Source organism: Lygodium microphyllum, chromosome 10, assembly GCF_053477565.2.
Source record: "Lygodium microphyllum isolate KBCC chromosome 10, Lygodium_microphyllum_v1.1.10, whole genome shotgun sequence".
NCBI classification, from domain to species: domain Eukaryota; kingdom Viridiplantae; phylum Streptophyta; class Polypodiopsida; order Schizaeales; family Lygodiaceae; genus Lygodium; species Lygodium microphyllum.
In genome coordinates, this window is record NC_141144.1 from 80,085,287 (window position 1) to 80,157,375 (window position 72,089).

General features: G+C 42.9%; 1 protein-coding gene across 1 annotated transcript; it reads left to right on the forward strand.

Moving 5' to 3' along the window:
• Positions 1-2,386: 2,386 nt before the first annotated feature.
• LOC148030208 (serine/threonine protein phosphatase 2A 57 kDa regulatory subunit B' theta isoform-like) lies at positions 2,387-37,012 on the forward strand. The gene is made up of 2 exons (XM_087686476.1): positions 2,387-4,383; positions 36,613-37,012. The coding sequence occupies exons 1-2, from the start codon at positions 3,127-3,129 to the stop codon at positions 36,946-36,948; spliced, it is 1,593 nt and encodes a 530-aa protein (XP_087542602.1). The 5' UTR covers positions 2,387-3,126; the 3' UTR covers positions 36,949-37,012.
• The last annotated feature ends 35,077 nt before the right edge of the window (positions 37,013-72,089 follow it).

Sequence of the window (72,089 nt, forward strand, 5' to 3'; positions counted from 1 at the left end):
ATATTTAGATGTTAGCTCTAGCTAGGTGCATGTTATGGTAGTTCAATAAATTAAATGGATGTTCTAAAATTTTTAAGCAAATTGCTTAAGGCACTCATAAAGAAATATGGTGTTTAACTAAAGGTGAAATGGAATGTGCTATGTTTGAAAATAATTTAATCTACATAAGTCTAAGTAACAATCTAAGCCCATGGTTTCAAACAAGAATTAAATGTACGATAAGTGACAATCTAAGCCCCTTGTTTATGTTGGGTTCATGAGTAACTAGAGTCATATCAAATAGGACAAGAATCACTAATGGTAATCTTGCACATTAAATCAAATCAAAGGACTAAGGAATCCACTTACCACATACCATGTGACAATTTCAAAATATCGTTTAATAAAGCAATAAGGCAATACTATAACACAATAATTCTTTACTTGTTTGCACTCTTTTGCCATTGATGTTGTCTTGTAGAAGGGTGTGGGAGAGTGATTTGGGTCCCATGCATAATCTACTCATATAATCACTCAAGTTTAGAATATTACTAATCTAATTTGTGCATGAAATGACTCATATTAAAACTTTAGTAAGTGATCAATAAACTAAATCAAAGCACTTGAACTATCATGCAACACCCTTCCACGAGTTATGAGTCTTACTACTATAATTCTTAATTTAATGTGCAATGCTGAGTCTTCATCTCTTAAGTTTCTTAGGTCAAAAATTAGAAAATTGAATGCATTCGGAGTGTGGATTATTGGAGCAAAAAAGCAATGTGTCATACCTTGGGGTTATGGAAACTAGGTAGTGGCCTCAATGCAATTTTCAAAGCTTTAATTGTATTTACTTTTTTTATGAATACAATATTCACCTTGCATTTAAAGAAAACTCATAAAGTAACATGTGATAAGTAGTTAAGTGCTAATCCAATGGGAGAGTTCTTCATGCACACAAAGCAACATTAGATACACATCATGGCAAGGTGTATCTCATGAGCTATGCCGGTTGTATAAGTCACTTCATGAGAGCCCTTTATTATGTTACTAACATCTTTGTAATGGTGAAGGCTTTCATGATTAAGGTGGATAAATCGAAAACATTTCAACTTTTGAGTTGTTTTAACAACAAATTCTCTAACCCTATGTTGGATATTTTCTTGGTTCTTAGAGATAACTTGGTGTGGACTACACAATTGCACAAGTTTGTAATAGCCTACATGTTTGGGAATCAAGAAGTGCCTAAACACCCATCTCATTGCTCCATTCTTCTTGACCTTCACTTGTAGTCCCTTTTGACTATCATGAATACTTCACTTTTTACAAACATGTAGTTTGTTCTTATCTCTTAGACCCCTCTTCCAATTTATGTTTTCTTAGCCCCTTATTTTTATGGATAGTTGCTTGTGCAACTTTTAGACCCCTCTTCCAATTGATCTTTCCTTAGCCCCTTATTTTATCTAAAGTAGTTTGTGCAACTATTTCTATTAGCTACAATGTTCTCTTCTCATATCTCTTCTCAAAGCAACATCTTAATAATGTGGTTATTGTGCCCTTCCATTGTATTTACTGACGGGGGCACCCATCTTTCATCTAGAGGTGAGGCAACCACAGAGTCACCCAATTGCGGGTTTTGGACCTTTCACCTCCCATACCTCACACACTCTCCCAAACAATTGGGTTGTTGCTTGTTGGGTAAACAACAATATCTTTGCTTGTAGTTCCTACCATATGATGTGGCATAAAGGAATTATTTGTGGTAAAAGTTCCTAACCAAGGTGTGTCGCCTTGGTGCTCTAGGGGCAACTGTGCATGTGCATAGACCATGAGACATTGGACTCGAACCAAGATTCCCATGGATTCCCATGTGTTGCCTTGGGGTTCTAGAGGCACATGTGAATAGTTGCCTTGGGGCTATAGCGGTAAGTGTTCCCATGTGTCAGCTTGGGGTTCTAGGGGCAACTATGTGTGTGCATACTTGGGGCTCTAGGATCCCCATGTGAACATGGGCCAATTATTGAAGATGTGCTGCTACAATGCAGGCGATGGGCTTTTTACGAAGGACAAGTGAACTAAAGGGGATGGTGATGATGATCATAATCATATAGATGATGATGATGAGGATCTCATGTGTCAGCTTAGGGTTCCAGGGGCAACTATGCATGTGTCGACTTGGGGCTCTAGGATCCCCATGTGAACATGGGCCAATTGTTGAAGACGATGTGCTGCAATGCAGGTTATGGGCTTTTCAGGGAGGACAAGTGAACTAAAGGGGATGGTGATGATGATCATAATCATATAGATGATGATGATGAGGATCTCCCTCTCTCCTATAGCCATATAATGTACATTTTGGATATAGCAAAACGAAAAGACTTGCACGCAGAAAAGAGAGAGAGAAAGAGTCAGTCAGTGTTAGATCTCTTTCTTATTCTTTCCACACTAGTTAGACAGAAAGCAAGAGAGAGAGTGAAGATGAGCATATTATAACTATGGAAGTATGAATGACACATAGATGTCCTGGTCTGCCTTTTCTGGGCTTTCGTCCAGCACAGCCATACCTTTTCTCCACTGTTCCCCCTTTCTTCTCTCCTCTCTCCTGTCTCGGTCATGCCCTCCCTTCACAGCCATGGAATGAATTATAAGCTGTGCCCTTCCTGATAAAAAGCTGCCTTTTTTGCCATACTAAGTGGGCAGAGGGAGGGCCCTTCTCCCCCCTTCTGTTGTTGCTGCTGTGTAGGGAGATGTGCTCTGTTCCGGTTATCCTTCTCTCACTCTTGTGCTAGCTATTGAAACATGCTCTTTTCCTCCTACACTTCCCTCCTCTGTATCTTCCCCTCACTCTTCTGCTAGCTATTGAGACATGTTCTGTTCCTCCTGCTTTTCTCTTCCCTGTATAATGATCTGACTGTATGTCTCATTTCATCACAGCTTCCCTCTCCCCTCTCTGGATGCAGAGTCCTGTGCCTCTGCACGTTTTTGTCAGGGCCTAGTATCACTTGGCCGTCTGGGCAGGCCTGCAGCAGTAATCCCCAGCAGATCTCAGCTGGAGAGCCTGATCAGGTCTTTTGTTGAATGAGAGGTTGGATGCCACCATCTCTTTTGATCTCAAGCTAAAGGGGGCCAAGTTCAGCATTTCCAGAGATGATCAAGCAATTGCTGGGTCGGCTTCCTCGCAGCAAGCCTGCAAAATCAGATGGGGATGATGCGGGGGTCATCTCTGCTCCTGCACCCACCGCACCAGGAGCAGCGCCATACAGCAATGCCTTAAGCAGCAAGGGCGTTTACAGCCACACTGCACCTTCTTCGCGAGCGGGGTCTGCTCCTGCAGGGACTCTGACCAAAAACAGCACTCAAGCAGGTAATAGTGCCATGGCTGGACGCATTGTGAATGGTAGCAAAACTGTACCTATATCTGTCGACAACGGAACACTCTCCTCGGTGTATGAACCCCTTCCCCTTTTCAGAGATGTCTCGAGTGCTGAGCGGCAAAATTTGTTTATAAGGAAGCTCAGACTCTGCTGTGTCGTATTTGATTTTACGGACGCCACAAAAAATGTGAAGGAAAAGGACATCAAAAGACAAACTCTGCTTGAACTTGTGGACTTCATCAGCTCTGGCAACGGCAAATTTTCTGAGCAGGTCATGGAAGAAGTTACCAAAATGGTATCTGCAAATGTGTTCCGAACGTTACCACCATCCATGCATGAAAACACAGGTGTGGAGAGTTTTGATCCAGAGGAAGAAGAGCCCACAATGGAACCAGCATGGTCCCATCTGCAGGTTGTGTATGAGTTTTTTCTTAGATTCATAATGTCATCAGAGACTGATGCCAAGATTGCAAAACGGTACATCGATCATTCTTTTGTCCTCAGGCTTCTGGACCTTTTTGATTCTGAAGATTCTCGAGAAAGAGAATACTTGAAAACGATTCTCCATCGTATATATGGAAAATTTATGGTGCATCGTCCATTCATTCGCAAGGCAATAAACAACATTTTCTATCGATTCATTTTTGAGACAGAAAGGCACAATGGGATCGCAGAGCTGTTGGAGATACTGGGAAGTATCATAAATGGATTTGCGTTGCCTCTCAAGGAAGAACACAAGCTTTTCCTTGTGCGTGCTTTGATTCCACTTCACAAGCCAAAGTGTGTGTCAATCTATCACCGACAGCTCTCGTATTGCATCACCCAATTTGTTGAGAAAGACTTGAAGTTGGCTGACACAGTGATTAGAGGATTACTGCGGTATTGGCCTGTTACAAATAGTCACAAAGAAGTTCTGTTTATAGCAGAATTAGAGGAAGTGTTGGAAGCAACCCAAGCTGCTGAATTCCAGCGATGCATGGTTCCTCTTTTCCGGCAAATTGGACGTTGTCTAAATAGTTCACATTTCCAGGTAGTTTTGCTGTTCTCTCTATGTTATTAGCTTCAGGATATTTCCAGTTTATAGATTTTTTGAATCATGTAGACATTCAACAGATTTTTAAACTTTGTTACTTGAAGTGTGCTCAAAGAGTTGAAGGTTGCCCTTTTGTCATCTTTTGCTGATTATTGTGAGGAGTTGGGGAAAAGGCCTCTTATGTAGCTCAATATCTGGACAATGAAAGGATAGAGTAAGGTTGAATCTGTGATCTATGCAAACAAACTCCAGTGGCACCACCTCATGTCCCTCCTCCAAACGTACACTACCCAAGTATCTTCTACTCGAGATAATACCAAGAAGAGGAGAGAATAGGGAGAGGAAGCCATGAAAGCTAAAGGAGAAGAAGATGAAGATGAAAGGGTATTTGTATTAATTGATGGTGCAAAAATGAAACCCATATATCTTATATGATCCGCCATGTAGTCGGTAATTTTTCTTATTTTTCCTAGGTAATATTTCCCCTTATTTACATTTCATCCCCACCTAAAATGTTTTGGTCCTAAAAAAAAAATCCAGGACTTATTACAAGGCTGGAATGAGGGATTAACAGAGTACTACTTTGTTTCCCGAAATGAAATGGATAACCTACATGGTAGGCATCAGGAGCGTAGGGGTCATCCTTGCAAGCATGGGTCTTTGTATTGCCACCGGGGTCAAAAGGATAATTATGATCCAATACGTCCATTGCATCATAGAAGTGATCCATGGTGTCATTCTCAAGCACTAATTGTGGCGCAAGATCCTCAATGACCAGCACAGTAGCATGCACTAGCTCTTCCATAAACTCATCAAGAACCACTGTGTTATGTAGGGTTGGAGGAAATGAGGCTGCAATCATTGTTGCATTTTTTGCATCAACCCCTAGGTGTCGCATGTCCATGATTCCCACATTTGTGGCTATTATTGGGCACTCACAGTCAAGGGCCTTGGATTGAAGGGTCTCTTTCTCATGAAGTTGTTGTGAGATGCTTTCATCATGGCATCATCCATGAGAAGCATCTAGTGCTCACAAGGATGCTCATGCCACTCATAGTAATGATCAAGTGGCTGATGATATTGATCACTTCATTCCTGATAGTGATTCTGCTCCCCATGTACATACTCAAATATATTTGCATGATGCTGCCCATGTACATAAGGTTGCCTAGATGGCTGTCCATGCCTGTGACCATAATGCAACTCATAAGAATGTGCGTAGTCATCAGATGCATGCTGTTGCCTTTGCTCATTGGATCCATGTCAATGGTCATGGTACTCATAATTTTCATGAGAATGCCCATGTTGTTTCTCATAATCACCCAAATCCATCTTTTTAAGCGCAACTATTTGAGCAACTTGAGTTGTAAGGGTTGCAAGTTTGTCATTGGTTGCTTTGGCTCGAGTGTGGGTGGTTGAGATGGTTAAGATCACTTGGTCCATCTTAAATATTAATTTATTGTGTTACTCAATTAGTCAGTCGTCTCTCACTCTTGAGAGCTTTGTGTTGCCATAGAGTAGCATCCAATGCATTCATTTTGGGATGCCAAGAGTGGGAAAAGGAGCTAGAACTGGGAGCCATGATTGAGTTTATGTAGCTGTTGCTCTATTTTTGGCTACTGCATTCAGTCACAAATGTGTCAAACAGTCCTTTTTTTGCACTTGATTAAGCTGTATTCAATGCTTTATACAACATCACAGAATTTTGAGCTCTTAGCTAATGTTGGTTCCATGGTATTCTCTTGGATTTTGGTACTACTTATTGCTTCATTTTAAGAGAGCATTGCCTCTATTGCCTCTATTCCAGTCCACAGAGCGCTCCTAAGGCTAATTGATTGCACAGATTTGGTTCTTTTCACATCAAGGGTAGAAACTCAGATTGGTAGCTAGGTTTCTATTTATCTATTGGTGATACAATTCCAAAAATCATGCTACAGCTAGCTACTAATCATGCTGAACTGCTATTGCACCCAAGTTACATTTTTGAACTATTTCTTGAATTCTTTTGCCAAAACTGGTTGTGATAAAGCAAAGGAACTTTGCAATAGTGCTGAACTACTGCTTACTGCTTACCAAGGTGAACTGCTACTACTAATGCTAATCAAGCTGTTGCTGAAAATAAGCATTCTACTGCTTCTCTTATGCCCGAAGGAATTTGTAGAATATGCATTAGTGGTTCCTCTCAATTCCACAACTTCAGAATCAACATTTCAGTTCACGCTTATTGTTGCAACTTACTCCAAACATTTTCTAGCACTACAAGCACAATTGCTCAACATGCAACATTTTCCAAGGCATCAGGTTGAAGCTTCAAGCAATGGAACGAGTGTTGATGCAGCGCTTTTAGGCTCTTTTTCTATTGTAACCCATTGCAATCAATCTCTTTAGCAATCTCCACTCCTATCATTGATTAATAGTTTCCTTCCCTTGTCTATTGATAGTTTACAAAGGAGGATCAATACTTCTATATCACACTTCAATTGGCTTGGCCTAGCATATATTTGAGGTTGAAATGCCCAAAGGATTGGTTTTGTAGCTTTTCCGGTTATTCATTTTGGAGCTTGCAATAGCATTGCAAAGAACTAGGGGATTCAACGAAGAGCAAAACCTAGAAATACATGACCAAACACCTAGTCCAGTTTCATGACAAATTGTCCAGCCAAATTGTTAGGACCCAAAGAAGTTTACAAGCAGCACAGGCTCAATGTTTGAAATTGCAATCCCATCACATAGACCAAATGCACCTCTCCAACACTTGGAATCTCTGAGTTTAGTTACTTGCCACATCATTGATGATGAAGGTTTGGCATGCCTCAAACACGATTGCAAATCATTATAGCCTCAGCCTGAAGATCAATCCTGTTGGCTTGCAGTCACCCACACGTGTGGGCACACATTGTTGATCTTGGTGATCGTCATGCTTTGGAGCAATTGAGTTGTGCTCTAAACTTGCATTCCCTTGAGCTTAGAGGATGTGATTTACAAATTCCAAGTAATAACAATCCTACAAATCCAGAGTGGTAATACATCTCGTCATTGATGGACCATACACCATTGTGAGAATAAAAAACCAGACCAACAAATTGCACAAGGCCACTTTACCTATGTTGGTGAAAGTGCAATTTATTTATGGGCAAAGTTATGAGAAAATGCAACAGATGATGTTGCTGTAGTATGTTGGCTTGCTAAAAGGTATGGTGTGATGGTGATTCTTGGGAGTGCTAGTGGTAGATTGGGATATATCAAGGTATCATTCGGTGGTTTGCCTGAGGATGGATGTAAGTTAGCAGTTGCAAGGTTGCTGAAATTCCATGGACCTTTGTAACTCCATTCCCACTGCTATTCAACTCACAAAAAATTCTATTCCTTGAACTAGTGCTATTGGAGCTGGGGTTTCTAGGCTCTCCTATAGGCTATGTTCATAGTGAAAGTGGCTTCCTAGAGTTGACATCTGGAGGTCCAACTTATTTTAGACAAGTATTACACCCCTTTGGCATCCGATTATCAAGGAATTGAGGATCCCAAAGATTTTACTGATTTTATATATGCTGCTGTGAAGTCCATCTTGAATGTTAGCCCAGATGCGGCAATGTAGAAGGAAGAGGATTTGAAAAATAAAAACAAGGGTGCTTCACCAAAAGGTCAACAGTTGATGCAAAGGTTGGATCCTCACCAAGTTGATCAATTCCAAGATCACCCTTCCTACGAGTATTAGCTAAACACCTCCGAGCAACTTCATAGCCAGTGTCATTACTAATGACATTCCACAATCCATCATTGGCCAAAATCAAACATTCATCATCATATATCCCTTGAACACATGTCACTTGTGGTTCAAAATCAACATATTACTTTAAGTATTGATCACCAATGGCCCTTGACAAAGCAAGCAGCCCCTCTAACTATGTGGCCATTTTGCAGCCCGGATCATTCTCCATCATTTGGTGTCATCATTATCCACTTGGCATCAACATTTGGGCTGCTCTCCCTACGTTTGACAACTCCAACACTTTGGGATTTGTGTTTCGTTGCCCAGGTCACTCCTTGGCAATTAGAGGACTGCTGCTTGCTCCCTCGATAGCTGATGATCATTTTCCACATCTCCGATGGCATCAGAGGATTGTGGTCCGCTCCCTCGATAGTTGTCTTTCATCTTCTAATGATTACTTCGATAGCCCATTGCGCGAAGGACTGCATTTCACTCCCTGTAGCTTTTGCGACCTGGGCAAAGCTTTAGATGTTGTACAAGGCTCGCTTGACCATGCGTGCAACTAATGTTTATGGATAGTTCCAATAGATGAAGTTTGAGCCAAAGGATACTATTTAGTCATTCTTGTTTTGTGTTACATAGGTACAAGATCAAATGCAGCCTATCCTTCCAGAGGCTTATCTTGCGGGGATCGTGCTCTACAAGCTTTCTTCGGAGTTTGATGGAGTAGCCAATGCTTTGCGGGCCCAACGTCATCAACACTAGTGAACTTTACATATTTGTCCTTGATGCTACTTGAGTATGAGGTGTCTTTGTGATTAAAGGGGAGACTTTCATCCTAGTATGGTGGCTCTAATGAGGCATTTGTAGCTTTAGAGAGGGGTGAGAGGATGAAGAAGTCGAAGACCCAGTGTTGTCATTGTGGTAAAAAGGACATTTGTGCAATCATTGCAAAGAGTTAGTGGCTTTGAGGAAGAAGGAGAAGAAGAAGAAGTAGGATACAGACTCCTTTGCGAAGTCATTCTCCTTCTTTGACTTCGACTCAAATCCTCTAACCAAGGCAAAGGGCAAGGCATGGAAAGGGTCATCTTTTTTTAGATTGAGGGAAGGGATTGGCAGCCTCTCCTTTTGTTGCTTTCTAGTGCAGGTGATGCAAGCATCCCTCATGACTCTTGTGAAGAAATACCCTAACGTAGAAACATAAATAAAAGCATATGACAAAGCATAAACTCAACAGAACATAGTTAGGATTAGGGTAACTTAGAGATAATGGATTTAATGAAGATTTGAATGAATGAATGAATATTGAATATACAATGCTAATGTAGCAAACAAATGGTGCGGGGAATGAAAACTGAACTTGTGTTTTGAGGACCGAGGTAGAGGTAATGAGCTGGAGAGAGTGTTGTACTCTTGTCGGATCTCGAAACGTAGAAGGGCAACATCCCAGTGTTAGACAACAGCAATTGCAGCAGATCATGTGTTGGATCAATGCCAATTGCGTAGTGGAGAGAAAAACAATCAATGTAGTAGCATCTAATGACATGGTAGTTTGTATGGTAGCCTGTAGTGAAAATGTAGATGTGGATGATGGTGTTGGGAATGAAAACTGAACTCTTGTGTCTTGAGGACTGAAGTAGAGGTAATGAGCTGGAGAGAGTGTTGTACTATGACGGATCTCGAAATGCAGCAGGACAACCTCCAAGATGTCGGACAACAGCAATTGTAGCATATCATGCGTGTTGGATTAGTGTTGGTCGCGCAGTGGAGAGAGAAAAATAGTCAATGCAGCAACATCTAATGACATGGCAGTTTTTATGGTAGCTTGTAGTGAAAATGTAGATGTGGATGATGATGTGGCAGCCTGTACAGCAGTCTGCTGAGGCAAACACGAAATTTTTGTAGTTGATTGGGGCAAGGTGGCAGCCAGGCAGTGAGTAGGTACAAATGCAGCTGTAGATGCAACGTGGCAGCTGGCGACAGTAGATGGATGAACAGCAACATTAGTCGGGGCCGGACAACAATTGTGGGAGGTGTGGATTGCACAATGAAGGCTGGAAACAAGCCCTAGATGGGTGTAGACAAGGTCAGGCAGCCTCGATTGAGACGTCATGGTTTGGGCAATGAAGCTAGAGCCCTTGAAACCTACAAAAATGAGATTGGTTTGAATGGAGGCTAGCCTACCTATTTATAGAAAGTTTCGAGACCTTGAAACCCTCCCCATCTTACACTCTCTTGAACTGCTTTTGGTTTTAGGATTTTCATTAATTTAGCACTTTTGGGGCTGTTTAAGAGGTTAATTCAGCATGTAATGCATATTTTAGCTCAACACCCCCTTTTAACACCCCCTTTTAGGCCCAAAAATTGAGTTAGAAAGGAAGGCTAACCCAAAGTTTTGTGTGCTTTGTTTTTTTACCCCAAGGTGTCCCATCCCAAAGCAATTAGGGCATTAGACAAAGGGTACATAGTGGCTGCCCAGTGGCCTACCAAGACTATAGAGGTTATGGTAATCTTACCAAGGGAGTCCAAGTGGTCATCCTAGAGAGGCTAGGGCATCAGACAAAGGATGTATATTGGTTGCGTAGTGGCCTTCTAAGTCATGCTAAGGTGGATGGAACCACAATGAAGTTTTTGTGTTTGTTTTAAAAAGAAAACAAACAAAAATAAAAAGTGTTTGTGTAGAAAATGTGGGTTGAATAAGTATTTGAGGAAAGACTAATAGTAAGACCCAAGACCTTCACAAAATAAGCAAAGCTATTCCTAGCAGGAGAGTAGAATGGATGCCCCATTACCTCAATGAACTAGAAGGGTTTCCAGACATGCAACACATGATGCAAGGGGGCACGTTTAGCTGATATAACAGAAGTAGATGATGCAGCACATGATGCAGGGGGGGTACATTTGGCTGATATAATGGAAGTAGATGATTGTGATGAGCATGTGTTTATGAGCTCATTGTTAGATGATGATGAGTCTACTTCATTGGACAAAGCTTAGCAAATGTCGTTGGCGGATCTCCCTCATTGCTCGATGACGTAGTATTTGTGTATGGTACCCTTGTATTCGTGGGTGTATTGCTTTGATCTTCTCAGCTCTTTGGTGTTGAGAAACCACTTCTTCAGCTTACACACTTCATTTAGGGTTTCGCACTGACAATCCCACAAAGGGTTGTATCCACATTTTGGCAACTTTTCTAGTGGGTGCCTACATAGTGGTGTGCCACCCTAGATATCTTATGTTTATAAATAGGTTGTCACTTCATTTATTCTTCACACCAATTCAATCATTCTTCACCCTACTTCTTTCGTCATTCCCACACTCTTCCCTCTTCACTCCACTGCTGCCCATATTGCTGAAGGACATCGCAGTTCATGGTCACTCTTTCTCTTCTCCTTCAAGTGCCTTGTCCCATCACTCATAAGGACAACCATGAGGAAGCTGTGCTTACATGGGATTTTGATGATGCCCATGCATATTTTTTCTCTTTTTTGCTATATCTCTAAAGAGATTCTTCTGGCAATCACCTCTTGCAGGGCAGCTTTTGCGATGGGCGAAGCTTTAGATGTTGTACGAGGCTCGCTTGACCATGCATGCAATTATTGTTTATGGACAACTCCAGCAAATGAAGTTTGAGCCAAAGGATACTATTGAGTCATTCTTGTTTCGTGTTACATAGGTACATGATCAAATGTAGTTTGCGCTTTCGGAGGCTTATCTTGTGGGGATTGTGCTCTACAAGCTTTCTTCGGAGTTTGATGGAGTAGCCAATGCTTTGCGGGCCCAACGCCATTGACACCAATGAACTTTACACATTTGTTCTTGATGCTGCTTGAGTATGCGGTGTCTTTGCGATTAAAGGGGAGACTTCCATCTCAGTATGGTGGCTCCAATGAGGCATTTGCAGCTTCAGAGATGGGTGATAAGATGAAGAAGTTGAAGATCTAGTGTTGTCATTGTGGTAAGAAGGGACATTTGTGCAATCATTGCAAAGAGTTAGTGGCTTTGAGGAAGAAGAAGAAGAAGAAGTAGGATATGGACTCCTCTGCGGAGTCATTCTCCTTCTTTGACTCCGACTCGGATTCTCTGACTAAGGCAAAGGGCAAGGTGATGTGAGCATCGCTCACGACTCTCTTGTGAAGAAATACCCTAACGTAGAAACATAAATGAAAGCATATGACAAAGGATAAACTCAAGAGAACATAGTTAGGATTAGGGTAACTCAGAGACAATGAACTAAGTGAAGATTTGAATGAATGAATGAATACTGAATATACAATGCTCATGTAGCAAACAAACGGTGTGGGGAATGAAAACAATAATCTTGTGTTTTGAGGACCGAGGTAGAGGTAATGAGCTGGAGAGAGTGTTGTACTCTTGACGGATCCCGAAACGTAGCACGACAACCTCCAAGATGTCGGACAATAGCAATTGCAACAGATCATGTGTTGGATTAGTGTCGGCAATATATAATGACATGGGAGTTTGTATGATAGCCTGTAGTGAAAATGTAGATGTGGATGATGGTGTGGGGAATGAAAATTGAACTCTTGTGCCTTGAGGACTAAGGTAGAGGTAATGAGCTAGAGAGAGTGTTGTACTGTTGACGGATCCCGAAACGTAGCAGGGCAACCTCCAAGATGTCGGACAGCAGCAATTGTAGCAGATCATGTGTTGGATCAGTGTTGGTTGCGTAGTGGAGAGAGAAAAACAATCAATGTAGCAACATCTAATGACATGGCAGTTTTTATGATAGCTTGTAGTGAAAATGTAGATGTGGATGATGATGTGGCAGCCTGTACAGCAGCCTGCTGAGGCAAACACAAAATTTTTGTAGTTGATTGGGGCAAGGTGGCAGCCAGGCAGCGAGCAGGTACAAATGCAGCTGTAGATGCAACGTGGCAGCTGGTGACAGTAGATGGATGAACAACAGCAACAGTCGGGGCTGGACATCAGTTGTAGGAGGTGTGGATTATACAATGAAGGCTGGAAACAAGCCCTAGATGGGTTTAGACAAGGTCAGGCAGCCTCGACTGAGAGCAACAAAGCTAGAGCCCTTGAAACCTACAAAAATGAGATTGGGCTGAATGGAGGCTAGCCTACCTATTTATAGAAAGTTTCGAGAGCTTGAACCCCTCCCCATCTTACACTCTCTTGAATCGCTTCTGGTTTTAGGATTTTCATTAATTTAGCACTTTTGGGGCTGTTTAAGAGGTTAATTCTGTGAGAGTGCGCAACGGAAGAGGAAATACGAACACGGAGGGAGAGAGGGAGAGAAAGCAGAAAATAAGGAAGAGAAATCTGCACTGACTGAAATGAATGCTGAATACACTGAAATGGACTGATCAGTCCCTGCACGCAGCCCACAACGTCAGTGAGGGCACCAGATCAGGCTGATGACGATGGCAGCACCACCACGGGGGAGGAGTGTCGGAATCTGCAAGAAGACAAGTGACCAAGTGGGGAGGGGGGCTGCCAATAAATAGGCAACGGACAAACCCTAACCCTAACCCTAAAATGGGCGCAAACCCTAAAAGTGCCCTAAAATGGGCGCCCCACAACAGTGACCAAAAAGTGGCCGGGCAGCCAGTGGCTGCCCACTAAAAGAGGCCAAAAAGAAATACACAACCTAAGACAACCAGTCAAGAGTGACTAGCCTCCCCCATCATAACACATGACAGACATGTCAGAGCTCCTAATGTCCTCGTCTGACTCAGACTGAGGCTCACAGGCAGGAGATGACAAGGCATGACAAACATGACTGCTAGCACCCCATCTCAGATCCTAGATGTGGCTGAAGGCCGAAGAAGAAATGGATCCGGGGATGGCAAGAGGAATGCCAATGTCGATGAAGTCCGTCGAAGTAGACTGCCGCTGAAGGAGCTCCTCACGATCCTGGGAATCCCCCTCTAAAACACTAGGGGCCAGGGAATCCACAGCCGCATCACCGAGATCGTCCCCCTCTGAAAGGGATGGGAGGTACGAGGGAACCACCGGAGGAGAGGGTGGGGGATGGGAAGGAACCTGTGGAATAGAAGGTGCACAAGCGGGAACGGGTGTAGCAATAGACTGCCTCGGAGGACCCTGCATCAAAGAAAACATGAACAAGGACAGAATCTTGCAAACTCAGAAAGAGGAAAGATCTGGCTCTAGAATTAAGCCGATCCCATAAGGCTGCACGATCCATAGATGTCCCATCTGCGGGATCCACCTTAGGCCGGGGAATAGGAACAGAAACAAGCTCCCAAAGATCGAAGGAGTCCAAGATACACTCCACCTTGCAGGACCATAGAGAAAAGTTGGAGCCATCCAACCAGTCCTCTTTGGGCAGTTGAGGAAGTACGGGTACCTGTACAGGGGGTACCAAAGGCTGCATCTTCGGCCCACTGGAAGGGGCTCGCCGAGATACATGAATAGAAGGGGGACGGGAAAGAGGAATAGACTCCGGACGACGGTCCTCGTGATAGAAATCACGCCTCCGTTCAGATGAATGTCGAGACAAAAGCTCATCATCTGAGTCATCAAAGCCTGTAAACTGATGAGAAGACATCTTCCAATCTGCAAAATACCAAACACCAAAGAAAACTGTGCCGATGCCGAAGAATGACCACCAGAAGGGTCACCAACCACCAGAAGAACCACCAAACTCCAGGAAATCAGGTTGCCTATCACCAGGAGGTGAAAACGCAGCTGTGTAGGGCACAAAATCCGGAGGGAAAGTTGCCAGGCACCAAAACGCAGCCAAGAAGAGAAGCGCCAGCTGGAGATGAGCCGCCAGGAGGGAATACGACCACCTTCGATGCAAAATGCAGCCTGTAGGGGAGTCGCCCAGCTGAAGAGAAGGCCGCCCAGCTGAAAACGCAAGGAAACAGGGGCTGGTTGATGGCGTGGCAGCCTCTGGAAGGGGCTGATGCAGCAAACGCAAATATTCAGACCACCTGGAGGGGCCGCCTGGCTGTTGGAGAGAAGGGGGGCAGCAACAGATGATAGGTGTGGTCTCTCTCCAGTCGATGAAGACCTCCGTGCTCTCAGTTTGGCGATGATACCATGTGAGAGTGCGCAACGGAAGAGGAAATACGAACACGGAGGGAGAGAGGGAGAGAAAGCAGAAAATAAGGAAGAGAAATCTGCACTGACTGAAATGAATGCTGAATACACTGAAATGGACTGATCAGTCCCTGCACGCAGCCCACAGCGTCAGTGAGGGCACCAGATCAGGCTGATGACGATGGCAGCACCACCACGGGGGAGAAGGAGTGTCGGAATCTGCAAGAAGACAAGTGACCAAGTGGGGAGGGGGGCTGCCAATAAATAGGCAACGGACAAACCCTAACCCTAACCCTAAAATGGGCGCAAACCCTAAAATGGGCGCAAACCCTAAAAGTGCCCTAAAATGGGCGCCCCACAATAGTGACCAAAAAGTGGCCGGGCAGCCAGTGGCTGCCCACTAAAAGAGGCCAAAAAGAAATACACAACCTAAGACAACCAGTCAAGAGTGACTAGCCTCCCCCATCATAACACATGACAGACATGTCAGAGCTCCTAATGTCCTCGTCTGACTCAGACTGAGGCTCACAGGTAGGAGATGACAAGGCATGACAAACATGACTGCTAACAAATTCAGCATGTAATGCATATTTTAGCTCAACACCCCCTCTTAGGCCCAAAAATTGAGTTAGAAAGGAAGACTAATTCAAAGTTTTGTGTGCTTTGTTTTTTTTACCCCAAGGCGTCCCATCCCAAAGCAATTAGGGCATTAGACAAAAGGTACATAGTGGCTGCCCAGTGGCCTACCAAGACTATAGAGGCTATGGTAATCTTACCAAGGGAGTCCAAGTGGTCATCCTAGAGAGGCTAGGGCATCAGACAAAGGGTGTACATTGGTTGTGTAGTGGCCTTTTAAGTCATGCTAAGGTGGATGGAACCACAATGAAGTTTTTGTGTTTGTTTTAAAAAGAAAACAAATAAAAATAAAAAGTGTGTGTAGAAAATGTGGGTTGAATAAGTAATTAAGGAAAGACTAATGGTAAGACCCAAGACCTTCACAAAATAAGCAAAGCTATTCCTAGCAGGAGAGTAGAATGGATGCCCCATTACCTCAATGAACTAGAAGGGTTTCCAGACATGCAACACATGATGCAAGGGGGCACGTTTAGCTAATATATCAGAAGTAGATGATGCAACACATGATGCAGCACATGATGTAGGGGGGGTACATTTGGCTGATATAATGGAAGTAGATGATTGTGATGAGCATGTGTTTATGAGCTCACTGTTGGATAATGATGAGCCTACTTCATTGGACAAAGCTCAACAAATGTCATTAGTGGATCTCCCTTATTGCTCGCTGATGTAGTATTTGTGTATGGTACCCTTGTATTCGTGGGCATACTGCTCTGATCTTCTCAGCTCTTTGGTGTCATCATTAGATTGTTGGTGACAACACGCCTACCTTGGGATCGGTTCTCCATTGCTGGTGACCTCTTGTACTCTCTTTAGGCTTCACCTAATTTACGTTTGGTTGCTCTGAGATCTCATCCATATCTGGCGTCATCTTGCCCAGCTTGGCATCGGCATCGCCCTATCTAGTGTCATCCCACATCTGGCATTAGTTTTTTGGCCCTAGTTACTTGCGTTTTTGGGTTGATAGGCCTTCACAGGCTGCGTTTAGCCTCTTGGTGGTTGTCCCTTCATCTGGCATCATCATTCATCCCTTGGCGTTAGTTTTTGGGTCACTCTCCTTGCATTTGATAGCTCTAACACACATTGAGCTTTGCGTTTTGCTGCCCAGGCCACTCCTCACCATCTGAGGATTGCAGTTCGCTCGCCCGATAGTTGGTGATCATCTTCCACATCTTCGATGCTATCAATATACCCTCAACGGTTGTCCTTCACCTTCCAGTGATTACTTTCATAGCCCATAGCTCGGAGAATTGCGTTTTGCTCCCTTCATTGTGCAGATTCACCATAGGTGCTACTGCTTGATTTAGATAGAAGAGTGCAGTTATCTTTTGAGCTTCGGCTCTGTTGTATTAGCTTTTTTTCTCATAGTATGATTCAGTGTATCATCATCGTGTTTTTTTTGTGTTTACAAGTTTCTCTTCTCTCTCAGTGTTTGTCGTACACACTCTGTGTTTCTTCTTGTAAACCCTATTGGCTCTTTGGTCTCTTTGTTATTTTTTTTTTGACATTTGGAATGCCACCTCTCCTTATGTAGGTGCTGCATGGGTGGTCACTGTCTGGAAGAAATGGGTAAGTTGTGACTGACACCTCCCTCTTTGTGTAGTCCCAATTTGTAGTAGTGATGTGTGGAGCCTTTGAATCTCAACTAGAAGTTGGTCCAAGTGGCATTGGTGTGGGGACTTCATAACTAGTACGAGCAAGGCGTCTTCTCCAAATAGTGTGGGGTATCTAGCTCGAATTGTGTTGTAGGCTTTGCATTTGCAGATATAGTGCTTCTTGCTCTCTACCTCCTCCTGGCATAATTTGTAGATATGCTTAACTCTAGAAATGTGGGCTGCTCTCTCGGTCTCAATCTCGAGCTGATGAGAGGATACTCTAATTTGGCTAATGGCTACTTGTCTCTCATGTGGCATGTATAGTGATCAATGTGTCAAATTGCCATCTTCGTGTGCGAGGCTCCTGGAAGCGTGCGTGGTGGCACTTTCTCTCCATCATGGCCAGTGCTATGTATCCTTGTGTGTATCGGTCTTTGGCTGCTTGTGCCATGGTGAATTTCCCGGTAGATGTAGTGAAAGTGATTCCTAAATAGACATATGAGTCCACAACCTCTACCTGTTCGGCTCTTAGAGTGAAGATTGATCTCCTTCTCACTAGGGCTTATGTGTGGAAGATTAAGATCTTCGTTTTCCCAAGATTAACTATCAATCCACATTGTGTACAGAAGTCATTAAGGGTGTGGAGATGTTGTTGTAGATCTTACGATTTAGAGACCAAAACAATATTGTCAGCGTGTCATGAGGACATGTATTTTTGAAACCTCACTTAACATGTGGATTAATTTTTAATCACATGATTAAGTAAATGTTGCACATGTGAGGTGCAACTAGGGTTAGAGTAAATTACGAGCACGGGATCCGAGGAAATCACGGGATGTCAAAGGCAAAAGTTGCTATAAGTTATGCTACACAGGTGCTTGGTGGTAGTTGGTGCAAGTTGTTGGCCTTCATTTGGCCATAAGTGTCGGTTGGTGACACTAGAGAAGTGGTGTCTAATGGTACCTTAAGCCAATTTGATGGTCAAAGATGACGCAGAGACACTCGGGAATGAAAGTTTCCTAGCTAATTTAATTATTGGTCAGTTAGATTATTTTTCAGGGCATCGAAATAATTATTAGATGAATTTTCAGTATTTAACGACTGAAAATTAATATTTAATTATGGATAATGCTGAAAAAACCATTTGGGTAGGCTGCCACTTGTGAAAAATACCCATGCAAGACTGAAAAACGTCTTTAGAGGCTAGAGAGAGGCATTTTTAGTGTATTTAGCTTGCAAAAAAAAGGGAGGAAATGCTGTGGTCTGATTTGAAGCCATTGGAGAACCTTCTGAGGCAGCCAGGGGCTAGAGAAGACCAATCAATAGCAGGTGACAGCATCTACAGGCTGTTGAGACAGGGCAGCATCAGTAAATGATTGATTTTCTTTAGTTCTTTGCGAAGAAACTTTGAATTTTCTCTCTACATCTTTCTCTCTCATCTCCCAGCCATTTCCCCCGCTCACTGTCCTATGACATACTGCCTCCCCGCTATCTCCCTCCCCTGCGGCATTGTCATCCCCCCCCCCCCCCTCCCCCCGTGTCATCGCGCGTTGCCTCTGCCCCGCGATCCGGGCTTTGTCCGACAGACCTACCAGTCCCTGTGCGTTGCTCTTCGTAACCTGATCATCCGTGGCGTCCCAGCACCTCTCCCACCGCCAAAAACAGTAGCGTCCCCCCCACTCTCCAGTTGCTCCCTCCATCTGCAGTAACTTTTTCCCCTCAGGTAGCACAACGTGATTGGTAGTTTTTCAAAAGGGATATGCAATGGAAACTTCTGGTTAGACACCGACGCATTCAACAAGTGTCCCCCAATCAAACACCTTGCGCGTCGTCCTCTTTGAGGGGCAGCTCTTAGCCGTGGCTATAGAGTTGGAGCTAAAGGAAACAAGGATCTATGGTCAGGTAGTAGGACATTTTCCAGCCAGGGCCCAACTTCGGGACTGGCTTTACTCCACGGTGCGTATTGGCACAACACAGATCGTGGAGGTGGTTTTAATGGGCCAAGGGATCTTTATGGTTCGGCTCAGCTCGGCAGACGCAGCTCGTGAGTTACTAGTGAGTTCACCCTATGCGTCCACGAAGGGGGTCATATGCATGGTCCCTTGATACAGTGGCTTCACAGTGGAGGCATTTACACTCCACAACAGGTTTTTTCGGCACCCGGTCACCCTTCTCTTTCCTGGCCTGGCGATAGAGTATTGCCAGTTGGTCGAAGACTTTGGACGGCTCTTCAGCTTTGTCCTTCCCGTGTCTTTCGCGTACGTAGTGACAGCCGTAGGAGTCCCAAAGGTACGGGTGGTAGTGAAAGAGGTCAAGAATATCCCATAGTTTCTAGAGATAAAGGCAAGCAGACACTCCTTTAGGCAGCAGGTCATTGTGATTGGGCAGCTAGGGCAGTGCATGTGCTGCCATGACTTTCGGCACCAGACAACAAAGTGCACACGCTTCAGTGCTAGGGCGGCTTCGTCGATAGGCCCACAGGTGGATGCGGATGGTTTCACACGAGTACAGAGACGACAGAGAGGGAGACGACGGGGGGCCGCAGGGAGCTCCTCAGACACAGCAACGGCAAGGAGCTAGAGAGCGAGCATCTCCCCCCTAGCAGAGCACCATGCGACCCCACCCTCCTCGCCCCACCCGACAGGTCCACAGATCTTCACATCCACCCCCCATAGAGGCGTCATAGACTGCCCCACTCGAGGGCCCACAGCCCCCCTCCCCCCCCCACACCCGCCGGGTGCCTCTGACCACCCTACCATCTCTCGATCTTGGTTGATTGATGCCGTGGTGGTGTGAGAGTGCGCAACGGAAGAAGAAACACGAACACAGAGGGAGAGAGAGAGAGAAAGCAGAAATGAAGGAAGAAAATGTGCACTGATTGTAATGAATGCTGAATGCAAAACTGTGGACTGATCAGTCCCTATACGTAGCCCGAAGCGTCAGTGAGAGCACCAGATCAGGCTGATGATGACGGCAGCACCGAAGACAGAGGAAGATGACGGAGTCGGAGTGTGCACCTGCCAAGGAAGGAGGGAAGATGATAATACAATTGACTGCCAAGTGGGAAATGGCTATAAATAGCCAAAAAACCCAAAAATTGGCCGACCTGAAATTTGAGGCCATAAATATGTCCGACCAGCATTTAATGCTGATCCGACCAGCATTTAATGCTGGTAAAAATGCCAGGAATGCTCAGAAAAAAATCACGGAAAGGGTGGACAATGTCTGGCAGGTGAGGCAGGTTGAAGAATGCAGAAACTGCCCCGGGAAATGCACATAAAATCCCGACTGGAGGAGAAAATGCACTGAAATGCAATAAACCGAGTGCTCTAGAATGAGCTACCTCCTCCGTCAAAACAAGTGATAGACAAGTCAGAGCTCCTAAAGTCCTTGTCTGACTGAGACTGAGGCTCACAGGCAGGAGATGACAAGGCATGACTGCTAACACCCCTCTCAAATCCTGGATGTGGCGGAAGGCCAAGGGAGAAACAGATCCTGGGGTGGCAAGAGAAATGCCAAGGTCGATGAAGTCCGTCGATGAAGATTGCCGATGAAGAAACTCCTCGCGATCCTGGGAAGTCCCCTCTAAAACAGTAGGGGCCAGGAAATCCATAGCCGCATCACCGAGATCGTCCCCCTCTGAAAGGGATGGAGGGTATGAGGGAACCATCGGAGGAGAGGGTGGGGGATGGGAAGGAACCTGTGGAAAAGAGGGTGCACAAGTGGGAACGGGTGTAGCAATAGACAATTGCCTCAGAGGTCCTTGCATAAGAGAAGGGGAATGGAGCCTATAAAGCCCGCTCTCCTGCCAACCTGTCGCAATAACAGCCCCTGTAGAAGAATCCTCAATACAAACGGCCTGCTCGGTGAAGACAACCCGAGTACCAAGCCTAGTAAGGCCATAGACTGAGAGGAGTGGAAAGCCCAAGTCAGGAACATAAAGAGCCTAGGAAAGGGAGTGCGACGCGCGGTCGGGAAATAAAGGCAAAGTGCCAACACCACAAATAGGCACCGAAACAATGTCACCAACAGTGACTGAACCCTTAGAAGGGCATAGATCCTGCAACAAATCACCTCGGGGAGTCATATGACTAGAAGCTCCACTATCAACCAGCCAAGGCCTCTCAGAAGATGAGGCAACCACTGAAGAAGGCTCCTCCAAGTCAACAATATGAAGGAACACTGACTCATGGGTAACCGTTGGAGTAGAGGTAGAAGGCTCAGATGTTTTAGCTCCATCCTTCGCTCCTGGACGAAGGTGAGGGTACTTCTTCCAACATTTCTTCTCTGGATGTGTCCCCTTCCCACAGTATGGGCATTTAGGCTTCTCCGAGTCGGAGTCAGAACCTGAAGAACTCTCCTATCTTTTAGCCTGAGACTTCCCTTTCTTTTGTGTCCCCCCTCTCGAACCTGCAACAAAAGCTTTGATGGAGGTGGATCCACTGGCTACCTCTTTGGCGTGCTCGTCATGCTCCAAAACAAGCGGGGCAAGCTCCTCCCACAGAAGCTTCTCATGGGTCCTCGATGTAAGAAGGCTGGTGTAGAAGATATCAAAACGAGGAGATGGCAGCTGAGTCAAAAGAATCATGGCCATATCCTCGAAAGAGATTATCCTGTCAAGGGACGCGAGCTCATCCCTCATGTCCTCCAACCTGTTGATATGATCCTTCATGGAAGAAGAATCATCAACAACGAGCATCCGTAATTTCTTCTCGAGAGTAATCCGATGGGCAAAAGTCTTCTGATGGTACAAAGAAGCAAGCTTTGTCCACACTTCCGCTGCTTTCCGCAACCTGCGCACATGCACTAGGACAAAATCTTGTAATCGAGCTCGTGAGTTGAGCTGATCCCATAAGGCCGCATGATCCATCGATGATCCAACAGTGGGATCCTCCATTGGACGGGAAATAGGGTGGGTAACAAACTCCCAATGATCAAAGGTATCAAGGATACACTCCACCTTACACGACCAAAGCGAGTAGTTGGAACCATCAAGCCGGTCTTCTTTGGGCAAAGAAGGGAGTACGGGCACCTGTATAGAGGGTGCGATGGAGGGCATATGAAGGCCAGCAGAATGAGCCTTATGTGAAACATGGAGAGAACGGGGAATAGAGGGATCTTGGTCAAATGGGCTAGGTGACCTCCGGTCGTTGCGTGAACTAGCACGAAAGTCTCTCCGTCTCTCAGAGGAAGGAATAGTGACCTCATCCTCTGAATCAGGAAAGAATTGGTGATAAGACATCTTCGTATATATCTGCAATCACCAAACAATCTGCAACCAATAGACAGTCAAGATGGAGCCGCCTATGTCAGAAAAGACCCAGAAGATGCTGTCGCCTGCAAGAGGAGAGAGAAAATGCTGCCGCCTGGAGAAAAAAACTGTCGCCTATCCTCCAGATGATGACGTCTTCTCCTCTGCTGATGTTGACCACCTCCTGTTGGCTGCGTTTGATGCAAACGCAGGCTGCAAACACCTAGAAAACTGTCGCCTACTCCTCCTGATGCTGCAAAACAACAAAACGCAGGTATGGAAGGCTGCATTTCAGCCTGGACAGCACCGCCAAGAGCTGGAAAGGAGGGAAGAAAGGCTGCACTTGATGGTGTCCTCCTCTGCAATGGAAGCTCTCCTCTGTGCTCTCAGTTAGGCGATGATACCATGTGAGAGTGCGCAACGGAAGAAGAAACACGAACACAGAGGGAGAGAGAGAGAGAAAGCATAAAATGAAGGAAGAAAATCTGCACTAACTGTAATGAATGCTGAATTCAAAACTGTGGACTGATTAGTCCCTGCACGCAGCCCGAAGCGTCAGTGAGGGCACCAGATCAGGCTGATGATGACAGCAACACCGAAGACGGAGGAAGATGACGGAGTTGGAGTGTGCACCTGCCAAGGAAGGAGGGAAGATGATAATACAATTGACTGCCAGAATGCAGAAACTGCCCCGGGAAATGCACATAAAATCCTGACTGGAGGAGAAAATACACTGAAATGCAATAAACCGAGTGCTCTAGAATGAGCTACCTCCTCCGTCAAAACAAGTGATAGACAAGTTAGAGCTCCTAAAGTCCTTGTCTGACTCAGACTGAGGCTCACAGGCAGGAGATGACACAGTGGGCAGAGATCGGCCGTACTACTCTTGGATTTCGAGAAAGCTTATGACAGGGTGGACTGGGATTTCCTAGAGGGCACCATGGTGGGGTTGGGTTTCCCCCAGGCTTGGATTCGCGGGGTCTCTGCACTTTACAGATTGGCCACCAACAAGGTTCTCATAGGTGGTAGGCAAGGGGAGGAGTTTGGGCTGGAGAGATCGGTCCGGCAAGGCTGCCTCTTGGCCCCATACCTGTTCCTACTCTTTGCAGAGGTGATGTCTCATTTCCTTAGGTCTTGGGTGAGCGGATTACGCGGTCTCCGACTTCTCGTGAGGGAGGAGACTGAGTTGCTAGACTTAGAGTACGCAGATGATACAATACTCTACATAGAGGACGATGAGTTGATGTTGGAGAGAGTGAGGCTGACTCGTGAAGTGTTTTGTTCTGCAGCGGAAGTAAAAATCAACTGGTGAAAGTCGATTGGTTTCCTCACAGACCCGGACTCTAGCACGGAGTGGGGCATCCACCTGGGATTTAGATGGGTGAACAGAGGGCAGACCTTCCGTTATCTAGGGTTCTAGGTGGGACTCGACATCACTCTTGCCTAGCAGTATCTTCTAGTCCTTCATTCTATTCGGAGGAAGCTGACCTACTGAAGCATGGCTTGCCTCTCACTAGCAGGCTGAGTCTTGGTGGTTAATTAGGTCCTCCTAGCAATGGCCTGGTACATCGCCTCGTGTTGATGCTTCTTATCATCCTGTGCAGTGCAGCTTCGCCGCCTAGTTTGAAACTTTCTTTGGTCCGGGTCAGACGGCTCCAGGGATTATAGGGCCAAGGTGGTGTGGGCAACCATCATACCACATCGATCAGAGGGAGGGCTTGGGATCATAGACCCAGAGTATCAGAGTATGGCCCTCTTGGGCAAGCTAATTGTCTGCGGCCTCACACCAGGAGGGCAGACCTGGAAGGTCCTATTGCAGGATGGTCTTCAGGAATGTAGACCGAGGCTCGGTGGTGAGTGGAGGCCGTCCTTGAGATGGATCCTCACATCAGCCTAGATCCCTCCTCCCCCCCCCCCCCCCCCCCCTCGCAAAAAAAAAAAATCACCTTTCCTACGTAGTTTGCTCCGCGTGTGGCAGGGCCTTCGTAAGGTTCTAAACCACATCCAGTGGGTTGGGTGGGAGGCCGGCCTGACTCATACCATCGAGACATGGCGGGAGGTGTACAGGTTGGTGGACAAGGAGGTGTTGCAGTGAGTATCAAGTTGCTAGAGAGGAGTGGAGCTGAGGAGAAGGGAGATAGATGTAGCAATACCTTAGAAGTGGCTTGCTCCCCCGATACGAGAGCTGATAAAGCTCCGGGAGGTATGGGCTGCTAGGTTTTCACCAGGAGGCATCCTCCTCTAGGTGGCAGGTAGAGTGGGCGACGCTCCATCTGGGACCTTCTTCACTATGTAGAAGGGGGGGCGTTTGGCTCTTTACAAGGGGCAACAAGATGAGGGGATTGCTGTCCTTTCATGGAGGAGGATCCGAGTGATTGGCCTTCAGGGTAAGACATGGCAGTTGGATCCTTTTGTCTTTTGGGAGGAGTTTAGGGAGTGGCGTCTCTGGATCTGGGAGGGCAGGCCACTTGATGAGCTGGAGTGGGGTCCAGGGGAATGGCTATGGCCGGCCACTGCAGTGGCCAAGAAGCCATTGAGGCTCTTGGAGTACACTGCCAGGATTGGCAGACACATACTGATGTAGGATGATATGGATTGGGCGCCGTCACGTAGCAGGCACTGGGCGGAGCATGGCATCACGGAGCCTTTCCGATGGACCTTTTGGCGCTGCCTATGGGATAGCACATGGAGGCTTAGTGGTGGGAAGTTGGCTTGCCCAAATGCAAGAGGGAGGTTGTAAGTGCTGCACACTACTCCAGCCTCTGGAAACCCCAAAACACTGCCTTTGGTCATGCGAGGCGGCGCAGCTAGTGTGGAGAGGAGCATGCCGCATCCTTGGCTGCATGGCCCCCAACCTTGGATGTATCTCTTGGGGAGCTTTCTGCTTGCAGGCAGTCAACCAAGGCCGTCACCTTCTGTATGAGGCTGGGATGCAAGACACGATATTCATTATTGAGGCAAGGTCGTGCGCAGTGGTCGGTTTGGAGGCTCTACCCATCCGCCAGCTATTGGAGCCCATTGCAGATTGCTCTGAAGTATGGGAGATCATAGGGAGTCTTACTGGATGGCATATTTGGAAGACGCGGTGTCAAGAGGTTTTTGGCAGAGAGACTTTCAGTATAGGCGACCTTAGCAGAGCTCTGGACCTCCATCATCCACTCCCTTTGCGGCCGATGGGATTAGGTGGAGGGCGAGTCCAGGGCTTGTCAAGAGCTCCTTTGTCATTTCATGCGCACTTGGGGCAGCCAGGACCTGTTTTTCGAGATGCAGGCATGCAGCCCCAAATGGCGTTACACCCCCCCTCCATGGCTTCTTGCCCCCATCCCCCCTAGACTGCCTTGAGAGGCTTGTACATCTGAAATATTTGCGACTCTGCATCAGTTCCAGCTAGTCTGTTGAGCATGAGCACTTCCTTGTATTCAAAGGTTTTTCTGAAGTAATATAATTAGCCACTTTTTATTTGCAAAAAAAAAAAAACCTAATTTACAGCAAAAGTTAGGGTTTAGCGTAGCCTCGGGTAGCATGTTAGAAATTGGAAGCTCCAAGACTTGGGTTTTTCAAGGCTGAAGGCGAATTTCAGCTAAATTCAGGTGGAGGACTAGCCAGCCATTGAATTTGGGGCATTTCCATCATCTATGAAGTGTGGTGAAGGCCAATTAAGTGACTGAATCAAGGGGCAAATCAGATTGAAGACTTGTTTGTCACTTTGGATAGTAAGGGGAGTTTGGATTGCGAAGGGGATCGGGAGAATCCCATTGTAAATCAACTTTTTTTTCAATAAAGCTAAAGAAATACCGAAAGGGGCGCCAATTTTGGGGCCAATTGGGTGTGCATTGTCCAAGATCAGTAGGTAAATTTGTATTTTCAGATTTGCATTTATTGTTTGTTGCTGTAATTAAGTTGTAATCAAGGATTTATCAACCTATCCGAGGAGGAAAGTTGGTTACATAGCGTAAAGCATAATGGACACAAGTATACTTGCTTTCTCTACCCCATTGCCACATTGTGCGATGTGATCTTCTATCTCGTTGATGTAGAGACTAAAGAGTGTGGGGGAGGGAGGATAACCCTGCTTCACTTTAATGGTTCTAGAGACCATGTTTGAAAGTCCTCATGGGCATCTCACTTAGCCTATCACCCTCTCATATAGTGCATAGATGCACCAAATCATGTATGATACGATCCCAAGTGTTTGCAACCTCTGTAATAGTCTATCTCGTGGAACTGTATCAAAGGCTTTTGGGAAATCCACAAAACAACAATAAAGCCTCTTCTTTCTCATTTTTGCCTGCTCAATCATGCTCTTCAAGGTGAAGATGTGGTTGAGTGTAGAGAACCCCTGTCAGAAACCAGTCTGTCTTATTGCTCACAATCTCCCTCTCTCTGCTTATGCATTGAATTTTTCCTCTTCCATTGTTCCATATATCTTTGCCAATGTGTGGCCCACCATGATGGTTTTATGGTTACTTGGATCTAGGGGGTCTCCATACTTGTGGATGGGCACGATGGAGTCAAAATGTCCACTGCATAAATGAAGTGCTCACCCTGTATACTTGTGTGATCCATCAAAGGTCCATGCTATAGATGCTCAAATGCTCTTCTCACCATATCCTGTGTAAAGAAGGTGGATGTGGTAGGGCGAGGCTTTGGTGTGGGTGGAGAATCGGTGGCTAGTGTCGTATATCATATAGTCCCTCTGCATAGCAGTGCCGTGTCTTTGGATCATTGATGGGTGTGGGGTGGCGTGGCTCTTGCAATCTGTGCCATGTTGTGGCTACGTCTCTACTCATGAATAAGTGGTATAGATTCCAATACTGTGCCTCCTCGTATGCTTGTCGTTTACGACGAGTCAAGGTCTTCATCTGCATGCAGGCTTCTCTCTTTGCAATTGTCTCTAATTCTTTCTGAATCTAGAGATGCTTGTACATTTATTTGCACTCATTATCATACCATATGTTTTGAGGCATAGTGCCCGATCGGGTGGATCTGCTAGTGTATGTGTGGAGTGCAGAAAGCAGTTGAGTGGAGGATGGAGGTGTGTGTTCCTAGGGGGGATGTATGCTCAAACTGTGTGAGCCCATCATACATTTGGTGGCTGTATATGTTAGCTAGCTCATGCCAAAAATAGAAAGTGGTGGGTTGGGTATGGGTAGTGGTTGGCATCTGTGGGTGTGGAGAGCAGGATATATGAGGGATAGGTAGGCACGGCCTGCTTCAATCGGACGGGGGGATGGTGAAGGATTTAAGTAGTTCCATTGTCTCGATGGAGCCAAGTACATAATCTACTGTATTGGAGCTGATGGTTTGGAAGCAAGTCAGTGCTCCGGATCTAAGCCATTTCTTCATCCCATTGTAAATGATGAGATGGTGTTGCAATCCTAGCTCTAGTAAGTACTGGTTGTAGTGAGTATTATCCCCTTCAGTATCAGTAGATATCTTGCATCATATGTGTCACATTGTCTACTTTGCATCCTAGCATTAAAATATCCTACCAGGAGAATCTCTCCCTATTTGGAATAGTATACAATCTCATCTAATAAGTCTGTGAAAGGGAACTCTCCTCCTCCATCCCCCCCTCCCTCCTACTATTGGGGCTCCTCAGTGGCATATCTCGATCCCTGTGGGGGGAAGTAGCAGAGGGCAATATACAATATTCGGCTATGGGAGATCTCTACCTTGATCCACATCTATCATGCGTTCGGATCATGATGTGAACTCTATCTTGTAGATCCTGCTTGATCCGTATACCGCCAATCCTCCTGATCCTCGAGTGATGTCCTGATGTCTCATGCAACTCTTGTATTTGGACTCCCATGCATATCCTTGTACTCTGGACAATCCCCTCTCAGGACTCGGTGTGTCTTTGTGACCAAAATCAGCTCATGGTCCTCCATCACCTCCTCCATCTTTCTTGGGTGTGTCCAAATGAGCGGTTACAATTCCATACAGTCATTCATATCTTTGAAGTGTTTGTCTCATAGCCATGCATCTCTATTCAACTGCCTTGCCATCGACGATGACTTGACCATATCTATACATGGCCTTCATGCCCTCCTTCCTAGTTTGGATTATTGTGGGAATGTTTGCGTGCCTATGTTCTGCTTGCGTATTGGTAAGGTCATTATCAAGGTAGATAGGATCCCCTGGAAGTTCATGCAGTATGGCTTTCTTCCTCATGAAGGCCATCCTCTCAATTTCATCTTGAAACTTCAAGATGAGTGTGCGCTTTTGTGGGTCCTTCCCAACTCTCTAGGCTTTTGTGAAGGGGAGTGCTTCTTCCTCTTTGTAACCAAGGTGTATGCATAAAGTTTTACTGTCCTCCTTAGGCAATGAGTCCTCTTTGTCGGATATGCCATTTACTCGTACGTTTAGTCACTTTGCTTGTCTTGTCCTCTCTTCTAATGTGGAGAGAGAGAGAGAGAGAGAGAGAGAGAGAGAGAGAGAGAGAGAGAGAGAGAGAGAGAGAGAGAGAGAGAGCGATGGTGACCTGTCACGACTGGCCTTCTGCACCGACCTATCGAACCCTGGCCTGTTCCACCTGCACGCAGCCTTCATAAGGTATTGCGGATCCCTGTCCTTGTGCGCCACAGAGAGAGAGAGAGAGAGAGAGAGAGAGAGAGAGAGAGAGAGAGAGAGAGAGAGAGAGAGAGAGAGAGAGAGAGAGAGAGAGAGAGAGAGAGAGAGAGAGAGAGAGAGAGAGAGAGGCATCCTGGTTGGGATGGTCTCACCAATGAATTCTTTGAGAACTTGGCCACCTAGCTGGTGAAGCCATTGGCGGCTATGTTTCAGCAGGTTTGGGAAACAGGGGTCATGCCTTCCTCGTGGAAAGAAGGCCTTATCAAACTGCTTCCAAAAGTCCCTTCACCGTCAATGCTGCAACACTGGAGACCAATTTCTTTGATGGGTTCGATGTATAAAATCTTCTCCGAAGTGCTGGCGAATCGGCTTCACAAGCACCTTCCAGCTATTGTGCATCCTCTCCAATATGGTTTCATTAAGGGCCGCAACATTCTGCATAATATCCTTAATGTACAAATGGCTATTGACTATGCGAGGCACTCCAGTCAGGAAGTGGTATTGATTCAATTGGATTTGGAAAAAGCTTTTGACTATTTAGACTGGTCTTTCATTGCAGAACTCATGTCTGCTATGGGTTTTGGTACTCGGATGTCCCGATTGATTTACACCATTAGTGCTACGGCTTCTTCACGAGTTATGCTCAATGGTGGGGTTACAGAGCCGTTTGTCCTTGCACGCTCGGTCAGACAGGGTTGCCCTTTGAGTCCTCTCTTCTTTGCCTTGGCGACTCACCCGGTTCTTTCAATGTTATCTTCAATGGCAGCTTCTGCTCAGCTGGCTGGATTGTCTCTTCCTTTGGGACAGCACTTCATTAGCCAATCTCTGGCTGATGATAGCTTTATGATTTTGCGGGCGGACAAGGACAACATTCGCAAGGCATTAGATGTTTGGACGCTCTTTGGTCATGCTTCTGGTCTTCGCATCAATGCCTTTAAATCAGCCATACTCAGTTGCACGGAGCCTGATTTACAGTCATTAGGCTGGCAGGGCCAGGTTGTATCCCGTGGCTCCATTGTCAGGCATCTTGGATATCCATTGGGGGTGGATGTTCGGCCAAAGGAACTACTAGAGTGGATTTCACAAAAACTGACAGCGAAGTTTATGTATTGGAAGTCGCAAGCGTGGCCTTTCCATGTCTGCCTCAAAGTGGCTCAGACAATTATGCTGCCAATGCTGACATATTTCTTGCCATTGCTGCCGTGGACTCCTACTACTTTGAAGGCTCTCACTCGCCCCATTCGTTTCATGTTATGGAAGAAGGATTCATTGCAAGCAGGTATTTCATGGATTTCATGGTCACATACATGTACCCCTAAACGCATGGGTGGTGGAGCTATTTTGGATGCTCAAACTCATATGCTGGCTCTTCATTGGTCTCTTTTTCGCGCCATGTGTGTGAATCATCACCCGTGGACCATTATAGCCCGTTATTTTCTTGAGGACACCGGGCTACGCCATGGTAATACGCGACTTCGAGGCTCCTGGTGGCATGTCCTTAATGCAGACTCTCGATTTTCCAGTACCTCTTCCTCTTTGTTACTGCATTTTGTCGGCTCCTAGAAAGTGGTGCTCCAAAAGGCGCGTTGGCATCCAGTGGGGGACCGCTTGCATACTAACTCCTTTCAACTGGAATTGTTGGCAGTCTCGAGATTACTTTCATGGGAAGACAAACATGAGCTCAGACCAAGATTTAACCGCATGGCCCGTTTGGGTGTGACTTCAGTTGCAGATGCTACCCTTGCCACTCGCAATGTCCTCGCATCGTTTCATACTGCCAGGAGACTTTTCAGGATCCCGCGCGGTTACTGTGATTTATGGGAACAGCTTTTGTCGGTGCTTCGGAGTAGGCAACCCTTTCCTGCCCTGGCTGTGGATCGTCCTTGGCAAGACTGGGACCTTGCAGGCCGGTTGAGTCTGGAAAAGGCCTCTTAAACACATGCTGAAAGTAACTAAGTCATAATTGACCAAAAATAAATCATAATTGCCTTTAGAATCACATGGGATGCATATGTTAACTTTGATTCATAAGTGCTTTGACCGAACCACCACAGTAAAGCATTAACCGTGGCTAAATGAGCCCGATCTAAAGTCAATTTAGCTAAAAAGCTTCTATGTAAAGTTGCAACAATTGAGAGTGGTTTGCCAAGTCACCCTCTTCCATCCATTTGGCATCTGTTGTGAATAATTCTGAAATTTCACCAAGTAGCTCTTGGAAACTTTACCTCTAATCTTCCTTATCTTCAATTTCAGATCTGCCCCTCTTTTAGCCATTGAAAACTTCTCACGGCTCCTCATCATCATCTTGGAAGCTTGAATCATTTCCACATAGCAAAGCAACGACTGTACTTGCGGTCTCTCTATGAGTGGTGACATCCTAGTAATGGCGGTCTTTATGCAAAAATCTATGATCCCTTTAGGCAGCCCACAACAATACTTCTCCACTTGCTCATGAAGGGGGACAGCTCGATAAGAATTAATGGGTAGCAATGCATCCCAAAACTTAATTATTATACTGCTCCAAGTTTTTGCATTGTGATGCATCCAACTTATTCCAAGTAGTTAGAATATCCACTTCAAAGGTGCGTGCCAACCAATTAGAACCAAACATTGGCTTGAATTGTACCCATGTTGATGGTACTCTACCTTGCATTAGAAGTGCATACCACTACTGTAATGCATTTCTCTTCAAAAAAGTGACTACCTTTCGGATCTTAGAGGATTTGGTGAAGTTGCCTCCTGAATAGGCAGTATCAGATTGTTGAATGAAACTCAAAAGCTTTCAATCTATCTTATGCACCGTTGAAAGCCTCAAACTTCAGCCCTTTTCTTGCTGGCCACTTGGGAGTCAAGTTAAACACTAGTTGCTTTAAAAAGGGTGCACTTGCTGCATTTGTATCCTAACCAGCACCATAAGAAGCATTTGTGTGACCAACATTCATTTCTTGAGCCCCATAAGCACTAGGGGGTGCAAGTGTGCCCAAGGTATTATGACAATTCTACCATACACGGGATTTTACATTCCAGTAGCCATACCTAGATACATTCGGTTTTGCATTCCATATATTGGTTGTTGCATACCATAAAGTGTTTTGCCCATAGAAACATGAAATGCAGAACGAGGACGGGGACGAGGATGCCAAACCTAGGGAATGGGAACATGGGAATGGGAACAACATTTAAAAAATTAAAATTCATGAAAAAAAAAATATTTCACTCATAATCCATGTGGACTCAAATCATTTTAAGTTTTAACTTTAAGATATCATGTATCATTCTAAAACTACTCATTAGAAATTGAATTGCAACTTACAAGGATCAAGAGGTAAGCTATTCAATTATAAAATGCATAATACATATGCCATAAATGATAAAACAATGAACGATGAACTAAACTTTAAAGTCTAAAGCTAAAAGAACATGCCTATGGTACTATTGGCAAAAAACTTAAAAGATTACAAATATATGAAGTCTAAATTCTAATCTTTGAAAGAACATGCTCATTGCCCCAAAAAAGACTACAAATATAAAGTCTAATCTCTAGACTGAAGCGAAATACGGCATGCCAAAATAGCCCAATGGGCAATTGCAAGATTGCAAGTACAAATATAATATCGGCATGGCACAACAACCCAAGTGTCACGACTCACATTGTCATCAATGATCATAATATCATATACAATGTACATGTGTCATGTATCATGAGACTCATGATAAGTAAACTAAATCAAAGATCATCATCATGATCTGAGGCTGCTCTAGCTACTCTTGAAGTGCCAGCCTCATCATCATGTGTACCATGAATTGCTGTATCTCTCTCAACATCAACATGTCTCCTCTTCTTACTGCATCTTCCACTTTGTGAATGGATCAGGTTTTGTTGTCGTACTGTTACATACTCGTAGGAGTATTTGCCAATGTTAATGAGGTGAACTCATCACTAAGAAATAACTGCCTCAAGGCACCACTGCATTCTCTTAATCTGCCTAGCATCCAGAAGTTAAAGGAAAATTTGGTATCAGAGTAATTTAAAAGTGTCTTCTTCGACCGTAAAGAGAGAAGATGGCGAAGAAGCTGGTGATTCAAAACAAAGCTAACCATTTGAGCTCCTTGCTCTATGACAGGTGGAATCCGTGACAGGTTGCCAATATCCTTTAGTAGGTTGTTCAAGCAATGAGCCATACAATATGAAACTGTGATACGCGGATAATATCCCTGGATAATAGCATCCTGTTCTATTTGCGGGCTCTCCATCTGCAACAAATCTCACAACATGCTCTGGGCCAATAAGCTCAATACCTATAATTCACTCTGCTGCAAGTATATCTGCCGACTTTCCTGTCCCCGATGCATCATGTGAAGACATGAAATACATTTCCCCATGAGAATAAGCAACCATACCATGAATGGATCACTTGCATGTATTACTCCAACCATCAACAATCAAGGAAACTCCATTTTTAGCCCACAGGGTCTTTCTAGTCATTGCTGCTTGCTCAACAAGGCGCTTTTCCTTGTCGAGCAAAGTGGTGTGTAAGGTCTCTGATGATGGAGGTATATACAAAGGGCCATACTCACCAATCTTCTTGCACATCAATTTAAAATAGTCTGACCTGGTTGCACGAAATTGAATGATGATAAAAAAAACGTGCCACTGATATATCCACCTCTTTCTTCTTCTTGGGATCCCAACTAGCATCAAGTGTGCTCTGTCTATGTGCAACATGTGGTGCTGTTGATGCCATGGCCGATGCAATGCCTGCAGTAGGTGTGGAGGTAGCACTTCCTGATACTGACCCTAACACATCTGATGGGGATGGTGTCACAAAAGTTGCAGGGTTAACTGCAACATGTCCTGGTCTAGATGCAAGATAAGCTTGTTGACCTGCTACACAGTCACAACTCTCCCTTTGCTTCCCCAAGGTCACATTCGGACAAAATTGCACCTCTGAATTTGGCTCATGTAGGAGATAAGCTTAGACCTGATTATGCATAAAACGGAACAAGTGGCAATTTGTATTTCATATTTTAATATTTAAGTACCTTTGAAAAATTAAAATCAATAAAAATTCGAAATACAAATGCTTGGCTCAATGGATTACCTTGTTTGCTCCACTAGTTCGCTTGTATGGGCAAAGCTTGCAAGTCCATGGTCGAGATCCTCCACCACTCAATGGGCGGTCAGCATTTACTTCTTCCCACCATGACCAATCATCGGACCCTTTTCCTCGACCACCAACCCGACGAGCAGGGCGGGAAGATGAAGCCATTTCAGGTTGGAAATTGAAATAAAAATGGCTCCAGAGAAGTGAGAACTCGAGTCTCAAGAGAAGGGAGAACTTAGAAGGCTCAAGAGTCAAGAGTCAAGAGAGAAGGGAAAAGGAGAGAAGGGAGAAGGAAGAAGAGAAGAGGAGAAGAAGGAAGAGAACTTAAGAAGGTTCAAAGGAGAAGGTCCAAGGAAGAAGGAAGAAGAGAAGGGAGAAGTGAAGAAAAAAGAGAAGGAAGAAGGAAGAAGGAAGAAGAGAAGGAAGAAGAAAGAAGAGAGGTTGGAGGCGGGAGGAGACAGGGGGATTGGCGGCTGGCGGACTATTCACCGGGGGGATTGGCTGCTGGAGCTTGGTGGATTGGTCACCGAGGGTGGGAATAGGTAGACGAAGCGGGCAGAAACGCGTAGTCACAGTCTATAGACTATCGGGCGGGAGTAGCGGCCGGCCAAAGGCAAGTGGGTGCCACACGGCATTCCCTATCCCGTTTCAGACAGGGGAGGTTCCATCGATTAGCAACACGTCCCATGATGGCCTCGTGCTGGGGACGGCGATTCCGTGTGCTAGGGGGACCGTTCTGGCCGTTTCCTGTTTCTATGGTTTTGCCATGCATTCCCATATGCAGTCCTTGATCCACCATAGCATGAAAAATAGTAGCACTACCAAAGTATCCTGGATGCCCCATACTTGCATGCATGCCTTGTTGTCCAAAACCCATTGGATTGGCACTACCAAGATGGTCTTTTATTTGCATGTCGTGCCCCATTGGCACTGATTGCTTTTGCTCATTTACAACATTGGGAGCATCTTGAGATGGCTTAGGCATTTCCTTTGGTACATCTTGATGCCCCGAAGCTCTAGAGGACGACTTCCTATTCTTGCCCTTGCTGTCCCTCTTCGAAGAATTCAAAAACCAAGTAAATTGAGGATCCTTTGCCAATTGTCCAAACATATCAGCTACTATCCTCAATTGATCTTTGAACTGGTCATCAAATTCTTCACCCTCTTGCATTTAGTGACTTAGGTTCTTGGTTCTTGCTCTAAACCCACATTTGCTCCTTGCTGCCCATGCTGGATGCCTGTTCCAAGAGCTAGGCATTGCATTTCCTCTATTGCTTTGTGTACCTTCCAATGGTGAAACATCATCATGACATGACCTCAAATTATTGCATGATGATATGCTTGCTTTAAATGCACTTGGTTGATCACAATTTCAGGGATATGTGATGTCACTTGCCTCAGACCTAGCTACTCAAGGGAGTTGATATATCTTGGCAATGGTGATACAAACCTGACTTAACTCAAAATTACAGCAAACATTAAATACACAAATCTGAATGTATACACTTTGCTCCCTTAACCTTGGATAGTTGAGGCCGACTGGCCCCAACAATTGGTGCCCTTTGTGGTTTTTCTTTAATTAACTATATTGCTCTAATTTGAAGCACAAAGAGATCAAGGCTGATCCATCTTCAAATTCAATACAATGGACTGTCATGAATGACCAGCACTGCTTGGGCAGAATTTGCCCCTTGAGAGTACTACAATCCAGGCTAAAAGCAACCTCTTCATAAATTGTTACTGTTAGAATTTATCCACATTTCTCCCCTCACATGTTTGACTTGCCCCTGAACTTCTTATTCCTATCTCTGATGTATTCTTTCCAGCAAGTTGATTTTATTTGCCAACTTCAGTTTCCATGCTGAACTCTCTTTACCAAAATCTGCATGTCCTTGGTCGCATCACCTCTGGATAGAGATTCAAACAGTAGTATCCGGAGGCTTTTATCATGGCTTTCTCAAGGTTATTCTCTCTTATACAGCAGGTATAGATATAAAAGTGGTGTTGAAAGGTGAGTGCAGAAGAATTTAAATGGTCCTTTTTGCCATCATGGCCCAGAATGTATTGAAGTTTTATGCCATAAGACAGATTTATACAGGTCTGCATGAAAATCCATCTCGGATTGTGATATTTTGTAGGCGAAGTTCTAGTTATGGACCCAGCTTCATATAATGTGGTTGATCTGTTTGCAAATTAAGTTAAAGAAAAAAAGGGACAAATAAAGAAAGGTCCTGGAAACATTTGAAGGTTATGATGTTCCCCCTGTTATCTTCGAATTCTGATGTTGTCTGAAATTGTATGCTAGCGCAGGTTGCAGAACGAGCTCTCTTTTTATGGAACAATGATCACATTGTGAATCTTGTCACTCAAAACCGATCAGTCATTTTGCCTCTCATTTTCCCAGCATTGGAGAAGAATACCAGAGGTCATTGGAATCAGGCAGTTCACAGTCTCACATTGAATGCCAGAAAAATGTTTGTAGAAATGGATCCAGACTTGTTTCAAGATTGCAAACACAAATTCGAAGAGGAAGAAGCTAAGGCTACAACTGTACAAACAAAGAGGGAGCTTACCTGGCAACGCTTGGAATCTGTTGCTGCATCTAGAAGCATGTCAAATGAACCAGTCTTGGTTCCTGATACATGACAAAGATGACCTTGATGTAAAACTTCATCTGTCATGCATGCATGGATATTTGGTGTTGACCAAGGTTGGGAAGTATACTGTGGTGCTAGAGAAACTGGCAGCCCTGTGACTTCTCTTGTCAATAGAATCTCAATGCCTTGGAAAGAAGGCCAAGGTAGGCTTGTGAGGACCGTAGTCCAGAAGGCCTCATATATTTTGCGAGTCTGGCTCATGAAGAGGTCAATGATGAGTGGTCCGAGTTCCACTGCTGCAATGATCACGGCTAAGAGATTTTTGTGTTGGTGGGTGTCTCTACCTCAACTAGTTTTAAAATTTTTAACTCATTACATATATTTTCTTTTAACATCTTGTGTGAAAGGGAGCCTTTGCTGATGAAGTTTGCAAAGCTGCCTTAAAAATTTGTAAATGGTAGGCATTGGTAGCCTTAATCCAGTGTGATGGCTTCTATGCATTGGCTTTCCTTGGGAGTCCCTAAAGTTCTATAGCTTGAGGATGGTCTCTTAGACTGGTTTCCTAGGTCTTAAAGAGCGAGTTACGCTCAGTATTTGAGATGGTTAACATTGTTCGGAGCCTGACCTGAGAGCAAAGCCAAGGCTTGCTGAGACTTGTAAAAATTATGAATCTCTTATGCGTTTCACCTATTTAATGTATGTGTTTCCATTATGCAATATCCTTGGAGTTCATCATGGAAGCAGTCTTATCATAATGACAAGGATTCTAAATGGTTGCACAAAGTGCTCCGCTGCACCGCTGCTGTGTTGCTGAAGTGATGATGAACTGAGGGGTGGCTGATTCAAGGTCCTACAGTGGTAGTTTGGATTGCTTTCAAATTGGGCTTTGCAAAGTGTGTTTGCAGGGACTGCATATATGTTGTGCCACAAAATTTGAAACAGCCTGTTTGATGGTTGTTGCTGGACCTTGACTTCTCCATTTACTTGTACAGGTAGTTGTCAATTGGCCAGTACCTTTCTCATTCACTTGAAAAAACCAGTGTAAAGGCACGCACAAGCTGCCAATAATATGTAATGAAGTTTTGCTCTTACAGTGTGATGTCTGGAGGAATGGAGGCCTTGGGGAATGGCCGTTCCTTGCCCCACTCACACAGCTGTTATTAAGCTCCTCGATATGCATGCACATGAACCTGCACATGCACCTGCACCTGTCCCTACAAACCATCACAAACCCCCACGTGCATGTGCGCACAGGCAGGTGCACACGGGCACACATGACATGGGGGTGAGCTGGGCCGCCCTATTTCTGTGCGAGTCGAGAGGCAGCAGGCCACTTGGGTGTGGGTCCGAGCTGACTGCAGATAGTTCAGCATCATGTCATGCTCAAAGCCAGTGTGGCAGCGTGTTATGGTGCGAGATGAGCCCGGCGTGATGAGATGTGGCAAGATGAGGCACACGAGGTGCCAAGTGACCTGTCGTGTGTGAGGCCTTGTCAGAGTCGCGAGCCAAGGGCGAGTCACGACGAAGGCACGAATAACATTGTTGCTATCTTCTAAATCCATTCGCTTGAGAATGCTTGTGGGCCCTAGAAGTCCTTGCATAATCCTTTATGGTGCTTGTTTTTACAAGAGTCCATAGAGCTATAAACCATTCCTTGATAGTAGTGAACATAGCCTTTAGAGCAAGGTTTTTAGTGAGTTGTTTTCAATGTCATAGCTAACATAAGAACATTAGTAATAGTTTGCAACCAAAGAGCTTAATATCTAAGCCAAAAATGGGAGGCCAATGTTCTTGCTACTTCTTTGCTTGCATTCAAGGCATTACTTTGGGCAAGCGCTTGTTTCCTCAGGGTGGAGGGACCTCATGATAGGAGTCCCTTATGAGGGGGAGGGCATGGTGGTGGACTTGGATTTCAAATGGACATGGTGGAGGTGGAGAAAGCCCTTTGAGAAGACTTATTCCACGAGATAAGAAGGGCATCCTTTTGGCATGAAAATAAAGTCCTCAGGGTATCCATTGCCGCCTTCTTGGTTTGACATAAAAAGATGCTTGTTATTTTTTCTTTGATATTTTCTTTTGCTTTCTTGGCCGTCCTCTTCACTACATGTCTATCTAAATTATCTCTACATTAGGTTATATTTATCCTTACATATCTTTTGTTTGCTCTAGTTGGTTTTGGTGTTGAGAGATTGGATGTTGGGTAGCATTCTAGGTTTTAGAAAGCACCTTGTGTAATGTTATGCCATGGTATGCTATCCACTATTCCCCTAAGGAAATGCTACTCTTAGGAATGTTGGTTCAAATCTTGTTCCTTGCGCTTGCTATTTTGCTAGAGGGTGAAGTGGATGCGCTTTTCTTATTGATGGCCTTCTTTGGGCGAAGAAGAAGAATGCATGTATATATTGGGTTGGGAGGAAGGACTCACTTGATATACTTGAGCATTAAATGCTAATACATTGGAGATTTGTATTGAGATTAGGCTTGCACCATTTCAAGATTCTTGCTATGTGTGAGGACCTTGGCCACTTTGCAAAGAATTGTTCAATGAAGACCATGTAGGAGAATAGTAAGGAGGAGAAAGGCCACAACTTTTGACATGGTAGAGCTTGCTTGAACTAATAAGGAGAATTAGGCTAACACCATTGGACTAATAAAGAGGTGAAGGTTCTACATGTGAATTTGATTAGACTTGAGAAGGATTTTCCTATGGAAAAAACAAGTCAGAAATCAATCTACATTGATTGAGTCTTGAAGCATTGGATGAAATTGATACTTACACTTTTTTCAAGACTTGGAAGAGGAGGATCAAATTGGTGTGGAGAGTTACCTCCTCTTGCAAACTTGACTTCTAGCTAATTGTGGCTTATAAACTATGACTAAGGATAAACTTATGGATTACAAAGAATTCTATATTGTTTGTTATGTTGAATGAAAGATGTTAGGTGCCTATTTTGAGATCACGTGGAGGTATGACAACTTCGGAATAAAGTGCGATGTGTAATGAAGGTGGACTTGTAATGCACCCTCTCATGGAAGCAAGTTGTGCTACAGGATAAAGCAACTTTTGCGAGAATGCATGGATCTTGAGCATGGCTGCAGCTATGGAGGTTGGAAAGTGATGACTAGAATCATTGCAACATGGACAGATGACACTAACTATTACTTGAGCAAATTAGGTTTCAAGATTGAATGCTTGGACTCATGAAACACAGTCTAAGTAGGACGTGACAATGTCATAGAGTATAGTACAAAGTACAATAGCATTCATTGAAAGAAGAACCAAGTACATGCTTTTATAGCTTTTCAACTTCTCCACTTTCCTCACTGTGTATATGGGATTTAGGACATCTCTTCTTGGAGCATATATCATTTGTTATTTCTCAACACCCCCCCTCAAATGATGAGTCCCTACGTTAGTTGGCTTTTGTCCCCCCTATATGATAACATGGTTCGGGAGACTAGCTCATAGGCAGTCTAGTCAAGTTGAAGCTTGAGACTTTACATATTTGGCAAGGGTTTTCACAAAGCAAATCCACTAAGGGAAACATAGAGATTCACTATGGGAACAAATTCTTTAGAACAATCTGTCAGAGTTGATGATGGTAGTGGATGTTAGCAATCATGTTTGTCATGCCTTGTCATCTCTTGCTTGTGAGCCTCAGTCTGAGTCAGACGAGGACATTAGGAGCTCTGACATGTCTGTCATGTGTTATGATGGGGGAGGCTAGTCACTCTCGACTGGCTGTCTTAGGATGTGCATTTCTTTTTGGCCTCTTTTAGTGGGCAGCCACTGGCTGCCCTACCACTTTTTTGGTCACTGATGTGGGGCACCCATTTTAGGGCATTTTTAGGGTTTGCGTCCAATTTAGGGCATTTTTAGGGTTTGTTCTTTTGCCTATTTATAGGCAGCCTCCCTCCCCACTTGATCACTTGTCTTCTTGTAGATTCCGACACTTCTTCCCCGTGTTGGTGCTGCCATCATCATCAGCCTGATCTGGTGCCTTCACTGATGCTGTGGGCTGCGCATAGGGACTGATCAGTCTCCTTCTGCCTTCCCGTTTGTATTCAACATTCATTTCAGTCAGTGCAGATTTCTCTTTCTTATTTTCTGCTTTCTCTCTCTCTCTCCCTCCGTGTTCGTATTCCTTCTTCCGTAGCGCACTCTCACATGGTATCAGAGCTGAAGGAGAGTACAGGGAGTTGAGATCTACGCGGGAGAACACCCACAACCTTGCGTTTGCTGGTCAAGACGTCTCCAACAGCTGAGGCGTCACCTTCTGCACCATCTCCTTGATCAAGGCGGCCTGTTTTTGTGTCCACCTACTTGCGTGCTACTGGCATCATCCTCAAAATTTGCATTTTCAGCCTGGGTGGCCCTCCTCTAGCTGGGCGACACTCCACCAAGCTCTGTTTACAGCTTCTGTGCCTACGTTCAACCTCTGGCGGCACTCCTCCAAGCTGGCGACCTCATTTCTACTTGCATTTTGAGGCAGGAGGTTTGTTTGTGGTGATTGCATCGTTAGCACTTGCGTTTGACATCATCCTTGCGTTCTGTGCAAGGCGGCCAGCTTAGGAGCTTTTAGTGTTTGTGTTTCGGTACCGGCAACCTTCCCTTATGTTTTGGTGTTTGCAGATATCGAAGATGTCTTCTCATCAGTTTACGGGCTTTGATGACTTAGATGACGAGCTTTTGTCTCGACACTCATTTGAATGGAGGCGTGATTTCTATCACGAGGACCGTCGTCCGGAGTCTATTCCTCTTTCTTGTTCCCCTTCTATTCATATATCTCGGCGAGCCCCTTCCAGTGGGCCGAAGATGTAGCCTTTGGTACCCCCTGTACAGGTACCCATACTTCCTCAGTTGCCCAAAGAGGACCGGTTGGATGGCTCCAACTTTTCTCTATGGTCTTGCAAAGTGGAGTGTATCTTGGACTCCTTCGATCTTTGGGAGCTTGTTTCTGTTCCTATTCCCCGGCCTAAGGTGGATCCTGCAGATGGGACATCTATGGATTGTGTAGCCTTATGGGATCGGCTCAATTCTAGAGCTAGATCTTTCCTCTTTCTGAGTTTGCAGGATTTTGTCCTTGTTCATGTTCACAGGTTGAAGACCGCAGCAGATGTGTGGAGAAAGCTCGCGTCTCTCTATCAACAGAAGACGTTTGCCCACCGGATATCTCTTGAAAAGAAGTTGCGGATGCTCGCTATTGATGATAGTCCTTCCATGAAGGACCACATCAATAGCTTACAGGATATGAGGGATGAGCTTGCATCCCTCGTTCGGACGATATCTTCTGAAGACATGGCTATGATTCTCTTGACTCAGTTGCCATTGCCTCGGTTTGATGTCTTCTACACCAGCCTTCTTACATCAAGGACCCGTGAGAAGCTTCTGTGGGAGGAGCTATCCCCGCTTGTCTTGGAGCATGATGAGCGACTCAGAGAGGTCAGTGCTAGTGGATCCGGCTCCACTAGAGCCTTTGTTGCAGGTTCGGGAGGACAGAAGAAGAAGAAGAAGTCAAAGGCTAAGAAGAAGGACAATTCTTCAGGCTCTGACACAGATTCAGAGAGACCGAAGTGCCCACACTGTGGGAAAGGGACACATCCTGAGGAGAAATGCTGGAAGAAGTACCCTCACCTTCGTCCAGGAGCGAAGGGTGGATCTACATCGGAGCCTTCTTCTATCTCTACACCATCTGTTACCCATGAGTCAATGTTCCTTCATATCCATGCTTTGGAGGAGGATCCTTCTTCCGTGGCTGCAGTGTCTTGTGCGCAGCCTTGGTTAGTGGACAGTGGTGCTTCGAGTCATATTACTCCTTGAGGTGATTTGTTACAGGATCTTCGTCCATCAGAGGGTTCGGTCACTGTTGGTGACATTTTATCGGTGCCTATTCGTGGTGTTGGCACATTGCCTTTGTTTACCGACCGACCTTCGAGCTCCTTTTCACAGGTCCTACATATTTCAGATTTGGGCCTTCCCCTCCTCTCAGTTTATGGCCTTACGAGGCTTGGCACACGAGTGATCTTCACTGAGCATGCCGTTGTTATTGAGGATTCTTTTACAGGAGCTGTCTTATCTACAGGTTGGCAGGAGAGTGGGCTTTATAGGCTCCATTCCCCTTCTTTGATGCAGGGTCCTTCTAGGCAGTCTATTGCTACACCTGTTCCCGCTTGTGCACCTTCTATTCCACAGGTTCCTTCCCATCCCCCACCTTCTCCTTCGGTGGTTCCCTCGTACCCCCCATCCCTTTTAGCGGGGGACGATCTCGGTGATGTGGCTATGGATTCCCTGGCCCCTAGCGTTTTAGAGGGGGATTCCCAAGATCGTGAGGAGCTCCTTCAGCGGCGGCAGTCTACATCGACGGACTTCATCGACATTGGCATTCCTCTTGCCATCCTAGGATCTATTTCTTCTTCGGCCTTCAGCCACATCCAGGATCTGAGAGGGGGTGTTAGCAGTCATGTTTGTCATGCCTTGTCATCTCCTGCCTGTGAGCCTCAGTCTGAGTCAGACGAGGACATTAGGAGCTCTGACATGTCTGTCATGTGTTATGATGGGAGAGGCTAGTCACTCTCGATTGGCTGTCTTAGAATGTGCGTTTCTTTTTGGCCTCTTTTAGTGGGCAGCCACTGGCTACCCGGCCACTTTTTTGGTCACTGATGTGGGGCGCCCATTTTAGGACATTTTTAGGATTTGCGTCCATTTTAGGGCATTTTTAGGGTTTTTCTTTTTGCCTATTTATAGGCAGCCCCCCTCCCCACTTGATTACTTGTCTTCTTGCAGATTCTGACACTCCTTCTTCCGCGTGGTGGTGCTGCCATCATCATTAGCCTGATCTGGTGCCCTCACTGACGCTGTGGGCTGCGTACAGGGATTGATCAGTCTCCTTCCGCCTTCCCGTTTGTATTCAGCATTCATTTTAGTCAATGCATATTTCTCTTCCTTATTTTCTGCTTTCTCTCTCTCTCTCCCTCCGTGTTCGTATTCCTTCTTCTGCAGCGCACTCTCACAGTGGAAACATCATCATCATCTTCTTCATTCATGAATTGACTTTGGTGGTGGTCATTTTGCATATCTGGTGCACTCTTTTCTTGTGAAAACATTCATTGGCTATATAGCCAGTCTTACCATAGTAATGACATGTCATCCGACTTTTGTTGTTGGTGTTGAATCCTCGACCTCTTCCTTTGGGTCCAGTAGTTTCTTTGGTGTATAAGAGATTTTCCCTCGAGTTGGTTTCTTTTACATCCTTGCTTTTAAATTTCTTTATCCATCAAGCAATGAGTGCTCAATGTCTTTGAGTGAGAGACTAGGAACATTACTTAGTGTTGAAACAAGGTTCTCATACGGTTCATAATTAACATTGGCAAGTAGCACTGCTATTTCCTCATCCTCACTAGTGTTCTTTTTAAGAGTTGCTAGCTGAGTTTTAAGGCTCTTGAACTTATTGATATGTATAGTCATAGATGAATTGTCTTTTACATCCAACTTATAAAATTGCATGAGTAATTTTACATTTGAGTTCTTTGCTTGTGTACCAATGATCTTGTCAAGTTCTTCCCATGCCTTCTTTGCATCCCTGATGCTAGAAATATGATGTAATATATCATTGGATAGACCCCAAGCAATAATACCTAGAGCTTTGTTGTTCATCTTTTTCCATGCCTTTGTTTTAGACTGGTCTTCTTTAACATCTTCCTCTTTAGCATTGTCATCTGCATCATCTTCCTTAAAGAGATCCCAGAAGTTTTTCCTCATGGGATGGTACATCGTTTTCTCCTTCCAAGCGTGAAAGCCTTCACCATTAAACTTTGCTATTTGCTCTAGTTCAGCCATCTTAGTAGGAGGTCTTACCACGAGAACTCTCGGGCAGTGTCTATCCTTTTATAAGAGATTGAGATTTACAAGGGATTTGATCAATGTGACTTTAAATCATTACAAGTGCTAAGAATGAACTTTTGAGCAGTTCAGGTAAAAACAATGAATTCATGAGTGAGTTCAATACACAAGTGCCAAGATACACTGATTGAGTATAAAGAGATACTATTAATGGTAAGTCTCCTTGTTGAGCTAGGTGTTGTTGACTTGATTCTTTCAAATCTTCAAAAATCCTCATAGACTTGTCCTCCTTGTTGATTAATCAGTGGCATTGAGTAGATGAGAGTTGCAAGGGGTCCCTTGAGTCTTCCAACTAGCAAGGATAAGCAAATAAGGTGAGAAATGAAGCTTAGTCACTTTTGGCTATGGTGGACTGTGATTAGGGTTCTCAGCCCGACTGGTTTTTCCCTTCTCCCAACATGACCTGTGGACAATCTGACCCGAGACTTTGCTTGAAGGTAGCCTAGACCATGGGCTACAAAAGGCCTAGTATTGCAGGAGTAATGGCCGCAGTCTTCATCAGCGCGAATTGTACGACCACTGTCAGGCGTAGATTTGGGCAGATTAATGAATTCCTTCAATGTTGCTCAACCACAAGACGAATGTTCTCTTGAGATGTAACAGGGACCTGCGCAGGGAGTCAGGGAAGAGATCCCTAGAAGGATGCAAGTGAAGATATGGCTTATTTTGTTTTCCTTGAGTCCTCCAACAGAGATTAGTACAAGCTGGCTATGGCGGACCAAAGGAATAGAGTGAAAAACGGAGTAAGAAATGAAGTTACGTGTTTGGACTAAGTTTGTCGGAGGTTGTGAGAGACTAAGAGAGCAGTGAGGAGAGTTAGCCTATGCTCACTGTGGCTTTGATACCATGTGAAAATGCATGGAACTTGAGCATGGTTGCAACTAAGGAGGTTGGAAAGTGATGCCTAGAATCATTGCAACATGGATAGATGTCACTAACTATTACTCGAGTGAATTAGGTTCCAAGATTGAATGCTTGGACTCATAAACACAATCTCAAGAAGGACGTAACAATGACATAGAGTGTAGTATAATGTACGGTAGCATTCATTGAAAGATGAACCAAGTACATGCTTTTATAGCTTTTCAGCTTCTCCACTTTCCTCACTGTGCATATGGGATTTAGGACACCTCTTCCTAGAGCATACATAATTTGTTATTTCTCAACAACTTTTAATGATGAGACACAAAGTTTGGGTGGTTGTAAGGGTAGTGGTATTAAGGAGGATTTGGTCACATAGAAATGCAATAAGTTTTGGTAGGAAGAAGAGGTGTGGAAGCTCTTTAATAGCTTGAATTTAATGATATAATGATGGTGATATTGTTTGGCTCAAACAAGCTCAACAAACATCACGACTATCTAAAAGATAAGAGGCTAGACTTTGTTGAGTAAGCAGTGAGGATTTTGAAATTAGCTCAGAAGCATCTAGCTTGTGTATATGAGGATAAGCTATGGAAATAAACAAGCATGATTAAAAGAGGATTGGGAAAAGTGAATGCTTCCATTAAAAGAAAGACAACAACCAATGCCATGAAAGCTAACTTTGTGACCAAATCTTCATTTAGAAGAAATTACATCAAGCTTGAATGGGAGAAATGAATAATATAGGAATGCCCAATTTCAAGTTTGAGTAGTGAAACTTCTATTTTCAACTAGAAATATATCCCATTAAAGAAGTCACAAGAGTCCCCAAAGTGATGGCCTAGCAAGTGAAACTTGGATTCATAATTGTAAGGTTGCGAGTTCAAGTCATGCTAAGTTCATTAGTTGGTTGGAGATAGATATTCATATGATATGTTTGTGCGAAACTATAGCTATTGCCCTACTCAAACACTTTGTTGCTCCTCCTTGATGTGTCACTGAAGAGGGTTTCAATGCAAGCAAGCTTTTTGGAGGGAGGAGTTGTTGCTTTGAAAGAGAAGTTGTTGTTTGGGGGGAGTAGCTCTGTTGTTTTTAGCCTACATGTAGCCCCGTATATAGTCTTGCACACAATCCTGCAAACTCAGCCTCTTTGTCTTGCTTGTTGCTTAACATTTTCTAAGCTCTTCTTGCCATTTTCAGATGTGAAAAAAAAACCAAAAACCCTAATTTCTAAATTTGGGGATTTTCTAAAATTTGTGCAATTTTTCATCCACTTGCTTGTCTCTCCCCAATTTCAAAGAAATTTTCAATTTTTGATAGTGCCAAGAAATTTGGGGGTTTTAAATTGAGTTATTCAATTTTTGAAATTTATCAGACTAAATTTGGGGCTTTTGTCTTATTCGAGCTCTTGTGCTGAATCTCCATTGAAGTTGCCAACATTGTGCAATGTCTTCAACATTGGTGTGGAAAATTCGAGGCTTTTATGTTTTTTTGGATCTAGATACATCGTGAGGTGGTCTAGATGTTGATTGTTGTTTGTTTGCATCCTGTTGCGATATTTCACCAAATTCTAAGGTTGTAAGTATGAAATTTGTTTAATTTTTTTGAAATTTTGTTGAGAAAATTTAGAGATTTTTATTGGCACATATCCCAAGGTAGTAAATAGGTGTAGCAACATCATTCAATTAATGTTTGGATCAAGTGTGGTAGAATAATTTTTGAAAATTTATTAGTTTTTAACATTAAATTGTCGAAATTTATATTTGGCACTCATTCCTAGACAAGTACAGTGGTATAGTAATAAATTGCTGAGTATTGCAGATTTGGTACAACTTTGTGTAGTCTTGCCACTCATTTCGAGACACTTGACAATTTTGGTATTTGCATTTATATATCGTGTTGGGATCTTGGTACTTGTAAGAGTACACTTTTCACTTCAGTTTGGAAGTGTTTGGTTGTAATTTGTGCATTTATTGTAGCAATGTCTTAGTAAGGCTATAGTGACCACATCAACATTTTGGGTATCCTTACTTAGGCGGATAAATTGGATCACATCTACTCCTTGTGGAGTTTTATGGTGTGATGTATGCTTGTTCGCAAAGGGGATTAACTGCTAACTTAGCCCGCCGGCCAGGAGGGATTGCAACTCACATGCCTCAAAGAGGGGCTAGAGGACAGTAAGTTGCCCTTGCTACTGCCCATTTTCCTCTTACAGAAGAACATAAGAAATGGAAATTTAAGGATGCACATGCTTTATCTTTGATTGCTTTTTTAGTGAAGAGGGCAATAATACCTCATATCTAGGCATGCAAGTCCTCAAATAGATGTTTGTAGCATGTAATGAAGCTAGAATCTCTTAGTTGAGAAGAGAACTGGCTAATGCATATATTGATAAGGGTGATGCTATGATAGATAAGCTCACCTACACTCAGGATTTGCGAGAGCAACTGATGAGTTATTGATGTATGATGAGGTGATAAATATCACCTTGAACTGTCCTTTAGAGTCCTACCTTGGATTTCACAATTCATTGAATTTGTCTTTGAGGGGGGCACAACAACCCCTCACACTTGGTGGAGTTCACAAGCCTCTTGCCTACAAGAGGACTGGACTAAAAAGAATATTGCTACGCATTTAGGTGATCTAGCCATGCTTTCCAAACACAAAGGCAAAGGGAAAGCAAAGCAATTAGTGAAAATTCAGACAAGGGCTGATGTTGGACAACAATTTATGGTGGCAAGGTTGCCCATGATGCACTTAAAGGCAAGAACAAAGGAAAATGCCAAGAGTCTAGTTTGGTTGTCGAGGAGACATCTCCCACTCGGTCTTTAAATGATTATGCTATAATCAACTTCATCGAGGAGGATTATGCATTTTTGACATGAAATTATGATAGTTCTATGGTTGATTCTACATTTAATACTATTGAAATGCACCATACATGGCACTTTGATAGTGGGGCATTCACCCATAGCACTTCATAGAAGTGTTAATTTATATCTATGCATTTAGCCCCTATGGAGAAGAGAGTTACATGCAGAAATAACTCTAGCTCTAACGTTTGTGGCATTGATTTAGTGCCAATTACTACTATAGATAGATAATATCTTATGCTTTTGGATGCATTACTTGTACTTGGGATTATACAAAATATCTTGTCAATTTCAACATTCAATAAACAAGGTTTTTAGGTCATCTTTGAGGATGACAAGTGAGTTGTGAGAGGTAGAGAGCTTGATTATGTTCTTTGCTTATCATGCACTTTGTATAAAGGCCTTTTCTAGTTGGATAAATATGAGAGAAAACCTCATGATTCTTTGGTAGTTAGCACACTCACACCTGCTATGTAGAATGCGGGGCTATGGCATGCCCATTATGGTCAAACAAGTTTGGGTAGTTTGACGACTGGCTGATGGTGGATGCCTTATCTCCAATTGAGACTCCACTTCCCCATGCACGTGAGGAATGTATTTTGGGAAAGATACATTGTTTTGCTTTAAAACAGGATGGTGCAATGCATGCCATCCGCAAGTTGCTTCTTATACTCTTTGATGTATACATTAGGGGAGTTTTGAGGTCTCGAAAATGCCTTTTAGGAGATAGAGAGAGAGTGCTCTAGACCAATAGGAGCAGAGCCTTCATAACGAAAGTTCTATTTTAAAAAATAAAAAAAATCATTTTACTATATATATATATATATATATATATATATATATAATGACTATATTATGAATATCTATTTTTAGCCTCTTATATTCGTGATTATGACATTCTTTGCGTTAATGATATACAGTCTTGGCCACTTTTATTTAATGATAGGTTTGGATTAATGATAATGATATGTTTAATCTAAATTCAAATTAAAAAAGAGATTGACACATGTTTTTTTCCCTCCTTTCTTTTATCCCTCGTGTTTTTCCCTCCTTTGTGGTAGCTTAGTCTTCTCTCTCTCTCTCTCTCTCTCTCTCTCTCTCTCTCTCTCTCTCTCTTTGTGCCATGGATACATAAATTCGACCTTCAACAAGGTATCCAAGCTCCCAAATCACATCCATATCAGTACTTAACTCATTCCAAAAGGATGGAAGATGGATTCCCACAATCACTAGCAAAGGAACATGGATCACCATGCATAAAGCAAAACGTGGGAAAAGGCGAAGATATCAGAGCTCGTTCATCTCTGCTTGGAAGGGTAGAATCTGAGATTTCAAGCCTGGAGTAAATAAGAATACCATAAAAGAGGTTCTAGTGCAACATGCGTTTATGCATAGAGAGCTATATTTGGAACCTGGAAGTTCAAATCTTCCAATGCATAAACCAAATTGTAAGGATTTGGTTCTTAAAGTTTTTCTTTTCTTGAACTTGGTTTAAGGTTTTCCATTATAACATTTGTTCATTTGTCTTATAGATGTCTATCCCTCTAATCTTGAGGAATTGCAACTGATCGAGTTTATTGTTGATGTGACGCTTGATTAGAGAAGAGATGTACAAAGGTAGAAAGAAGATAGAGGTTGCAGAGAATAGAATATTCTTCTATGACCATTCTTATATTGTCCCCATGCAGCGTAGCTAATGGGGATCAATACTCCCCCTTCCTTTGCCCGATTTTTCAAGTTTTGAGTGGCCTTTGCCAAGTCTATTTACTAGTGAGGGCTATATATGTAAAATACTTTTTGAGATACAAAGAGCATTAAAACCTAGTATCTCAAGTAGGCTAAGCAAAGTTACTTTGTTCATGCCTATTAATATATTTGTTGACTTCTTTTCTAATGTTGAGATAAGAAGATCAAAGGCCATGCTTTCAGTGAAGAGACTAACATATGATCATGTTATATAATTTGTTGATGAGGGATGGGATGCTAGGATAAAAGGAAAAATTATATGTAAGATAGATAAAGGCTCTATAGCTTGTAATTATATGACTGTTGCTCAAAATTTCATCCTTAGCTTTTATTATAGTAGATGGCATTATGTTGGTGGTAGTGTGGTTGCTTTAGACCAAAATCTTGATAATTTTAGCAAAGATCCTATAGTGGATCTTGATGTTTGGTACAATGAGGATATTATTACAATCCTAAAGGTCAGATCATCATGTATGCTACATAAAGTGAGGATAGATTTACAGAATGAAGATATTGAACTACCATACTCATTTGTGTTCCAACTTAATAAAAAATAAGTAAGTTTTTATATCATATTATATCCACTTAGGTGTATATCCGATTTCACTTTTTGATTAATAAATATTTATAACACATTTTTAAAAACTAGATATCAATGAGGAGAGAAGAATATACAATGTAAGGATATAGAAGAAAAGATCTCTTTATTATCAATATAAAATACATCTACAAATTTTGTGGCAAATTTTTGTTAGCCATCTCTATGACTTATACACAAGGGCTTACAATCAATGAGGCAAAGCTAAATTTTTTTGAGAACTTTCCTTAAGAAAAGGGACATCCTTTCTAGGAGTCCTTTTGCCTATCTTTGATGCTTTGGTGATTGCCTTGGGTGTTGCAGGCATAGCTTCACCTGCTGTAGTTACATGTATCTCCTCTCCTTTAATGTCCAAGCCCCCACTATTGTCCATTCTTGTCGATTGTATACAATTAATCATTATTTATTTCATGAGCTTTGCTCTTATATACCAAACATGCTCACTTGTATAACAATTCCTTGTAAACTATCATACATTTGTAAGAAAAGATTTTTAGTTTATTGTTATTTTTTACAATGGACTATATTATTATCATCAATGGACTATTTTGCAATAAACCTCTATCTTAAAGTTTAGTATGTTTTACATTACCTTTATAAGTTTATCATCATTGAGATAAATAAACCGAGCCAATCTTTTGGCATTTACAATTACTCTCTAACCACAAGAGTAACTATCATCATGATGAGGACATTGCAATCAACAATATAAAGTAAAACTATGAAACTTGTTTATGATAGTTTTTAAAATAAATTTTCTTAGTATGTTCAAACCATATGAATCAAGACCTTATCACAACTTGTCTATATTGCATTGTTATAAGTAAGTCAAAAGGCACAGGAGGTTTTTTCTCTAGCACTTCAATCAATGTTTTTATAGCTGTGTACAAAAAAGGAAACACAATTTATATTAATTACAAAATAAAGATCAAAATATTTTTAGTACCTATAAAAAAAAAGATCAAAATATAAAGGAGACCCTAGATTATATAACTTACAACTTGGCATTTTCATGGCTTCCTTTTATAGAATTAATGAGGAAACATTGCCTCTCTGCACAGTCTATTCCAATTAGGCTCCAATGAGAGCTAAACAAAAATAAAATCAATAATCTAGCAAAACAAGATGTCATAAAATCTAACAAAATATCAAATTACTTACTTTTCATTGTATGGAATTAGAAGAACCTTCAACGTTTCAAAGTTAATTGAATTGAACCAATGGTCAAATGCACTTGCATCAAGCTCACTCATATAGTATGATATAGATGGATCAAGAGCCTCAATCTTTTGTTGTATATCAAAGGGGAGCTAATGCATTACACACCTGCAAAGGAATGGAGATAGTAAGCATCAACATGAAAGTCTATTGCTAGAAAAATATAGTGAGTAAAAACAAAATTTAGTATACTATATCTTATCCTAGCAAGAAGAATAGAGTCATTCACTTCTCTCACTTTATTCGTGAGAATTTGAACACAATTAAAGTAAAAAAATACCATATAAGATCTTTTGCTAATATCATCATGTAAAAAGCAACAAACATTGAAGCCCTTAGGGTCGACCCTTTCAAGAAGGGTAGATAACTCCTCTTCAAAAGATGGGAGTTGTTCTGCTTTCTTTTCTTCTTCCTTCTTTCTTTTATACTCCCTCCATTTATCTGCGTGCTATTCTGTGGCCTTTTCCTCTTTCTCATGTTGTCTTGTGTTCTTTTCATAGGTGACATCTTCAACCGTAGGACCTGAATAATTTTTCTTCTTTCTATATGGAGGCACATTCAAAATATTGAAAGCTTTCACCCTTCACATCAGAAAGGGAGACTGGATCAAGGACCTTTGAAAACCTGTATCTCAATCGCATGAGAATTATCATGTCTTTATCCATAAATGTAAGCCTATGTGCATGAGCAGCACATATATAACAATCTTGAAAAAACTCAATAAAAAAATCTTATGTAGCCTTTTGAATACAATTGAGAGTTTCCTTGGTCCATCTAAAATGATCAAGCCTATGCTTGTCACAAATTTCTTTGCCTCTGAAAAGAAAGTTTTGGAATTGCATTATTCAGAGCTTTCATTGCACTTTTTATCTCCTTTAGGCATCAAACATGCCGTGAGAACCTTCTCCTTGGCTTTGATTTCCTTGTAAGTTTGGAAGGCTTGGAGGACTAATGGATCTTTGAAGCATGACCTCTAGGATCAACTTTCTGCCTCCTTGCAGTGGCCTTAGTTCTAGGCATCTGAAACATCCAAGAAAACAAATAATACAACCAAATTAGGACATATCTCCAAATCTCTGATATAATGTTATCTACAATTACTTAGTAACAAACAAACACTAATCACATAGTCTACCTCCAATTTCAATAAAAGAATGCAGGCACAAGACATATGAAATGCGAAGAGGTCTTCTGGACAAGAGAAACAAACACCCTCTCGCGTTTCATACGTCAGTTCTTTTTTGGATACATATTTGATCAAAGACAATTAACGTCATGAAGTTTTACAAGTCTCACAATAGAACAATGGTCATTCTGTAAATCTCACATCTTATTCTCAATGAGTTCAACCCTTGAAAGAAGATCTATCTGAATGTTCACATCAATAATATTTAAATATTATCCACCTTATTCTTATTATCAACATTAGTGAAAAAAAATTATCCTTCTGTGTGATCAAGCTTTGTTGATCTATGATTCTATTTGAAGAAACTTGCATTTCTCGTGACATATGAAATGTGAAATAGCTCTTGTCAAAATGGGAAGAGCCATGATTAATCGTGTTTCATACATCAGGCTTTTTTGGGGATCATTTGGCAAGATTCATTCAAGTGATTGAGAGCTAGCTCATATTTGTCAAAAAACTTACATTTTTCAAGGTTCGGCACGTATACAAGTTAGCATTGTGTTGGTGTGATCGAGCATAGAAATAACTATCTTCGAAAAAACTCTTTTGCGGTTTAAAAATTGGGTTTAAAAGGATGTTGGTTTATATGTGTGGCTGCTGTAATATGTAGTTAATTTCACATGTGCTACGGTCAGACCATTTTTACTTGAAAAGTTGTATCATGTATCACTTGCTTTTTTGGTATGATAGCACTTTTATGGCTCCACTTTTTAAAGGTAAAAGATAATTCTTAGCATTTTTTTTTCATTTTAAGTACACCTTCTCCGAATTAGTGCACTGTACTTCTTGAACAAATGTGCGATGACCGTTGGCATATATATATGACAACTCAGGGTTGGGTTTATGTTAATATTTCTTTCGTGTATCTTGTCTTATCTTCGAGAAGCTATTTATCTTGTAAGCACTGCAAGCCAAACTAGATGTATTTTAACAAAAAATTATTTATTTTCAGCAAACAAGGACTAGAAATCTCAGATATGAAACTTTTTCTTGTCATTTTTTCTCTGCAATCTTGAATTTCAAGGCATTGAAGATGATCAAATTTGTAACCTTTCTTGCAAAATGATTCACTAACATATGAAACATGATTTTACCATTTGTAAAGGGTTTTGAAAGTTTATTGTCGCATTTCATGAGTCTTCAATGACAAATAAAAACAGATCGATGAAACACGAAACTGCATGCCTCCTCTATTGCTAAAGTAGTCAAATTACTTTCTATAAGGCATTGTATTTTGATCAATTAACCATGTCTGATATCTTAGGGATTTTGACATGCAAGATGAATAAAATAAGGTGTCATTGTTAAACACTGATCTATGTTTGTTGGTTTAAGAGGAGAAAGATACATCAGGAACTTAGAAATTCTAAAAGGGTTTTACATAGTATTCTATCAATACTAGTTTAATCTTGTACACATGTTAAACAATGGGGTTTTGATCGTCAAGTTTTTTTTGGTGAAAGTGACATGTGAAATACGATTTTATGAACTGTGAAGCGATTTAGATCATTGTTTTCGTGTTTCATGAATCGTGAATGTAAAATAAAATTTAATCAAGGAGATGTGAAATTTCATGCTTTCTTTGTTACATAAAGGGTGAATTCACTTTATTCATGATGCATTTCTAAATCTCTAACATAACAAACACATTAAATTTATCAAAATACAAAAACAGTGTATTGTAGGTTTTGACTAATTTTTTTAGCAATCTTTCTTTAGTGTTCTAGATATAAGCAAATGTGGATTGGTATAATATGCCCCTAATTTTAATTTTTTGGTTTTTGGATTTGGTTTTGTGAGTAATCAGGATGACTAAAAGTAAGTTTTCTTTAGAGGGAGATCTTTGATTTTCTTCATGCAACTGGAAATTCATCTAGATTTGTGTACATTAGAGATATGCTCAATGTTGCCTTTGATTTGCAAGAGCTCTTGAATGATCTTGAAGATAAACTAAAGGATTTTAGGGAGTTTTATGATAGACATGTGGAAGGCCTAGAGATTGAGGGATTTTCCATTATAACGATGTAATGGAAGCTACCAATGTTGCTAGAATAACTTTGCAAACAAGGTTTAGCCTTATTGATGAGGAACTTAAGAAGTGGAAAGCAGATTTCCCTTTTCATGAGAATCAACATCAATGTCTTCTTGTACACAAGGATATTGGATTTCTTGTATATCTTCAATATATGGATAGTTGTTCTTTAGATACAATATAAGAGAAGAAGATAGAGGATATTACAAGCAAAGATAAAGAAGTTGAAGAGAATGTGGAGAATGTTTCAGGAGGATATTGAGAACCGATTAGTGTAGGGATTTGATGCTGCTTTGTTTAAAAGTGAGAACATTACAAAAGTGGAAGAAAAGGAGATAGAGTTGAGTGTAGAGATTAAAACAGGTCCTCTTGAATGTGTCCCAACATTTTCCATTTATCTAATCAACAACCAAGAGATATGTATTGCTAAATGATATTCAATATATTTTTGATCTTAGAGAAGATTACTACTTGGCAATCCTTGCAGTATGGGGCCAAAACGATAAGAATTTTGTAGGTTATGAAGAGAAATTGCTAATAACTCTTGATGTTGAGGGAGAGAATTTCAAGACAGCTATATAGCCTTGCATTCTTATATTAATTAGATCGTGGAATATGAAAAGGAGGGGATACCTACAGAGGAAGAATTCTTATAAATTCAGCAAAGACTTGGTATTGATAACATGGGGCATGAAGATAAACTGAAGTCTCCATTAGAGGAGAAACCAAAAAGTTCAATAAATCTATATGATGATAGTCTTCTTGAACAATATGAAAACCTTAAGGTAAGAAAGATAATTCTAAGATATCCATTGTGATTTATATTAGAGTATATTCTGAATTATAGATAAATATTATTGGATATTTATCTACTGACATCTTATACTATTATGGTTTATTGTGTAGATAGAAATTGAAGATGTAGACAACTTTCTTGGAAGAGCCAAGGCTTCAAGGCCACTGAAGCTTGGCAAAAGTCAAGGCCTTGGCCATTATATTGGAAGCTTAAATAATCAAACAATTGCAATTTATCATAGCAGGTTATCAAGCTCTCCAAGCTCTCCAAGGTGATTGGATCCCAAGCTTTCAATAGCGGTTTAGACAAGATAATTTTGGTGGAGAATGAAGAAGCTGTAAGAGTTATTGCCTTCATACCTGGACACAATGGATCTAGGACAGGATACTTTGGAGTTCTTGGCTCTTATTTGTTCTCCCATGTGGGAGATGCCAAGAATTTGAAGCTCCTTCTAGGCTATAAGAAACAAGAGTTTTTGAAATGTAGAGGTCTCATCGAGTGGGATGAAATAAAAGATTCCTTTAAAGGACCTAGTGAATTCCTTGAAACTAAAGACTCTTTTGTAATAGAGTTAGACTAAAAGATGTTAAGGGTTTCTTGAAACCCATCTTTTTTCATCTCTTTGTCTAATTTGTAACCATTCTGAATATTTGTGCTTTGCACAAGAGTTTAAATATCCCTATTTTCTTCTTTGGGTAACAGTGGATATAGTCCTTGCCAAAGATGATGTATTACATGATGTGGTTGTGTCTTTGAGCTTGAATTTGTGCCAAATTTGTGTGCAGAACCATTGAAAGATCTCTAATAAATTTTTTGCTTTGTATCTTCCACCTCCAAGTCTTGTGTGTCTAAAGTATTTTGTTCTTGCTTGATAATGTGATTTTTCCATACCCAAGCTTGGGTTGACCAGATAGATAGATATCCATATTTCTTGATAAAATATGGAGCATGGTTGTATAAAATATGCTACATAGTTAACAAATAAAGAAATTAAATTAGAAAACCCTATATGAGTCAGACAATAAAGAGACATACATATGCAAACTTCTTACTATATAGTGAGTGAAGTGTTGATTATCCCAAGCTTCTATCATTGCCTTTTTAAAAAGGTTCAATTATTTTTTGAAGTCTTTGAGATCATCATCATTCCATTCATTTTTATCACAATAAAAGAATACTTTGTTTAGTGTTTCTCAAACATTGGATTTTCTATTCTGAACCTGTCCATTATTAGCACGATCCTTAACTGCATTATGTAGGCACTTTCATTGATTGTATCTAATAGTTGAGCCACCATTCCTAGAGTTTATCTTACCAAGTCTCCCATGAAAGTCTAGGAACCTTCTAGCCTTCACTCCACCAATAAATGGCTTTTTGGGGACACAATTTCCATACTTAGACTTTGTTAACCCCAACACGAAGAAAGCAAAAGGAAATAAAAAAGACGCAGGGCAAAGGTGGAAAAAAGGTAGTCCGACTAAAGAAAGAATAGCAGAAAAGGCCAAAAGCGCAAGGGCAACCTTAAAAGTCCAAGGCAAATGCAAAAGGGGAAATGCGCATTTTTAAATAAAAAGACGCACCCTGAAATCTTGTAAAAGAGCGCTGGGCTCTCACCCGTGCAATTTGTAAATGTAGACGGGAGGTGGAAAGGAAGCTACGAAGATAGAAGGACAATGGGAAAAAGGGCCTAGGCTACGGCCGGCCATGTAAAAAAGGGGAAAAGGGGATGACTGCCCAAAAGGGTTTAGGGTTTTGTATATAAAGTTGAAAAGTGAATGAGAAGCTCATTCTTGTGTGTGGCCAAAAGTAGCTCTCCTCTTCTTCTTCTTCTTCTTCTTGTTCTTGCTTGCTTGAGCTTGTGCTTGAGAGAGGGAGTGTGAGAGTGTGAGGGAGTGAGTGTGTGAGAGTGAGGGACCGAGGAGAAGAAGCTCTCCATCTTCTCCTCTCTTATTCTCTTCTCTTCTCTTCTCTTGTCTTGCTAGCGGCAATGGAGCTTGGAGCGTGGAGCTTGAGAATGGAGCTTGCTTGAAGCTTGCACTTGGATCGTGGAGCTACCGGAGTGTGCGGGAGAGGAGGTAACTCAAACGGCACGGAGGTAAGCTCACTACACCCATAGATATGGATGGCGTGTCGGTTATGTGAGAGGTAGCCATTAGTACTCGGCTTGGAACGCTTGAAACAATAAGCGGTCCGTGGGTCTTGGCGGTTGAGAGAAAGCTCCCACATTTTGGTTCCATTGCCGGGACAAATGGATTCAAGCCTTGAGCACTTGCGCGCTTCGAATCAAGCATCAAAGTAAGGGTTTCCCCGAACCCGTGCTTGAGATAGGTAGGAAGTGAGGGGGTTGAAGATGGTATTTGATCTCCTTGGCAAGTAGGTTTTTGTTTTGTTTGAGGTTTATGTTGTGAGATGGAGTAGTGTAGGTATGTACTTTGTGATTTGGATGCATTAGAGTAGGAGAAAATAAAGAAAAACAAAGAAAATTAGCATTAGGGTTTCTGTTGTCAAAACAGGGAAAGAGGGTTTGATTTGCTGATTTGCATTTTGGAGTTTATTGGCTATTCCAGGTATATACAACTCTTCCCCTCCATCCATAGCTTTGATCTGGAGATATGTATGACAGGCGGTGACCTGAATCGGGTGATTCGGGCGATTTATCATCGTGCCGGTAAAAAACGCGCCGCGCTTGGCGTGTCCGAGTGACAGCGATTCTGGGCCGAGTACCAGAATCGGCCCTCCGTCCACTACCACTCGGACCACTTGACTCGGCCCGGCCGACTCGGCCCAAAAACTCATTCGGCCCGTCCGAGCGACCCACTCGGCCCGGCCGACTCGGCCCTCGGACATCCAGATTCGGACTTGCCGAATTTGACATTCGGACCAGTCACATTCGGCCCTTCCTACTCGGCCCTCGGACGGTCCAAATCGGGCACTTGGCCGCTGTAATTCGGACCTGTTGTCCGAATTTAGATTTTCTCAAATTTTATCCTGAAGATAGTGAAATTAACCGAGAAACCATACATAGCCAAAACCATATCATAGATCGATCACTGGGCTGAAACTTAGAGCAAGTAGTTCAAATTTTGGCTATAAACGGTCCTCCAAATTGCGCATGGTGTTTACCGTAACGGCTCTGCCCCCTCCGCAGCTCCCCCAAGTAGGTTGGAGAGAAAACGCGTGCCGTGATAGGTCTTCCAAATTGGACCCTGGTGAAGTAATGACTCTATACAAGCATGGATTCTCACTTGCAAAAGAGCAGCCAAAAGCCCATACCCAAACAGAGACAAACAGAGACCCTAGAACCTCAATGGGCCAATCTAGCTATCAAGGGCAAAAAGGCCACACCACGAGAACACAAAGACATTGTGTTCATACCATGTCTAGTCAGAGCGCAATGCAACATCAGACTCTTGACGAGAGATGTACCTTGAGCAACACTGCACAAACAACCCAAGACGTTGGTGGAGAATCCACGTCTGGTCATGTAAGTGGGGACTCAAGGGCATCTGTCAGAAGGCTTAAATTTACAAGCCGAGACCTAGAAGATGAAGACATAGTACCACCTGCTTATCTTAGGGTCAAACTCACCGCGAAAAGAGAGCATACTATTGATGCTCTAATTGATGAAGGAACATATTTTAATATCTTGACCTATGAATCATGGACCCTACTAGGCCAACCAGAGCTCACACCGACTAGTGCAACTCTTAGCCCTTATGGGGGACACCCACAAGCACTCATAGGGAAGTGAAAAATCCTTGCGACAATTGAAACAGAAAGCTTGCCTATCCTATTTCATGTTCCTCCAAATAGTGCTAGCTGCGGGAAAGAAACCCTTCTAGGAAGACCCTTCAAAAGGGCGACCAAATGTGAGGCTGACTACGCAGCTCAGAGGATACACCTGACGCTACCGGGTGTGAGGACAGTCACAACCTTTAGCAAGGGTGACCTCATCGAACCTCGAGGGAAAGGCAAGCAAGGTGCTGACATAACAGCCAAGCCTGCTGACGAGAGCAAGGACTTGTTGGAAGAGTTAATATAAGCACATGTCGAACAACGAGAACCAGTGAGTGAGGCCATGCCTGAACCAAGAAGGTCAAGAGACAATGCCAAGGACAGGCTTTGGACTTACAAATATGGTAGAAGACCCCAAAAGAAGCCCAAGCCTTATAGACGCAGGCATCGATGGAGAGCTAGCACAACGCCACGATGGATATCCAAGGCGTTGCTTCGTGCTCAAGGGTATTATGCAGGCAACCGATGGATTTGGGTGCCAAAAACCCCTGCTAAACCACCACTGTCAGACGCCCAAATTATGTCAAAAGCAAAGAGGCGTAGGAGGAAACCTAAAAGAAAATCCAAGTCTCAAACCAAAAATATGGGGGTGATTGAGCCCCACACAATTGAAGTCAATAAACCAAACATGACCTATCAAAAAGTAGATCCTCAGTCTAGCATGCTTAGCAGGCAGATATCAGAGGTAACTGTCGAGCGTACACTAGGTCCACTAGTGCCCAAGGAGCCTTTGACTTTCCAAGAGGATAATAAGCACCACATGCACAACATTGCGCATGATAAGGCTGATTGCTCAACAAAGCTAATGATAGAATCGTCTAACAATCACGAGCAAATTCTCCAGTCAGTGCCAAGCCCACGTGTGAGTCCCAAATCTCCCACATCATCTTCACCTAAATGGACACGGGAAGCACGGCAGCAGCAGCCTCGTGCTGCTGCTCAATCTGCACAAGTGAATGCGCAAAGGGCAACAAAAGACACAGCCACTTCTGATCGCCCTAGGGACTTGACACCGCAATCCACCAAGGGTAGCCAGCCCACTAAACTAGCTGCTACTACTTCCAAATAGGGATCACAGCAGTCACAGCCCTTGGCCGTGGCAATGCCCCGTGTGGAACGTGTCCTTAGTAGTTTACCTGTGGAGGAGGTGTCACAACCAACTTCCTCGACAACTCCAGCACTTTCAAAGTGCCTAAATCCTAGGCTGGAGGAGTTACACGCAAGGGAGTTGGCTGAAGAGCTAGACTCCTTGAAAAGGGAGGCAGTTGTGCCCTCATAGCTTGGTAAGGCTATTCAGCAGGCCGCGACGGTTTCCCATGAGGACACACTAGAGAAGGGAAATGCTGAGGCCCAACCAAGCACGTCAGCGGACCTAGCCCAAGGTCCTGAGCCGTTAGATGCACCTGCGCTGACCAAGAAAAAGAGGAGAAAGCAATGAAGACAACAACAATCACAGGTGGTTGTGGACCCCAAGAACATTGAGACGAAGAGTGCCGGAGAGCCGATGAATAACTCATCGAGTCCATCCACCAATGAACCCATTAATGCCGCTCCTAATAGCGGTGAAACCTCAGACACATCCGTGTGTTTTGAAAAATCAAAGCAGCTGTTACCATCAATAGTTGCTTGCAACACTCTATCCATTGACAATAGAACTCGCATTGACCAATCAAGAGTGGATACAACGTCATCACAACATGGTGACAAATCCATACCAGTCACATTCGAGAAGAACCATGACAAAATAGCAACAAAACCTCAGGTAAACGTGAGAACCCCAAGAGCATAAGAAATCCTAGCGTTGACCAATCTTGCTCATCTAGGCTTGAGCCTCCTTCTATGCTAAAGCCTAAGGAAACTCCTAGAACCTTGCATGAGATGGCAACCGAGCAAGCCCTCGTTGAACATAGAAGTATCACAGAATGCTTAACTGAGTTGGATGCTAAGCTCAAAGTGGTCGCACGTGTCTACGTCCTTGCGGACATGGGCACAATCCCCAAGGAGCAGCTTGGAGATTACTTGTCCTTTCCTCTATCCTGGGAAGAGTAAGAACATCTTAACGAGCACTACGACAGGCTCTTGCATGAACGCATGCGACTCATCTCTGACGAGGAGGCTGACGAACTGCGCTTAACCATCACGTTCAATGAAGTGCTCTGTCGACCGAATCTCGTAGGCATAGAGCAACTAAGGCGACTGTCAGCAGTCCAGAGTCAATTTGAGCAGCGTTGGTGCGAAAGCCACATTGTAATGGCTGAACTAGGGGCTCAGATCATGACAGTCTCAGAGGAGCGATTGGCCAAATGGCAGTCTCAAAGAGACCCAACCTATGTGGCACCAACTTCCCTTCGAGTGCTGACTGCCATTCGGGGTACGGACTTAGCTGGAACTAGCAAAGAGAACGCTCTGTTTGATAAGGTTCTCACTGAGGAGGAGTTACATATTGCCAGTAGACTTGGACAAGGTTCCATGCTACTCGATGTGGCAAAATATCTATCGGTATTGAGTAAGCTGCCACGAATACTAGATGCGTGTGCCACGCTCCAGTACAACCCTGAGTTCTACAATTGGTTTCTATCCTCATGAGGTGACATGGATTCGTATCTGTATATATATAAATGTATATATAAACAATGATTTTTGTGTCACCCTGTATAGATACTATCAACACACACAAGTAATGATGGTCAAGCGCAGGGAGAAGAGTTGGGTTTGACAGGCTAAGCTCCTCCGGTCCTCCTCTCATCACACTTTTAAAAGTCGTGTGACCATTCCCACCTCCAAGTGAAGGGCATGCAACCCTCATTACCGCCATAGGAAGCCTTGACCAACGACTCTGATGGTGTAGATGGGGTACCGTCCCTTTCTATACACCTTTCCCCCTTTCTGGTCTATCCTTCCGAGGAGGAGCCTTGCCTAAATCCATGATCGCCAGCTGACGTAACTCGGCATGAACCAAGATTTGCTAATGGCAGGAAGCTAAATATACATCATGGGGGCCATCCCTCTACAACAAGCACTGCATGCCCTACCCCTCCCCTTCTCGTCCTATGCGCTTGATAACCTGCACTATAATCCCTTACATATGAATGGTCTTATCATGTGACAAATTCTAATCCTTGATTTGCATCTTACAGGTCCCCCGCAAGGAAAACATGGAGAACCAAGGGCAGCTAGCTTGCAAGGATGCTCTCTGCAGCCGATGGGAACATGCAGCACACGCCCCTCCGCCAGTGCGCTACGTGCCCACTCTTAAAAGGTACGCCAAGAAATGAGGCCCCAAGTGACACCGCCCCGGACGAAGGTCGAAGAATCCGCGGGCCAAGGGAGTGGACACTCAAGGAGGCACACAAAATGTGGCAACATTAGTTGCACAGACCCCCAATGCACGCTCGGGCACCAGGTGCTCACGAAGTGACAAGGCGGCCAGGGATAGGGCATAATTTAATGAATTGTTTAAAGACATTCTGGAAACGGTAGCGGCCCGGGACTACACCATTCATGTCCCGGCCGACATGTTCCCTGCCCAGCCTCATGGGAGCCCCGCACTAGCACCGCCCCGGTCGCCTAGCCAACCGGACTCACCCTGCCTCGTACCTATCGACTAAATCCCTATGATATGCAAGTAGCTCGATAAGTTAGCATGCCAGAACATTTTATTTTTTGATGAGTAAAGGGGCAAGATCCCCACTTGTACACATTCCCGTTACTTCTCGTTAATGTATGCGACCTTAACAAGCAATGAAATAAGCATCCTAATAGACATCATAGAATTCTGAAAAATTATGTCTTATCATGATTGCATTTGTTCGATGCACTTAACACAAGCGAGCATATACTTTCACGAAGTGACAAGTGGATGCAGGATGATACAGGTCTTTGTGTGATAGTGTTCAATGCCCGATCACTGCAAGACCATCGACCCCACAAGGAGCCACGGCAAAGCCACACTGCCGAAAGCACGAATCACCCTTGCCGACCGCCCACATCGCATGGCCCAAAGCACATTCATGGGCCACGCTCCCTTTCTGGGTCAAGCTCTATAGTTGGCTCACGGCAGTCGTTCCCTCAATCGTACCAACATCACGTGTGTCGCAAGGAGGTTTGCAATATCTCAAGTGTGTCTCCCCATCTCAACAACTGCTTCTCTAACAACGAGGCTAGGGCACAATCATCATTGTACTATCCATTTTCTGAGCCTTCGAAGCTTGACATTTTCCAACCCATTGAAAGGCTGATAGCCTCAACATATTGTAATGGTTGTACTCAAGCAAGTCCGAAATTTTTTTATAAAAAAAAGCACAAGAAAAAGAAATAAATAAAGAAAAAAGAAAAAGAAACGAATGAAAAGATAAGAAGCACCCACGATCACAGTACAGCACCTAGGGGTCCTCAAATTAGGTACGTCTAGTGACCTTGGTCGACTGGCTTCGTCCCTAGTCCCCTAGCCCTTTACCATCACCCACAATTGTTCAGGGCACATCAAGGGTAGGACATACTTGGGGAGCTTGTCTCGCCTATGGTTAGACCTGTCACCCTGACCCACTTGCACAATTCTCTCTTGCACTCTGCCTTAGTACCATTGCAATCAGTGGTGATAAGCACCGCACGATTGGCCATGAAAAGTACACCATACTCATCAAGCAAGTCCAATAGTTTCCAGCTACTGAAAGTGCGGTGTCCTTGTATTCAATTATGCTACGTCCTGCAGTCACAATGCAAAGGATGTCTCATATACCTTCACGTGTACTTCTTCCCCACATGGACAACTTTGCTTCATCCACGCATTGTTATGAGAAACTAGCCCACGGTCTTCTAACTATGTAATATCTAAGTATGCACGAGCACTCATATAATATCTGCACCGAAGTATATCCACAGTTTGGGTCCTCAAGTGCAGGACAATACTCTAGGCTTGCTTAGAGTTCGACCTGTCTCCCAAACTAATCAAAATATGTCTTGTGCACGATAAGAAGACTAGCATTACCCCTTAAGGAGAGACCACATGCGAGGTTTTCCAATTGCAGGTATAAGGTGTTGTTCGCTCTTCATCAACACTCAACTTGAATGCTTATCCCTTACCATCCGACAAGCCCGCAAAGAATCGTCATGTGCAGAATCCCCAACAAACCAACACTTGTGCTGGCCATCAATGCAATCCCCAACACAGAATAGCCCTACCACCAACTCCAACAACCTTCCACCAGCCACCTTGGCCACCAACAGGCCCCTAGGACCTTTTGCCACACCACCACCAACACTCCTCCATGGAAGCCATAGGCATCCTTGTCACCCACGTCTTCTGTGTATGCTACAGCCTGCTACCTATGACGGTGAGTGCCATGGGACTGGCACTCGTCTAGGAGGGGGGTAATGTTAACCCCAACATGAAGAAAGTAAAAGGAAATAAAAAAGACGCAGGGCAAAGGTGGAAAAAAGGTAGTCCGACTAAAGAAAGAATAGAAGAAAAGGCCAAAAGCGCAAGGGCAACCTTAAAAGTCCAAGGCAAATGCAAAAGGGGAAAGACGCATTTTTAAATAAAAAGGCGCACCTTGAAATCTTGTAAAAGAGCACCGGGCTCTCACCTGTGCAATTTGTAAATGTAGACGGGAGGTGGAAAGGAAGCTAGGAAGATAGAAGGACAATGGGAAAAAGGGCCTAGGCTACGGCTGGCCATGTAAAAAAGGGAAAAAGGGGATGACCGCCCAAAAGGGATTTAGGGTTTTGTATATAAAGTTGAAAAGTGAATGAGAAGCTCATTCTTGTGTGTGGCCAAAAGTAGCTCTCCTCCTCTTCTTCTTCTTCTTGTTCTTGCTTGCTTGAGATTGTGCTTGAGAGAGGGAGTGTGAGAGTGTGAGGGAGTGAGTGTGTGAGGGTGAGGGACCGAGGAGGAGAAGCTCTCCATCTTCTCCTCTCTTTTTCTCTTCTCTTCTCTTCTCTTCTCTTGTCTTGCTTGCGGCAATGGAGCTTGGAGCGTGGAGCTTGAGGATGGAGCTTGCTTGAAGCTTGCACTTGGATCGTGGAGCTACCGGAGTGCGCGGGAGAGGAGGTAACTCAAACGGCACGGAGGTAAGCTCACTGCACCTGTAGATATGGATGGCGCATCGGTTATGTGAGAGGTAGCCATTAGTACTCGGCTTGGAACGCTTGAAACAATAAGCAGTCCGTGGGTCTTGGCGGTTGAGAGAAAGCTCCCACAGACTTTGAAGATCTGGTTCAATAGCAACATTACCACCATGCAAACTAATTGCAGATAAGACTTTTTCAATCTTTGTTATAGCATATGTTCTAGTTGATAATGGCTTCAGCTTCCATGCAAATCCTATATAAAGATGAATAAGCTTTTCAATTATCCTACAAAGTGTATGAAGTGTACATATATGAATATTCACTAAAGGAATATCCAAGACTAGCTTAAACTGTGGATCCTTGTTGTGCCTAGAGGGAGCTCTATTCTAATTGCTTGAGTTCAACTCTATGGATGGGGACATGCAATATAGGCAGGGAGATCTAGAGTTGGCTCTCTTTGATATATTGTACATACATTTAAGCATCTTTAAGTCACTAGCTATGTGCCACTCAATCTTATAGTTCCCAAATCCTTCAACAAATAGCTCTTCTCTTGCTTGTTATCTCTTAATAACATTAGGTATTGGCGTTCAATGAAAAACCCAATACAATATATCAAAATTCTATGTATCTACTTCGAATGATCCTAGATATTAGGTATTGTGTTTCGATTGAACACTAAAAGACATTGAGTGATTGCAATGATCTGATGAAAGTGCTCTATTTATCAAGGTAATAGACATTAGATGTTGTGTTCCGATTGAACACTAAAAGACATTGAGTGATTGTAATGATCTGATGAAAGTGCTCTATTTATCAAGGTAATAGAGACCATCTCTAGTTTTGTACCTTTTAGAATCTCACTTTCATTAAGTTTAGCCACAAATCTGGCCACTCCTTGTGCATCTTCTAGTGACAAGCCATAGAATCTAATAATTAAACATTGTAGGGTGGGCAAGTTAAGAAAAATATTGTTAAATTCATTGAATACTTCCTTTTTATTGCCATTGAAGCTAGCCTTGATATGGAAAGACTCACCCAGAATCTCCATCACTTTGTTATTCACTCTTTGTCTAATAGTTCTAACCATAGATGGCCTTGGAAGTATGCAATTACGTACTTGTTCTTGCTTCATATGTGATTGTAAAAACTAGAAAAGTTGTATATAAGCATCTCGATTGATACCAATATTATCTAGTGACTTCTGTACTAACTCATTATCTAAAGAATGATCCTTTATAAATGACTCCAAGTATTGTTTCTTTGCCTTTTTAAATTTCTTCTTCTCCAAAATATCTTTTGAAACTATTGAAAAAAGAAGATGATAATAAAATTGAGATGCTTTCAAAGAATCTTTCACTTGCATTCAGTTGAAGAAGAGACGTAAACAAAATCAACATCACAAATCAATACAATTAATTATAAACAAAGTCATATTTTATATTTTTAAAGTGAAAAAAAAGTACCTTGTTGCTTGACATCAACCCGAGAAGAATTTACAAGAGCATTAGCTCTGATATCATGTGAAGATATGCTAGGGTTTGCATAGAGGAAACACAAAAAGTATAACTATGATTGAAAAACAAAGACTCGTACAGTGACATGCAAAACTCAAAGCCTAAATGCAAAACACACAAACACAAACAGAGAAGAGAGAGAACTCTGAAGTGAATGAACAAAAGTTGTAAATGAATGAGAGAATGTACAGAATGCTCAAGGGTAGAGCTCCAACAGTCCATGGCTCTTGTGGGAGCATGCTAAGGGAGGTGTCAATGTGCAATGTCCACCGAAGACAGATCCTAATTGCAGCAACCACCAATTGGAGCAGAGGCTGATGAAGAAAACTACTGAAAATACAAAAATGACTTGATGTAGATGATGGAAGTTGTCATCATTACTGATCAATTCTTTCTACAAAGTGGCTTCCATCGATCAAATGATGATCCCAACCTTTACTTAAAGGTTGAGGTCAAGGGTGTGTTTTAGTCATCCTCTATGTGAATGACCTGATCATTACAAGGAGGGAGTGACAGGAGGTGGATTGGACACGTAAGGGACATGACCGATCTTAGAATTCTCCACTTCTTCAGCGGTCTTGAGATTTATAAAATGAGATGGCACATGGCATTTTCATATTGCAGCAGAAGTACATCTCCAAGCTACTTTCAGAGTCTGATGTGGCTTAGTGTAAGCTTATTTTATGCCCCATTGATCTAGAGTCCAAAAAACTTGTTTCTTTTGGAAATCCCCTTCCAAATGCCACTTGATATAGGTGCCATGTGAGCTCCTTGACTTGGCTTATTGGTACTAGGCCAAACATCTTTTTGTTGTGGTATTGTTATCTTCTTTCATGAAGACTCCTATTTAGGCTCACTCAAGAGCCACTTTGCATATTCTACCCTACTTATATAGGACGAGATCCAACGGGATCACGTATGGAGATTATGACAATCTTTGTCACCTTTATGGTGGCCTAGATTTCTAGGTTTGCTGTGACCATGAGAATATCGTGACAATGACTTATTAATAATATTTGATATATTTACTTGCCAAAATATAAATTTTTTTAAAATATAAAAATTATTTTATTTCTTGAAATATTTTCTCTCTCCAGGATCGCTTACAGGGCATTTTTGAGACCTCAAAACTCTTCTAATGTGGTTCCATATGGACATGAGCTATTGAAAGCCTTAATAGATGATTGCTCACAATATAAAGGGCATATGGTCTTAAGGAAAAATATGATGTATTTATGTGCAAAGCTACATGACAAAGTAGGTTTAAAAGTGCAGACACTTTACACAAATAGAAGGGGGAGAATACATGTTTTGTACATTTGAGACATTTTTTCTTGACAATGGTATCACACATCAGGACACAGTGAGGATGACCCCTCCATAGAATGGTGTGGTTGAAAGGGAAAATTAGACACTCATGGAGATGACTAGATTCATGTTGAAATATAAGGTTCCATATAAATTTTAGCTTGAGGGCCTTTAGTGTGCCAATCATGTGTTGAATCGTGCATCTACAAAGACACTTAAAACTATCACTCCTTTCAAGGCTTACCATGAGAGGAAACCAAAGGTTAACTACTTTTATGTGTTTGGATGCATAGACTATGCTCATATGCCAAAATAGCTTTGTGAAAAGCTCAGTGATAAGCCATTAAAATGTATCTTTGTTGCCTACAGTTTGGAAAGTAAGGGATATCGATTGTATGATCCACACACTCGCAAAGTCTTTATGTTATCTTTGCTGAAAATGTAGCCTTTTCACATGACTATTTTGAAATGCAAGCCACATATGCTTCAAATGATGTGTTTGAAAATCTTCTACTACTTGCTTGGGATTTGAACATGCTTTGAATGTTCAAAAAAATGTATCATAGCAAGCTATTATTGCTCTACATGCCCCCAAACAGTCATTAATTAATCATTGTATGCACTGCGAAGTGGAACTTGTAGTTGAGCAATAAGGGCTATTGTAAATGCAACAAAATAGTCCTTAGATGGCTATTACAAACTCTCCAAGGGAGTAAAATTGGTGCTCCCTTACCTTAGTGCACTAGAAGGGTTGCTACATAGGCATCACATGATTCACGGGGGCGACGTTTGGTTAAGACTATGGAAGTAGATGATCCTTTTGGTTAGCGTGTATTTACGAGTTCACTGATGGATAAAAATGAGCCTACTTCTTTTGATGAAGCACATCAAGATGCACATTGGTTGCAAGCCATGTGAGAAAAGCTGACTCTATTGCCACTAAATGTACTTAGGTTCTTGTTTGACCCACGAAGAGACCTCTCCTGGTGGGTTCGACCCACGTTCCCATCTTAGTTATTTGGAACCCCCTTGGCTAGGGTTGGCGGCTAGCTGGGGATGGCTTGGCATGTTGTCCATGCATAAGTTCAGCTGGCATATAGCCAGTCACTGAACTGTGAGTAGTCCGGTCAGCCCATAATGCAAAAGGTAGCATTTTAGGCCATTCTTTGAACTTTCCTCTACAAGACTTTGCTAGAGCTTTGAGAATAGGTTGATGACCTCTCTCACTCTTTCCATTGCCTTCAGGGTTGTAGGCTGATTTTAAAGCCAACTTAATACCCAATTGAGCAAAGAAGTTGCGTGCCTCATCATCATCCAACACTCCTCTATCTGCAGTTACTTTACCCACACAACCATATCTACAAAACACTTCTTCAAGCAAAAAATGACAAACAACTTGAGTGGATTTGGTTGTTAAGGCTTTGCCTTCAACTTGATTGGTTAGATTCTCTCTTGCAAGCACTAAATACTGCATATTCCATATTCCTGTAGGCATGGCTACAAGATCAATAACCCATCTATAATGTATAGACAAGGGATAAGTTGGTTGTAACCCATCTCGATGCTTAACCATAGAATACATTTGTCACACATAACATGTTTCAACAAAATGTGCTATGTCCCGATACATGTTTTGCCACCAATATTTTTCTTTGACTTTACTAAAGGTTCCCCATATGCCTCTATGGCTAGCCCACATGCTTTCATGAAATTCCTTCATTACGCATTGTTGCAATCTTTTGTTACCTAAAACTTGGACATGCACTCCTTTGTTCTTCTTTGCGTGCTTCCATAGATGTCATTCTTTAAGAAAAAAGCCATAATCTTTCCTCTTGATATGCTTGAAGTCCTCATCAGTCCAAGTCTCCTTCTTCTTCATTATGCTTCAAATAATGAGCATGCTGGCTTTTAGTTGACCTCCCTATTGTTTTCAGCTTTGGACCAGTATATGCAGTAACTGAAAATGTATTTTCAGCAGAAGCGATGGAATGAAATTCAGCAATTATAGATTCTTCAGCTTCATCTTCTTCCATAAGCTCTTCTTCATTGTCATATCTTGCACGTGATAGCAATCATGCCCAAGAGTGGAAGACAATCAGTTTCTACCACTACGAAAGCACCTATAAAGTATTCACGATCACACTTTAATGCTGTTACCTTCAATTTTTACTTGTGCATACCTTCTTTACTTGTGCATACCTTCAATTTTTACTTTAAAGTATTCACGATCACAATTCCATTTTTACTTATGCATACCTTCTTTGACGTTCATTGAGAACTTTTGCTCCAAAACAAATTGCAAACCTGTTATCTTCAAGATCCTCTTGGCCAACAGCCCATCCTATCCCAATGGGACTTGAATCCACAGTAAGGATGATGGGTTGACCATTTGAATAATCAGCCCTTTTGAGAGTGGAGACTGAAATTAACAGCTTCTTTAATTTACGTATAGTGAGAGTATGCTCATTACCCCAAGAGAATCTTTGGCCTTTTCTTAATAATTGATAAAGATTTTCGGCTATATGAGAAAAATGTGGTATCCATATGATATAGAATACACATGCGCCAAGAAATCTTCTCACCTCTAAAACATTTGTGCATTTTTCTTGCATTCTATTGATGGCATTTATCTTGATTGGAGAAGGTTTGCGTCCATAGGAGCCACATAAATGACCGACCACTAGGACTTCTTCTACTCCAAAAATCGAATTAGCCCCAGAAAGGGTAAGATGTACCTCTTCTAGCCTTGTCAAAATCCTATCACAATCATGAATATGGTTAACTATAAATGTCGTGCAACCATCTTCATCAAGCTCCTCATTCTTTTCATTGACTTCACATCCCTTGATAGGTACATCATCAAGAAAGGGAATAGTAAGTTGTGGAATAAAGTCCCTTAAGACTTTATGCATGTCATTCATCATATGGGCTATGGAGTTTGTTGCATCTTGTGGTAGAGTGCACATGTGGACCAATCCAAGAGGTGTCTTCATTGTGGTAATGTCTCAACTTTCTAATGAAAGCTGAAATTGGTCATATCCTGAATATAGGTCGCCCATAGAATAAATTGCTCTACCTGCAAAAGCTTCAACAAACTCATCAACAATTGGAACCGAACCAACATTTCGGATTGTGACATGATTAACAGGCTGTAGATCTTGAATGAATCGTAAAGATCCATTTTTCTTGGGCACGGTAAACCATTGGTTTGAGTAGGGTGCTGAAGAGGGTTCTAAAATCTTCATTCTGATCTTTTCATTTAGAAGTTCCAGTAATTTGGGCAAATGTGCC

Bases quoted from the DNA above. Each gene is read 5' to 3' on its own strand.
- LOC148030208 (XM_087686476.1), top strand. From the start codon at position 3,127: ATGATCAAGCAATTGCTGGGTCGGCTTCCTCGCAGCAAGCCTGCAAAA. The intron at 4,384-36,612 runs GTAGTTTTGCTG...ATGCTAGCGCAG, and splicing joins TAAATAGTTCACATTTCCAG to GTTGCAGAACGAGCTCTCTT.